This window comes from Mustelus asterias, unplaced genomic scaffold (assembly GCF_964213995.1).
Source record: "Mustelus asterias unplaced genomic scaffold, sMusAst1.hap1.1 HAP1_SCAFFOLD_2144, whole genome shotgun sequence".
In the NCBI taxonomy this organism is placed as follows: Eukaryota; Metazoa; Chordata; class Chondrichthyes; order Carcharhiniformes; family Triakidae; genus Mustelus; species Mustelus asterias.
This window is the reverse complement of record NW_027592089.1, coordinates 1-63755: the sequence shown is the minus strand read 5'-3', so window position 1 is coordinate 63755 and position 63755 is coordinate 1. Positions and strand designations below refer to the sequence as shown.

The 63755-nt window shown below is 51.8% G+C and overlaps 1 protein-coding gene and 1 long non-coding RNA gene across 2 annotated transcripts; one reads left to right on the top strand and one right to left on the bottom strand.

Annotated features, from left to right (window-relative positions):
• Positions 1-26740: 26740 nt before the first annotated feature.
• On the bottom strand, positions 26741-45328 carry LOC144489327 (uncharacterized). Its single transcript, XR_013496966.1, has 3 exons — positions 45131-45328; positions 34083-34319; positions 26741-26904 (listed from the first exon to the last, which is right to left on the bottom strand). It is a non-coding gene; the product is annotated as an uncharacterized LOC144489327 (long non-coding RNA).
• A 462-nt stretch (positions 45329-45790) lies between these two features.
• On the top strand, positions 45791-63661 carry LOC144489326 (poly(rC)-binding protein 2-like; the record flags this gene model as incomplete). Its single annotated transcript, XM_078207223.1, has 6 exons — positions 45791-47910; positions 53575-53698; positions 60168-60191; positions 60297-60329; positions 61456-61572; positions 63530-63661. Coding segments are annotated over exons 2-6 (372 nt in total), but the record flags the coding sequence as incomplete, so codon positions are not given.
• Between the last annotated feature and the right edge of the window lie 94 nt (positions 63662-63755).

Below are 63755 nucleotides of genomic sequence, written 5' to 3'. Positions count from 1 at the left end.
ACTGTGTCCTCTAAGCCTGGATACTGTCCCCTCATATAAACACAAGGATTAGCGTCATCGAGGTTTACAGCAGGGAAACAGGCCCTTCGGCCCAACTTGTCCATGCCACCCCTCTTTTTTAAACCCCTAAGATAGTCCCAATTACCCGCGTTTGGCCCATATCCCTCTATACCCATGGAACTGTCCAAACGCTTCTTAAAAGACAAAATTGTCCCCGCCTCTACTACTGCCTCTGGCAGCTCGTTCCAGACACTCACCCACCCTCTGTGTGAAAAAATTGCCCCTCTGGACCCTTTTGTATCTCTCCCCTCTCACCTTAAACCTGTGCCCTCTAGTTTTAGACTCCCCTACCTTTGGGAAAAGATATTGACTATCTAGCTGATCTGTGCCCCTCATTATTTTATAAACCTCTATAAGATCACCCCTCAGCCTCCTACGCTCCAGAGAAAAAAGTCCCAGTCTATCCAGCCTCTCCTTATAACTCAAACCATCAAGTCCCGGTAACATCCTAGTAAATCTTTTCTGCGCTCTTTCTAGTTTAATAATATCCTTTCTATAATAGGGTGACCAGAACTGCACACAGTATTCCAAGTGTGGGCCTCACCAATGTCTTGTACAACTTCAACAAGACGTCCCAACTCCTGTATTCAATGTTCTGACCAATGAAACCAAGCGTGCCGAATGCCTTCTTCACCACTCTGTCCACCGGTGACTCCACTTTCAAGGAGCTATGAACCTGTACCCCTAGATCTCTTTGCTCTGTAACTCTCCCCAACGCCCTACCATTAACTGAGTAAGTCCTGCCCTGGTTCAATCGACCAAAATGCATCACCTCACATTTGTCTAAATTAAACTCCATCTGCCATTCGTCAGCCCACTGGCCCAATTGATCAAGATCCCGTTGCAATTGGAGATAACCTTCCTCACTGTCCACCATGCCACCAATCTTGGTGTCATCTGCAAACTTACTAACCATGCCTCCTATATTCTCATCCAAATCATTAATATAAATGACAAATAACAGTGGGCCCAGCACTGATCCCTGAGGCACACCGCTGGTCACAGGCCTCCAGTTTGAAAAACAACCCTCTACAACCACCCTCTGTCTTCTGTCATCAAGCCAATTTTGTATCCAATTGGCTACCACACCCTGGAGGCCATTCAGCCCCTCGAACCTGCCCTGCCATTCATTGTGGATCTTGGCTAATCAATTGGTGTTCCTGGTTCCACATCCCCCTCTACCCCGATGACCTTTGATTCCCTCACCTGACAAGAACCAATCCATCTCTGTCTTAAGGATATTCAGTGACCACCTCCCCACCCACCGCCCCACCCCCCCCCCCCCCACCCACCCCATGACCTCCATCACATCACAGTGGCACAATGGGTTAGCACTGCGACCTCACAGCGCCAGGGAACCCCGGTTCGATTCCCGGCTTGGGTCACTGTCTGTGCGGAGTCTGCACGTTCTCCCCGTGTCTGCGTGGGTTTCCTCCGGGTGCTCCAGTTTCCTCCCAAAGATGTGTAGGTTAGGTAGATTGGCCATGCTAAATTGTCCCTTAGTGACCAAAGATGTGCAGGTTAGGTGAATTGGCCATGCTAAATTGTCCACTTAGTGTCCAAAGATGTGCAAGTTAGGTGGATTGGCCATGCTAAATTGTCCCTTAGTGTCCAAAGATGTGCGGGTTAGGTGGATTGGCCATGCTAAATTGTCCCTTAGTGTCCAAAGATGTGTAGGTTAGGGTGGATTGGCCATGCTAAATTGCCCCTTAGTATCCAAAGATGTGCGGGTTAGGGTGGATTGGCCATGCTAAATTGCCCCTTAGTATCGAAAGATGTGCAAGTTAGGTGGATTGGCCATGCTAAATTGTCCCTTAGTGTCCAAAGATGTGCGGGTTAGGGTGGATTGGCCATGCTAAATTGCCCCTTAGTATCCAAAGATGTGCAAGTTAGGTGGATTGGCCATGCTAAATTGTCCCTTAGTGTCCAAAGATGTGCGGGTTAGGTGGATTGGCCATGCTACATTGTCCCTTAGTGTCCAAAGATGTGTATGTTAGGGTGGATTGGCCATGCTAAATTGTCCCTTAGTGTCCCAAAGATGTGTAGGTTAGGGTGGATTGGCTATGCTAAATTGTCCCTTAGTGTCCAAAGATGTGTAGGGTAGGTGGATTGGCCATGCTAAATTGTCCCTCGGTGTGCCTGAACAGGCGCCGGAGTGTGGCGACCAGGGGATTTTCACAGTAATATCATTGCGGTGTTAATGCAAGCCTAACTTGCGACACTAATTAACAAACTTCAAACGTACACCTTGTCGAGATCGGTCAGGGTCTCGAAGACTTCAGTCAAGTCACTGCTCCACCCTCTCACACTGCTCAACTCCAATGGAAACAAGCTGTCCAACCTTTCCTCATGAGATAACCAGCACATTCCAGCTATCAACCTTTTAAACCTCCTCTCAACCACCTCCCCAATGAGCCATTCATAGAATCATTCAGTGCACAGGAGGTTTCAACCCATCGACTCCACACCGACACATGAGAAACACCTAAACCTCCACCTAATCCCACCTGCCAGCCCTTGGTCCATAGCCCTGAATGTTATGACGTGCCAAGTGCTCATAAGAACATCAGAACTGGGAGCAGGAGTGGGCCATCTGGCCCCTCGAGCCTGCTCCGCCATTCAATAAGATCGTTCAAAAGTCTATCTATCCTTGCCTTAAAGAACATTCAATGAGGGAGCCTCAACTGGGCAGGGAATTCCACAGATTCACAACCCTTTGTGTGAACAAGTTCCTCCTCAACTCAGTCCTAAATCTGTTTCCCCTTATTTTGAGGCCATGCCCCCTAGTTCTAGTTTCACCCGCCAGTGGAAACAACTTCCCTGCTTCTATCTTATCTATTCCCTTCATAATCTTATATGTTTCTATAAGATCTCTCCCCTCATTCTTCTGAATTCCAATGGGTATAGATCCAGTCTACTCACTCTCTCCTCATAAACCAACCCTCTCAACTCCGGAATCAACCTAATGAATCTCCTCTGCACCCCCTCCAGTGCCAGTATATCCTTTCTCAAGTAAGGAGACCAAAACTGTACACAGTCCTCCAGGTGTGGCCTCACCAGCACCTTATACAGCTGCGACATAATCTCGCTGTTTTTAAACTCCTTCCCTCTAGCAATGAAGGACACAATCCCATTCGCCGCCTTCATTACCTGCTGCACCTGTAAACCAACTCCTTGAGATTCCTGCACAAGGACACCCAGGTCCCTCTGCACAGCAGCATGCTGCAATTTTTTACCATTTAAATAAGAGTCCATTTTGCTGTTATTCCGACCAAAATGGATGACCTCACATTTACCAACATTGTGCTCCATCTGCCAGACCCTCACCCACTCACTTAGACTATCTATATCCCTTTGCAGACTTTCAGCGTCCTCTGCACACTTTGCTCTGCCACTCATCTTGGTGTCATCTGTGAATTTTGACACACTACACTTGGTCCCCAACTCCAAATCATCTAAGTAAATCGTAAACAATTGCGGTCCCAACACTGATCCCTGAGACACACCACTAGTCACTGATCGCCAACCAGAAGAACACCCATTCACCCCCCACTCTTTGCTTTCTGTTGGTTAACCAATCCTCTATCCATCCAACCTTTATCTTATGTAGCAGTCTTTGGTGCGGCACCTTGTCAAATGCCTTCTGGAAATCCAGATACACCACATCCACAGGTTCCCCATTGTCCACTGCACATGTAATGTTCTCAAAGAATTCCACCAAATTAGTCAAACATGACCTTCCCTTCATGAACCCATGCTGCGTCTTCCAAATGGGACAATTTATATCCAGATGTCTCGCTATTTCTTCCTTCATGATAGATTCAAGCATTTTCCCTACTACAGAAGTTAAGCTAACCGGCCTATAGTTACCCGCCTTATGTCTACCTCCTTTTTTAAACAGTGGCGTCACATTGGTGCTTTTTAAAGGATGTGAGGCAACCCGCCTCCACCACCCTCCCAGGCAGCGCATTCCAGACCCTCACCACCCTCTGGGTAAAAAAGCTTTCCCTCAAATCCCCTCCTAAACCTCCCACCCCCTCACCTTGAGCCTCTGCCCCCCTCGTGACTGACCCTTCAACTCAGGGGAACAGCTGCTCCTTATCCACCCTGTCCGTGCCCCTCATAATCTTGAACACCTCGATCAGGCCGCCCCCCTCAGTCTTCTCTGCTCCAACGTAAAACAGCCCAAGCCTTACCCCAACCCCTCTTCTGTTTCATCGAGTCAGCACCGACAACAATCCCACACAGGCCCCATTACCATGTATTTACCCCACAAATCCCCCTGACACTAAGGGACAATTTAGCCTGGCCAATCCACCCTAACCTACACATCTTTGGACACTAAGGGACAATTTAGCATGGCCAACCCACCCTAACCTACACATCTTTGGACACTAAGGGACAATTTAGCATGGCCAATCCACCCTAACCTACACATCTTTGGACACTAAGGGACAATTTAGCACGGCCAATCCACCCTAACCTACACATCTTTCGATACTAAGGGGCAATTTAGCATGGCCAATCCACCCTAACCTGCACATCTTTGGACACTAAGGGGACAATTTAGCATGGCCAATCCCCCTAACCTGCACATCTTTGGACACTAAGGGGACAATTTAGCACGGCCAATCCCCCTAACCTACACATCTTTGGACACTAAGGGACAATTTAGCACGGCCAATCCACCTAACCTACACACCTTTGGACACTAAGGGACAATTTAGTATGGCCAATCCACCGAACCTGCACATCTTTCGATACTAAGGGGCAATTTAGCACGGCCCAATCCACCCTAACCTACACATCTTTCAGACAGTGGGAGGAAACCAGAGCATCCGGAGGAAACCCACGCAGACACGGGGAGAACGTGCAGACTCCGCACAGACAGTGAACTAAGGCGGGAATCGAACCCGGGTCCCCTGGCGCTGTGAGGCAGCAGCGCTAACCCACTGCTCACCTCGGTCCTAAAAGGTTGACCCCCATTATCCTCAAACGATGACCCCCGAGTTCTGGACGCCTGCCCTCTTACCGTGAACTCCGACCGTGACCTTCCGGCTGTCGATACCTGGGGCTTTCTTGACCTTGCACTGGAACGTGTTGGTGTCACTGGCCTGGAGGTTTCTGATTCGCACTGAGGCATTCCCATGACTGGGATCCACTTCCATGAATCCAAACCTGCCCGATAGGGGGTTCAGATATTCAAACTGCTGGTCATGGAGGTAGGTCAGAATCTGGGGAAGGGAAAAAACATCGACAAAGGAAATCAGCGACGGAGTCCCTCCCCGTCCAGCTCCCCGACACTCTGTACCTAACCCCGTCCCCGTACCTGTCCTGTGATGGGGGGGACAGTGTAGAGGGAGCTTTACTCTGTATCTAACCCCGTGCTGTACCTGTCCTGGGAGTGTTTGATGGGGACAGTGTAGAGGGAGCTTTACTCTGTATCTAACCCCGTGCTGTACCTGTCCTGTGATGGGGGACAGTGTAGAGGGAGCTTTACTCTGTATCTAACCCCGTGCTGTACCTGTCCTGGGAGTGTTTGATGGGGACAGTGTAGAGGGAGCTTTACTCTGTATCTAACCCCGTGCTGTACCTGTCCTGTGATGGGGGACAGTGTAGAGGGAGCTTTACTCTGTATCTAACCCCGTCCCCGTACCTGTCCTGTGATCTCTTTGCCACCCCCTGCATCTGAGAAACTTCATTCTGAAGAAGCAAGTCTTGCTGGTGCTTGGAGCAGGTGTGAGCTCCTCTCAGAAGGCTCATCACACTGCACATGGTGGAACCTAATCAGAGTTTACCCTCCCTGAGCAAGTACTGACTCATAACCCAACAGCATCGAAATTTACTCTGTATCTAACACCTGAAGAAGGGGCTCAGAGCCTCGAAAGCTTGTGTGGCTTTTGCTACCAAATAAACCTGTTGGACTTTAACCTGGTGTTGTTAAACTTCTTACTGTGATGGGGGGACAGTGTAGAGGGAGCTTTACTCTGTATCTAACCCCGTCCCCGTACCTGTCCTGTGATGGGGGGGACAGTGTAGAGGGAGCTTTACTCTGTATCTAACCCCGTGCTGTACCTGTCCTGGGAGTGTTACCTGTCCTGTGATGGGGGGACAGTGTAGAGGGAGGTTTACTCTGTATCTAACCCCGTCCCCGTACCTGTCCTGTGATGGGGGGGACAGTGTAGAGGGAGCTTTACTCTGTATCTAACCCCGTGCTGTACCTGTCCTGGGAGTGTTTGATGGGGGGACAGTGTAGAGGGAGCTTTACTCTGTATCTAACCCCGTCCCCGTACCTGTCCTGTGATGGGGGGACAGTGTAGAGGGAGCTTTACTCTGTACCTAACCCCGTCCCCGTACCTGTCCTGGGAGTGTTTGATGGGGACAGTGTAGAGGGAGCTTTACTCTGTTTCTAACCCCGTGCTGTACCTGTCCTGGGAGTGTTTGATGGGGACAGTGCAGAGGGAGCTTTACTCTGTATCTAACCCCGTGCTGTACCTGTCCTGGGAGTGTTTGATGGGGGGCAGTGCAGAGGGAGCTTCACTCTGTATCTAACCCCGTGCTGTACCTGTCCTGGGAGTGTTTGATGGGGGACAGTGTAGAGGGAGCTTTACTCTGTATCTAACCCCGTGCTGTACTGTCCTGGAAGTGTTTGATGGGGACAGTGTAGAGGGAGCTTTACTCTGTATCTAACCCCGTGCTGTACCTGTCCTGGGAGTGTTTGATGGGGGACAGTGTAGAGGGAGCTTTACTCTGTATCTAACCCCGTGCTGTACCTGTCCTGGGAGTGTTTGATGGGGACAGTGTAGAGGGAGCTTTACTCTGTATCTAACCCCGTGCTGTACCTGTCCTGGCAGTGTTTGATGGGGGACAGTGTAGAGGGAGCTTTACTCTGTATGTAACCCCGTGCTGTACCTGTCCTGGGAGTGTTTGATGTGGGACAGTGTAGAGGGAGCTTTACTCTGTATCTAACCCCGTGCTGTACCTGTCCTGGGAGTGTTTGATGGGGGACAGTGTAGAGGGAGCTTTACTCTGTATCTAACCCCGTGCTGTACCTGTCCTGGGAGTGTTTGATGGGGGACAGTGTAGAGGGAGCTTTACTCTGTATCTAACCCCGTGCTGTACCTGTCCTGGGAGTGTTTGATGTGGGACAGTGTAGAGGGAGCTTTACTCTGTATCTAACTCCGTGCTGTACCTGTCCTGGCAGTGTTTGATGGGGGACAGTGTAGAGGGAGCTTTACTCTGTATCTAACCCCGTGCTGTACCTGTCCTGGGAGTGTTTGATGGGGGACAGTGTAGAGGGAGCTTTACTCTGTATCTAACCCCGTGCTGTACCTGTCCTGGGAGTGTTTGATGTGGGACAGTGTAGAGGGAGCTTTACTCTGTATCTAACTCCGTGCTGTACCTGTCCTGGCAGTGTTTGATGGGGGACAGTGTAGAGGGAGCTTTACTCTGTATGTAACCCCGTGCTGTACCTGTCCTGGGAGTGTTTGATGTGGGACAGTGTAGAGGGAGCTTTACTCTGTATCTAACCCCGTGCTGTACCTGTCCTGGGAGTGTTTGATGGGGGACAGTGTATAGGGAGCTTTACTCTGTATCTAATCCCGTGCTGTACCTGTCCTGGGAGTGTTTGATGGGGGACAGTGTAGAGGGAGCTTTACACTGTATCTAACCCCGTGCTGTACCTGTCCTGGGAGTGTTTGATGGGGGGACAGTGTAGAGGGAGCTTTACTCTGTACCTAACGCCGTGCTGTACCTGTCCTGGGAGTGTTTGATGGGGGACAGTGTCGAGGGAGCTTTACTCTGTATCTAACCCCGTGCTGTACCTGTCCTGGGAGTGTTTGATGGGGGACAGTGTAGAGGGAGCTTTACTCTGTATCTAATCCCGTGCTGTACCTGTCCTGGGAGTGTTTGATGGGGGACAGTGTAGAGGGAGCTTTACACTGTATCTAACCCCGTGCTGTACCTGTCCTGGGAGTGTTTGATGGGGGGACAGTGTAGAGGGAGCTTTACTCTGTACCTAACGCCGTGCTGTACCTGTCCTGGGAGTGTTTGATGGGGGACAGTGTCGAGGGAGCTTTACTCTGTATCTAACCCCGTGCTGTACCTGTCCTGGGAGTGTTTGATGGGGGACAGTGTCGAGGGAGCTTTACTCTGTATCTAACCCCGTGCTGTACCTGTCCTGGGAGTGTTTGATGGGGGGACAGTGTAGAGGGAGCTTTACTCTGTATCTAACCCCGTGCTGTACCTGTCCTGGGAGTGTTTGATGGGGACAGTGTAGAGGGAGCTTTACTCTGTATCTAACCCCGTGCTGTACCTGTCCTGGGAGTGTTTGATGGGGACAGTGTAGAGGGAGCTTTACTCTGTATCTAACCCCGTGCTGTACCTGTCCTGGGAGTGTTTGATGGGGACAGTGTAGAGGGAGCTTTACTCTGTATCTAACCCCGTCCCCGTACCTGTCCTGGGAGTGTTTGATGGGGGGACAGTGTAGAGGGAGCTTTACTCTGTATCTAACCCCGTGCTGTACCTGTCCTGGGAGTGTTTGATGGGGGACAGTGTAGAGGGAGCTTTACTCTGTATCTAACCCCATGCTGTACCTGTCCTGGGAGTGTTTGATGGGGGGACAGTGTAGAGGGAGCTTTACTCTGTATCTAACCCCGTGCGGTACCTGTCCTGGGTGTGTTTGATGGGGGACAGTGTAGAGGGAGCTTTACTCTGTATCACACACTGTGCTGTACCTGTCCTGGGAGTGTTTGATGGGGGAACAGTGTAGAGGGAGCTTTACTCTGTATCTAACCCCGTGCTGTACCTGTCCTGGGAGTGTTTGATGGGGTCAGTGTAGAGGGAGCTTTACTCTGTACCTAACCCCGTGCTGTACCTGTCCTGGGAGTGTTTGATGGGGACAGTGTAGAGGAAGCTTTACTCTGTATCTAACCCCGTGCTGTACCTGTCCTGGGAGTGTTTGATGGGGGGGAAAGTGTGGAGGGAGCTTTACTCTGTATCTAACGCCGTGCTGTACCTGTCCTGGGAGTGTTTGATGGGGACAGTGTAGAGGGAGCTTTACTCTGTATCTAACCCCGTGCTGTCCCTGTCCTGGGAGTGTTTGATGGGGGACAGTGTAGAGGGAGCTTTACTCTGTATCTAACCCCGTGCTCTACCTGTCCTGGGAGTGTTTGATGGGGACAGTGTAGAGGGTGCTTTACTCTGTATCTAACCCCGTGCTGTACCTGTCCTGGGAGTGTTACCTGTCCTGTGATGGGGGGACAGTGTAGAGGGAGCTTTACTCTGTATCTAACCCCGTCCCCGTACCTGTCCTGTGATGGGGGGGACAGTGTAGAGGGAGCTTTACTCTGTATCTAACCCCGTGCTGTACCTGTCCTGGGAGTGTTTGATGGGGGACAGTGTAGAGGGAGCTTTACTCTGTATCTAACCCCGTGCTCTACCTGTCCTGGGAGTGTTTGATGGGGACAGTGTAGAGGGTGCTTTACTCTGTATCTAACCCCGTGCTGTACCTGTCCTGGGAGTGTTACCTGTCCTGTGATGGGGGGACAGTGTAGAGGGAGCTTTACTCTGTATCTAACCCCGTCCCCGTACCTGTCCTGTGATGGGGGGGACAGTGTAGAGGGAGCTTTACTCTGTATCTAACCCCGTGCTGTACCTGTCCTGGGAGTGTTTGATGGGGGGACAGTGTAGAGGGAGCTTTACTCTGTATCTAACCCCGTCCCCGTACCTGTCCTGTGATGGGGGGACAGTGTAGAGGGAGCTTTACTCTGTACCTAACCCCGTCCCCGTACCTGTCCTGGGAGTGTTTGATGGGGACAGTGTAGAGGGAGCTTTACTCTGTTTCTAACCCCGTGCTGTACCTGTCCTGGGAGTGTTTGATGGGGACAGTGCAGAGGGAGCTTTACTCTGTATCTAACCCCGTGCTGTACCTGTCCTGGGAGTGTTTGATGGGGGGCAGTGCAGAGGGAGCTTTACTCTGTATCTAACCCCGTGCTGTACCTGTCCTGGGAGTGTTTGATGGGGGCAGTGTAGAGGGAGCTTCACTCTGTATCTAACCCCGTGCTGTACCTGTCCTGGGAGTGTTTGATGGGGGACAGTGTAGAGGGAGCTTTACTCTGTATCTAACCCCGTGCTGTACTGTCCTGGAAGTGTTTGATGGGGACAGTGTAGAGGGAGCTTTACTCTGTATCTAACCCCGTGCTGTACCTGTCCTGGGAGTGTTTGATGGGGGACAGTGTAGAGGGAGCTTTACTCTGTATCTAACCCCGTGCTGTACCTGTCCTGGGAGTGTTTGATGGGGACAGTGTAGAGGGAGCTTTACTCTGTATCTAACCCCGTGCTGTACCTGTCCTGGCAGTGTTTGATGGGGGACAGTGTAGAGGGAGCTTTACTCTGTATCTAACCCCGTGCTGTACCTGTCCTGGGAGTGTTTGATGGGGGACAGTGTAGAGGGAGCTTTACTCTGTATCTAACTCCGTGCTGTACCTGTCCTGGCAGTGTTTGATGGGGGACAGTGTAGAGGGAGCTTTACTCTGTATCTAACTCCGTGCTGTACCTGTCCTGGCAGTGTTTGATGGGGGACAGTGTAGAGGGAGCTTTACTCTGTATCTAACCCCGTGCTGTACCTGTCCTGGGAGTGTTTGATGGGGGACAGTGTAGAGGGAGCTTTACTCTGTATCTAACTCCGTGCTGTACCTGTCCTGGCAGTGTTTGATGGGGGACAGTGTAGAGGGAGCTTTACTCTGTATGTAACCCCGTGCTGTACCTGTCCTGGGAGTGTTTGATGTGGGACAGTGTAGAGGGAGCTTTACTCTGTATCTAACCCCGTGCTGTACCTGTCCTGGGAGTGTTTGATGGGGGACAGTGTATAGGGAGCTTTACTCTGTATCTAATCCCGTGCTGTACCTGTCCTGGGAGTGTTTGATGGGGGACAGTGTAGAGGGAGCTTTACACTGTATCTAACCCCGTGCTGTACCTGTCCTGGGAGTGTTTGATGGGGGGACAGTGTAGAGGGAGCTTTACTCTGTACCTAACGCCGTGCTGTACCTGTCCTGGGAGTGTTTGATGGGGGACAGTGTCGAGGGAGCTTTACTCTGTATCTAACCCCGTGCTGTACCTGTCCTGGGAGTGTTTGATGGGGGACAGTGTAGAGGGAGCTTTACTCTGTATCTAATCCCGTGCTGTACCTGTCCTGGGAGTGTTTGATGGGGGACAGTGTAGAGGGAGCTTTACACTGTATCTAACCCCGTGCTGTACCTGTCCTGGGAGTGTTTGATGGGGGGACAGTGTAGAGGGAGCTTTACTCTGTACCTAACGCCGTGCTGTACCTGTCCTGGGAGTGTTTGATGGGGGACAGTGTCGAGGGAGCTTTACTCTGTATCTAACCCCGTGCTGTACCTGTCCTGGGAGTGTTTGATGGGGGACAGTGTCGAGGGAGCTTTACTCTGTATCTAACCCCGTGCTGTACCTGTCCTGGGAGTGTTTGATGGGGGGACAGTGTAGAGGGAGCTTTACTCTGTATCTAACCCCGTGCTGTACCTGTCCTGGGAGTGTTTGATGGGGACAGTGTAGAGGGAGCTTTACTCTGTATCTAACCCCGTGCTGTACCTGTCCTGGGAGTGTTTGATGGGGACAGTGTAGAGGGAGCTTTACTCTGTATCTAACCCCGTCCCCGTACCTGTCCTGGGAGTGTTTGATGGGGGGACAGTGTAGAGGGAGCTTTACTCTGTATCTAACCCCGTGCTGTACCTGTCCTGGGAGTGTTTGATGGGGGACAGTGTAGAGGGAGCTTTACTCTGTATCTAACCCCATGCTGTACCTGTCCTGGGAGTGTTTGATGGGGGGACAGTGTAGAGGGAGCTTTACTCTGTATCTAACCCCGTGCGGTACCTGTCCTGGGTGTGTTTGATGGGGGACAGTGTAGAGGGAGCTTTACTCTGTATCACACACTGTGCTGTACCTGTCCTGGGAGTGTTTGATGGGGGAACAGTGTAGAGGGAGCTTTACTCTGTATCTAACCCCGTGCTGTACCTGTCCTGGGAGTGTTTGATGGGGTCAGTGTAGAGGGAGCTTTACTCTGTACCTAACCCCGTGCTGTACCTGTCCTGGGAGTGTTTGATGGGGACAGTGTAGAGGAAGCTTTACTCTGTATCTAACCCCGTGCTGTACCTGTCCTGGGAGTGTTTGATGGGGGGGAAAGTGTGGAGGGAGCTTTACTCTGTATCTAACGCCGTGCTGTACCTGTCCTGGGAGTGTTTGATGGGGACAGTGTAGAGGGAGCTTTACTCTGTATCTAACCCCGTGCTGTACCTGTCCTGGGAATGTTTGATGGGGGACAGTGTAGAGGGAGCTTTACTCTGTATCTAACCCCGTGCTCTACCTGTCCTGGGAGTGTTTGATGGGGACAGTGTAGAGGGTGCTTTACTCTGTATCTAACCCCGTGCTGTACCTGTCCTGGGAGTGTTTGATGGGGGACAGTGTAGAGGGTGCTTTACTCTGTATCTAACCCCGTGCTGTACCTGTCCTGGGAGTGTTTGATGGGGACAGTGTAGAGGGAGCTTTACTCTGTATCTAACCCCGTGCTGTACCTGTCCTGGGAGTGTTTGATGGGGACAGTGTAGAGGGAGCTTTACTCTGTGTCTAACCCCGTGCTGTACCTGTCCTGGGAGTGTTTGATGGGGGGACAGTGTAGAGGGAGCTTTACTCTGTATCTAACCCCGTGCTGTACCTGTCCTGGGAGTGTTTGATGGGGACAGTGTAGAGGGAGCTTTACTCTGTATCTAACCCCGTGCTGTACCTGTCCTGGGAGTGTTTGATGGAGGGACAGTGTAGAGGGAGCTTTACTCTGTATCTAACCCCGTGCTGTACCTGTCCTGGGAGTGTTTGGGGGGGACAGTGTAGAGGGTGCTTTACTCTGTATCTAACCCCGTGCTGTACCTGTCCTGGGAGTGTTTGATGGGGACAGTGTAGAGGGTGCTTTACTCTGTATCTAACCCCGTGCTGTACCTGTCCTGGGAGTGTTTGATGGGGACAGTGTAGAGGGAGCTTTACTCTGTATCTAACCCCGTGCTGTACCTGTCCTGGGAGTGTTTGATGGGGACAGTGTAGAGGGAGCTTTACTCTGTATCTAACCCCGTGCTGTACCTGTCCTGGGAGTGTTTGATGGGGACAGTGTAGAGGGAGCTTTACTCTGTATCTAACCCCGTGCTGTACCTGTCCTGGGAGTGTTTGATGGGGGGACAGTGTAGAGGGAGCTTTACTCTGTATCTAACCCCGTGCTGTACCTGTCCTGGGAGTGTTTGATGGGGACAGTGTAGAGGGAGCTTTACTCTGTATCTAACCCCGTGCTGTACCTGTCCTGGGAGTGTTTGATGGGGGGACAGTGTAGAGGGAGCTTTACTCTGTATCTAACCCCGTGCTGTACCTGTCCTGGGAGTGTTTGATGGAGGGACAGTGTAGAGGGAGCTTTACTCTGTATCGAACCCCGTGCTGTACCTGTCCTGGGAGTGTTTGGGGGGGACAGTGTAGAGGGTGCTTTACTCTGTATCTAACCCCGTGCTGTACCTGTCCTGGGAGTGTTTGATGGGGACAGTGTAGAGGGTGCTTTACTCTGTATATAACCCCGTGCTGTACCTGTCCTGGGAGTGTTTGATGGGGACAGTGTAGAGGGAGCTTTACTCTGTATCTAACCCCGTGCTGTACCTGTCCTGGGAGTGTTTGATGGGGACAGTGTAGAGGGAGCTTAACTCTGTATCTAACCCCGTGCTGTACCTGTCCTGGGAGTGTTTGATGGGGACAGTGTAGAGGGAGCTTTACTCTGTATCTAACCCCGTGCTGTACCTGTCCTGGGAGTGTTTGATGGGTGACAGTGTAGAGGGAGCTTTACTCTGTATCTAATCCCGTGCTGTACCTGTCCTGGGAGTGTTTGATGGGGGGACAGTGTAGAGGGAGCTTTACTCTGTACCTAACGCCGTGCTGTACCTGTCCTGGGAGTGTTTGATGGGGGACAGTGTCGAGGGAGCTTTACTCTGTATCTAACCCCGTGCTGTACCTGTCCTGGGAGTGTTTGATGGGGGACAGTGTAGAGGGAGCTTTACTCTGTATCTAATCCCGTGCTGTACCTGTCCTGGGAGTGTTTGATGGGGGACAGTGTAGAGGGAGCTTTACACTGTATCTAACCCCGTGCTGTACCTGTCCTGGGAGTGTTTGATGGGGGGACAGTGTAGAGGGAGCTTTACTCTGTACCTAACGCCGTGCTGTACCTGTCCTGGGAGTGTTTGATGGGGGACAGTGTCGAGGGAGCTTTACTCTGTATCTAACCCCGTGCTGTACCTGTCCTGGGAGTGTTTGATGGGGGACAGTGTCGAGGGAGCTTTACTCTGTATCTAACCCCGTGCTGTACCTGTCCTGGGAGTGTTTGATGGGGGGACAGTGTAGAGGGAGCTTTACTCTGTATCTAACCCCGTGCTGTACCTGTCCTGGGAGTGTTTGATGGGGACAGTGTAGAGGGAGCTTTACTCTGTATCTAACCCCGTGCTGTACCTGTCCTGGGAGTGTTTGATGGGGACAGTGTAGAGGGAGCTTTACTCTGTATCTAACCCCGTGCTGTACCTGTCCTGGGAGTGTTTGATGGGGACAGTGTAGAGGGAGCTTTACTCTGTATCTAACCCCGTCCCCGTACCTGTCCTGGGAGTGTTTGATGGGGGGACAGTGTAGAGGGAGCTTTACTCTGTATCTAACCCCGTGCTGTACCTGTCCTGGGAGTGTTTGATGGGGGACAGTGTAGAGGGAGCTTTACTCTGTATCTAACCCCATGCTGTACCTGTCCTGGGAGTGTTTGATGGGGGGACAGTGTAGAGGGAGCTTTACTCTGTATCTAACCCCGTGCGGTACCTGTCCTGGGTGTGTTTGATGGGGGACAGTGTAGAGGGAGCTTTACTCTGTATCACACACTGTGCTGTACCTGTCCTGGGAGTGTTTGATGGGGGAACAGTGTAGAGGGAGCTTTACTCTGTATCTAACCCCGTGCTGTACCTGTCCTGGGAGTGTTTGATGGGGTCAGTGTAGAGGGAGCTTTACTCTGTACCTAACCCCGTGCTGTACCTGTCCTGGGAGTGTTTGATGGGGACAGTGTAGAGGAAGCTTTACTCTGTATCTAACCCCGTGCTGTACCTGTCCTGGGAGTGTTTGATGGGGGGGAAAGTGTGGAGGGAGCTTTACTCTGTATCTAACGCCGTGCTGTACCTGTCCTGGGAGTGTTTGATGGGGACAGTGTAGAGGGAGCTTTACTCTGTATCTAACCCCGTGCTGTCCCTGTCCTGGGAGTGTTTGATGGGGGACAGTGTAGAGGGAGCTTTACTCTGTATCTAACCCCGTGCTCTACCTGTCCTGGGAGTGTTTGATGGGGACAGTGTAGAGGGTGCTTTACTCTGTATCTAACCCCGTGCTGTGCCTGTCCTGGGAGTGTTACCTGTCCTGTGATGGGGGGACAGTGTAGAGGGAGCTTTACTCTGTATCTAACCCCGTCCCCGTACCTGTCCTGTGATGGGGGGGACAGTGTAGAGGGAGCTTTACTCTGTATCTAACCCCGTGCTGTACCTGTCCTGGGAGTGTTTGATGGGGGACAGTGTAGAGGGAGCTTTACTCTGTATCTAACCCCGTGCTCTACCTGTCCTGGGAGTGTTTGATGGGGACAGTGTAGAGGGTGCTTTACTCTGTATCTAACCCCGTGCTGTACCTGTCCTGGGAGTGTTACCTGTCCTGTGATGGGGGGACAGTGTAGAGGGAGCTTTACTCTGTATCTAACCCCGTGCTGTACCTGTCCTGGGAGTGTTTGATGGGGGGACAGTGTAGAGGGAGCTTTACTCTGTATCTCACCCCGTCCCCGTACCTGTCCTGTGATGGGGGGACAGTGTAGAGGGAGCTTTACTCTGTACCTAACCCCGTCCCCGTACCTGTCCTGGGAGTGTTTGATGGGGACAGTGTAGAGGGAGCTTTACTCTGTTTCTAACCCCGTGCTGTACCTGTCCTGGGAGTGTTTGATGTGGGACAGTGTAGAGGGAGCTTTACTCTGTATCTAACCCCGTGCTGTACCTGTCCTGGGAGTGTTTGATGGGGGACAGTGTATAGGGAGCTTTACTCTGTATCTAATCCCGTGCTGTACCTGTCCTGGGAGTGTTTGATGGGGGACAGTGTAGAGGGAGCTTTACACTGTATCTAACCCCGTGCTGTACCTGTCCTGGGAGTGTTTGATGGGGGGACAGTGTAGAGGGAGCTTTACTCTGTACCTAACGCCGTGCTGTACCTGTCCTGGGAGTGTTTGATGGGGGACAGTGTCGAGGGAGCTTTACTCTGTATCTAACCCCGTGCTGTACCTGTCCTGGGAGTGTTTGATGGGGGACAGTGTAGAGGGAGCTTTACTCTGTATCTAATCCCGTGCTGTACCTGTCCTGGGAGTGTTTGATGGGGGACAGTGTAGAGGGAGCTTTACACTGTATCTAACCCCGTGCTGTACCTGTCCTGGGAGTGTTTGATGGGGGGACAGTGTAGAGGGAGCTTTACTCTGTACCTAACGCCGTGCTGTACCTGTCCTGGGAGTGTTTGATGGGGGACAGTGTCGAGGGAGCTTTACTCTGTATCTAACCCCGTGCTGTACCTGTCCTGGGAGTGTTTGATGGGGGACAGTGTCGAGGGAGCTTTACTCTGTATCTAACCCCGTGCTGTACCTGTCCTGGGAGTGTTTGATGGGGGGACAGTGTAGAGGGAGCTTTACTCTGTATCTAACCCCGTGCTGTACCTGTCCTGGGAGTGTTTGATGGGGACAGTGTAGAGGGAGCTTTACTCTGTATCTAACCCCGTGCTGTACCTGTCCTGGGAGTGTTTGATGGGGACAGTGTAGAGGGAGCTTTACTCTGTATCTAACCCCGTCCCCGTACCTGTCCTGGGAGTGTTTGATGGGGGGACAGTGTAGAGGGAGCTTTACTCTGTATCTAACCCCGTGCTGTACCTGTCCTGGGAGTGTTTGATGGGGGACAGTGTAGAGGGAGCTTTACTCTGTATCTAACCCCATGCTGTACCTGTCCTGGGAGTGTTTGATGGGGGGACAGTGTAGAGGGAGCTTTACTCTGTATCTAACCCCGTGCGGTACCTGTCCTGGGTGTGTTTGATGGGGGACAGTGTAGAGGGAGCTTTACTCTGTATCACACACTGTGCTGTACCTGTCCTGGGAGTGTTTGATGGGGGAACAGTGTAGAGGGAGCTTTACTCTGTATCTAACCCCGTGCTGTACCTGTCCTGGGAGTGTTTGATGGGGTCAGTGTAGAGGGAGCTTTACTCTGTACCTAACCCCGTGCTGTACCTGTCCTGGGAGTGTTTGATGGGGACAGTGTAGAGGAAGCTTTACTCTGTATCTAACCCCGTGCTGTACCTGTCCTGGGAGTGTTTGATGGGGGGGAAAGTGTGGAGGGAGCTTTACTCTGTATCTAACGCCGTGCTGTACCTGTCCTGGGAGTGTTTGATGGGGACAGTGTAGAGGGAGCTTTACTCTGTATCTAACCCCGTGCTGTACCTGTCCTGGGAATGTTTGATGGGGGACAGTGTAGAGGGAGCTTTACTCTGTATCTAACCCCGTGCTCTACCTGTCCTGGGAGTGTTTGATGGGGACAGTGTAGAGGGTGCTTTACTCTGTATCTAACCCCGTGCTGTACCTGTCCTGGGAGTGTTTGATGGGGGACAGTGTAGAGGGTGCTTTACTCTGTATCTAACCCCGTGCTGTACCTGTCCTGGGAGTGTTTGATGGGGACAGTGTAGAGGGAGCTTTACTCTGTATCTAACCCCGTGCTGTACCTGTCCTGGGAGTGTTTGATGGGGACAGTGTAGAGGGAGCTTTACTCTGTGTCTAACCCCGTGCTGTACCTGTCCTGGGAGTGTTTGATGGGGGGACAGTGTAGAGGGAGCTTTACTCTGTATCTAACCCCGTGCTGTACCTGTCCTGGGAGTGTTTGATGGGGACAGTGTAGAGGGAGCTTTACTCTGTATCTAACCCCGTGCTGTACCTGTCCTGGGAGTGTTTGATGGAGGGACAGTGTAGAGGGAGCTTTACTCTGTATCTAACCCCGTGCTGTACCTGTCCTGGGAGTGTTTGGGGGGGACAGTGTAGAGGGTGCTTTACTCTGTATCTAACCCCGTGCTGTACCTGTCCTGGGAGTGTTTGATGGGGACAGTGTAGAGGGTGCTTTACTCTGTATCTAACCCCGTGCTGTACCTGTCCTGGGAGTGTTTGATGGGGACAGTGTAGAGGGAGCTTTACTCTGTATCTAACCCCGTGCTGTACCTGTCCTGGGAGTGTTTGATGGGGACAGTGTAGAGGGAGCTTTACTCTGTATCTAACCCCGTGCTGTACCTGTCCTGGGAGTGTTTGATGGGGACAGTGTAGAGGGAGCTTTACTCTGTACCTAACCCCGTGCTGTACCTGTCCTGGGAGTGTTTGATGGGGGGACAGTGTAGAGGGAGCTTTACTCTGTATCTAACCCCGTGCTGTACCTGTCCTGGGAGTGTTTGATGGGGACAGTGTAGAGGGAGCTTTACTCTGTATCTAACCCCGTGCTGTACCTGTCCTGGGAGTGTTTGATGGGGGGACAGTGTAGAGGGAGCTTTACTCTGTATCTAACCCCGTGCTGTACCTGTCCTGGGAGTGTTTGATGGAGGGACAGTGTAGAGGGAGCTTTACTCTGTATCGAACCCCGTGCTGTACCTGTCCTGGGAGTGTTTGGGGGGGACAGTGTAGAGGGTGCTTTACTCTGTATCTAACCCCGTGCTGTACCTGTCCTGGGAGTGTTTGATGGGGACAGTGTAGAGGGTGCTTTACTCTGTATATAACCCCGTGCTGTACCTGTCCTGGGAGTGTTTGATGGGGACAGTGTAGAGGGAGCTTTACTCTGTATCTAACCCCGTGCTGTACCTGTCCTGGGAGTGTTTGATGGGGACAGTGTAGAGGGAGCTTAACTCTGTATCTAACCCCGTGCTGTACCTGTCCTGGGAGTGTTTGATGGGGACAGTGTAGAGGGAGCTTTACTCTGTATCTAACCCCGTGCTGTACCTGTCCTGGGAGTGTTTGATGGGTGACAGTGTAGAGGGAGCTTTACTCTGTATCTAATCCCGTGCTGTACCTGTCCTGGGAGTGTTTGATGGGGGGACAGTGTAGAGGGAGCTTTACTCTGTACCTAACGCCGTGCTGTACCTGTCCTGGGAGTGTTTGATGGGGGACAGTGTCGAGGGAGCTTTACTCTGTATCTAACCCCGTGCTGTACCTGTCCTGGGAGTGTTTGATGGGGGACAGTGTAGAGGGAGCTTTACTCTGTATCTAATCCCGTGCTGTACCTGTCCTGGGAGTGTTTGATGGGGGACAGTGTAGAGGGAGCTTTACACTGTATCTAACCCCGTGCTGTACCTGTCCTGGGAGTGTTTGATGGGGGGACAGTGTAGAGGGAGCTTTACTCTGTACCTAACGCCGTGCTGTACCTGTCCTGGGAGTGTTTGATGGGGGACAGTGTCGAGGGAGCTTTACTCTGTATCTAACCCCGTGCTGTACCTGTCCTGGGAGTGTTTGATGGGGGACAGTGTCGAGGGAGCTTTACTCTGTATCTAACCCCGTGCTGTACCTGTCCTGGGAGTGTTTGATGGGGGGACAGTGTAGAGGGAGCTTTACTCTGTATCTAACCCCGTGCTGTACCTGTCCTGGGAGTGTTTGATGGGGACAGTGTAGAGGGAGCTTTACTCTGTATCTAACCCCGTGCTGTACCTGTCCTGGGAGTGTTTGATGGGGACAGTGTAGAGGGAGCTTTACTCTGTATCTAACCCCGTGCTGTACCTGTCCTGGGAGTGTTTGATGGGGACAGTGTAGAGGGAGCTTTACTCTGTATCTAACCCCGTCCCCGTACCTGTCCTGGGAGTGTTTGATGGGGGGACAGTGTAGAGGGAGCTTTACTCTGTATCTAACCCCGTGCTGTACCTGTCCTGGGAGTGTTTGATGGGGGACAGTGTAGAGGGAGCTTTACTCTGTATCTAACCCCATGCTGTACCTGTCCTGGGAGTGTTTGATGGGGGGACAGTGTAGAGGGAGCTTTACTCTGTATCTAACCCCGTGCGGTACCTGTCCTGGGTGTGTTTGATGGGGGACAGTGTAGAGGGAGCTTTACTCTGTATCACACACTGTGCTGTACCTGTCCTGGGAGTGTTTGATGGGGGAACAGTGTAGAGGGAGCTTTACTCTGTATCTAACCCCGTGCTGTACCTGTCCTGGGAGTGTTTGATGGGGTCAGTGTAGAGGGAGCTTTACTCTGTACCTAACCCCGTGCTGTACCTGTCCTGGGAGTGTTTGATGGGGACAGTGTAGAGGAAGCTTTACTCTGTATCTAACCCCGTGCTGTACCTGTCCTGGGAGTGTTTGATGGGGGGGAAAGTGTGGAGGGAGCTTTACTCTGTATCTAACGCCGTGCTGTACCTGTCCTGGGAGTGTTTGATGGGGACAGTGTAGAGGGAGCTTTACTCTGTATCTAACCCCGTGCTGTCCCTGTCCTGGGAGTGTTTGATGGGGGACAGTGTAGAGGGAGCTTTACTCTGTATCTAACCCCGTGCTCTACCTGTCCTGGGAGTGTTTGATGGGGACAGTGTAGAGGGTGCTTTACTCTGTATCTAACCCCGTGCTGTGCCTGTCCTGGGAGTGTTACCTGTCCTGTGATGGGGGGACAGTGTAGAGGGAGCTTTACTCTGTATCTAACCCCGTCCCCGTACCTGTCCTGTGATGGGGGGGACAGTGTAGAGGGAGCTTTACTCTGTATCTAACCCCGTGCTGTACCTGTCCTGGGAGTGTTTGATGGGGGACAGTGTAGAGGGAGCTTTACTCTGTATCTAACCCCGTGCTCTACCTGTCCTGGGAGTGTTTGATGGGGACAGTGTAGAGGGTGCTTTACTCTGTATCTAACCCCGTGCTGTACCTGTCCTGGGAGTGTTACCTGTCCTGTGATGGGGGGACAGTGTAGAGGGAGCTTTACTCTGTATCTAACCCCGTGCTGTACCTGTCCTGGGAGTGTTTGATGGGGGGACAGTGTAGAGGGAGCTTTACTCTGTATCTAACCCCGTCCCCGTACCTGTCCTGTGATGGGGGGACAGTGTAGAGGGAGCTTTACTCTGTACCTAACCCCGTCCCCGTACCTGTCCTGGGAGTGTTTGATGGGGACAGTGTAGAGGGAGCTTTACTCTGTTTCTAACCCCGTGCTGTACCTGTCCTGGGAGTGTTTGATGGGGACAGTGCAGAGGGAGCTTTACTCTGTATCTAACCCCGTGCTGTACCTGTCCTGGGAGTGTTTGATGGGGGGCAGTGCAGAGGGAGCTTTACTCTGTATCTAACCCCGTGCTGTACCTGTCCTGGGAGTGTTTGATGGGGGCAGTGTAGAGGGAGCTTCACTCTGTATCTAACCCCGTGCTGTACCTGTCCTGGGAGTGTTTGATGGGGGACAGTGTAGAGGGAGCTTTACTCTGTATCTAACCCCGTGCTGTACTGTCCTGGAAGTGTTTGATGGGGACAGTGTAGAGGGAGCTTTACTCTGTATCTAACCCCGTGCTGTACCTGTCCTGGGAGTGTTTGATGGGGGACAGTGTAGAGGGAGCTTTACTCTGTATCTAACCCCGTGCTGTACCTGTCCTGGGAGTGTTTGATGGGGACAGTGTAGAGGGAGCTTTACTCTGTATCTAACCCCGTGCTGTACCTGTCCTGGCAGTGTTTGATGGGGGACAGTGTAGAGGGAGCTTTACTCTGTATCTAACCCCGTGCTGTACCTGTCCTGGGAGTGTTTGATGGGGGACAGTGTAGAGGGAGCTTTACTCTGTATCTAACTCCGTGCTGTACCTGTCCTGGCAGTGTTTGATGGGGGACAGTGTAGAGGGAGCTTTACTCTGTATCTAACTCCGTGCTGTACCTGTCCTGGCAGTGTTTGATGGGGGACAGTGTAGAGGGAGCTTTACTCTGTATCTAACCCCGTGCTGTACCTGTCCTGGGAGTGTTTGATGGGGGACAGTGTAGAGGGAGCTTTACTCTGTATCTAACTCCGTGCTGTACCTGTCCTGGCAGTGTTTGATGGGGGACAGTGTAGAGGGAGCTTTACTCTGTATGTAACCCCGTGCTGTACCTGTCCTGGGAGTGTTTGATGGGGGACAGTGTATAGGGAGCTTTACTCTGTATCTAATCCCGTGCTGTACCTGTCCTGGGAGTGTTTGATGGGGGACAGTGTAGAGGGAGCTTTACACTGTATCTAACCCCGTGCTGTACCTGTCCTGGGAGTGTTTGATGGGGGGACAGTGTAGAGGGAGCTTTACTCTGTACCTAACGCCGTGCTGTACCTGTCCTGGGAGTGTTTGATGGGGGACAGTGTCGAGGGAGCTTTACTCTGTATCTAACCCCGTGCTGTACCTGTCCTGGGAGTGTTTGATGGGGGACAGTGTAGAGGGAGCTTTACTCTGTATCTAATCCCGTGCTGTACCTGTCCTGGGAGTGTTTGATGGGGGACAGTGTAGAGGGAGCTTTACACTGTATCTAACCCCGTGCTGTACCTGTCCTGGGAGTGTTTGATGGGGGGACAGTGTAGAGGGAGCTTTACTCTGTACCTAACGCCGTGCTGTACCTGTCCTGGGAGTGTTTGATGGGGGACAGTGTCGAGGGAGCTTTACTCTGTATCTAACCCCGTGCTGTACCTGTCCTGGGAGTGTTTGATGGGGGACAGTGTCGAGGGAGCTTTACTCTGTATCTAACCCCGTGCTGTACCTGTCCTGGGAGTGTTTGATGGGGGGACAGTGTAGAGGGAGCTTTACTCTGTATCTAACCCCGTGCTGTACCTGTCCTGGGAGTGTTTGATGGGGACAGTGTAGAGGGAGCTTTACTCTGTATCTAACCCCGTGCTGTACCTGTCCTGGGAGTGTTTGATGGGGACAGTGTAGAGGGAGCTTTACTCTGTATCTAACCCCGTCCCCGTACCTGTCCTGGGAGTGTTTGATGGGGGGACAGTGTAGAGGGAGCTTTACTCTGTATCTAACCCCGTGCTGTACCTGTCCTGGGAGTGTTTGATGGGGGACAGTGTAGAGGGAGCTTTACTCTGTATCTAACCCCATGCTGTACCTGTCCTGGGAGTGTTTGATGGGGGGACAGTGTAGAGGGAGCTTTACTCTGTATCTAACCCCGTGCGGTACCTGTCCTGGGTGTGTTTGATGGGGGACAGTGTAGAGGGAGCTTTACTCTGTATCACACACTGTGCTGTACCTGTCCTGGGAGTGTTTGATGGGGGAACAGTGTAGAGGGAGCTTTACTCTGTATCTAACCCCGTGCTGTACCTGTCCTGGGAGTGTTTGATGGGGTCAGTGTAGAGGGAGCTTTACTCTGTACCTAACCCCGTGCTGTACCTGTCCTGGGAGTGTTTGATGGGGACAGTGTAGAGGAAGCTTTACTCTGTATCTAACCCCGTGCTGTACCTGTCCTGGGAGTGTTTGATGGGGGGGAAAGTGTGGAGGGAGCTTTACTCTGTATCTAACGCCGTGCTGTACCTGTCCTGGGAGTGTTTGATGGGGACAGTGTAGAGGGAGCTTTACTCTGTATCTAACCCCGTGCTGTACCTGTCCTGGGAATGTTTGATGGGGGACAGTGTAGAGGGAGCTTTACTCTGTATCTAACCCCGTGCTCTACCTGTCCTGGGAGTGTTTGATGGGGACAGTGTAGAGGGTGCTTTACTCTGTATCTAACCCCGTGCTGTACCTGTCCTGGGAGTGTTTGATGGGGGACAGTGTAGAGGGTGCTTTACTCTGTATCTAACCCCGTGCTGTCCCTGTCCTGGGAGTGTTTGATGGGGACAGTGTAGAGGGAGCTTTACTCTGTATCTAACCCCGTGCTGTACCTGTCCTGGGAGTGTTTGATGGGGACAGTGTAGAGGGAGCTTTACTCTGTGTCTAACCCCGTGCTGTACCTGTCCTGGGAGTGTTTGATGGGGGGACAGTGTAGAGGGAGCTTTACTCTGTATCTAACCCCGTGCTGTACCTGTCCTGGGAGTGTTTGATGGGGACAGTGTAGAGGGAGCTTTACTCTGTATCTAACCCCGTGCTGTACCTGTCCTGGGAGTGTTTGATGGAGGGACAGTGTAGAGGGAGCTTTACTCTGTATCTAACCCCGTGCTGTACCTGTCCTGGGAGTGTTTGGGGGGGACAGTGTAGAGGGTGCTTTACTCTGTATCTAACCCCGTGCTGTACCTGTCCTGGGAGTGTTTGATGGGGACAGTGTAGAGGGTGCTTTACTCTGTATCTAACCCCGTGCTGTACCTGTCCTGGGAGTGTTTGATGGGGACAGTGTAGAGGGAGCTTTACTCTGTATCTAACCCCGTGCTGTACCTGTCCTGGGAGTGTTTGATGGGGACAGTGTAGAGGGAGCTTTACTCTGTATCTAACCCCGTGCTGTACCTGTCCTGGGAGTGTTTGATGGGGACAGTGTAGAGGGAGCTTTACTCTGTATCTAACCCCGTGCTGTACCTGTCCTGGGAGTGTTTGATGGGGGGACAGTGTAGAGGGAGCTTTACTCTGTATCTAACCCCGTGCTGTACCTGTCCTGGGAGTGTTTGATGGGGACAGTGTAGAGGGAGCTTTACTCTGTATCTAACCCCGTGCTGTACCTGTCCTGGGAGTGTTTGATGGGGGGACAGTGTAGAGGGAGCTTTACTCTGTATCTAACCCCGTGCTGTACCTGTCCTGGGAGTGTTTGATGGAGGGACAGTGTAGAGGGAGCTTTACTCTGTATCGAACCCCGTGCTGTACCTGTCCTGGGAGTGTTTGGGGGGGACAGTGTAGAGGGTGCTTTACTCTGTATCTAACCCCGTGCTGTACCTGTCCTGGGAGTGTTTGATGGGGACAGTGTAGAGGGTGCTTTACTCTGTATCTAACCCCGTGCTGTACCTGTCCTGGGAGTGTTTGATGGGGACAGTGTAGAGGGAGCTTTACTCTGTATCTAACCCCGTGCTGTACCTGTCCTGGGAGTGTTTGATGGGGACAGTGTAGAGGGAGCTTTACTCTGTATCTAACCCCGTGCTGTACCTGTCCTGGGAGTGTTTGATGGGGACAGTGTAGAGGGAGCTTTACTCTGTATCTAACCCCGTGCTGTACCTGTCCTGGGAGTGTTTGATGGGTGACAGTGTAGAGGGAGCTTTACTCTGTATCTAACCCCGTGCTGTACCTGTCCTGGGAGTGTTTGATGGGGACAGTGTAGAGGGAGCTTTACTCTGTATCTAACCCCGTGCTGTACCTGTCCTGGGAGTGTTTGATGGGGACAGTGTAGAGTGAGCTTTACTCTGTATCTAACCCCGTGCTGTACCTGTCCTGGGAGTGTTTGATGGGGACAGTGTAGAGGGAGCTTTACTCTGTATCTAACCCCGTGCTGTACCTGTCCTGGGAGTGTTTGATGGGGACAGTGTAGAGGGAGCTTTACTCTGTATCTAACCCCGTGCTGTACCTGTCCTGGGAGTGTTTGATGGGGACAGTGTAGAGGGAGCTTTACTCTGTATCTAACCCCGTGCTGTACCTGTCCTGGGAGTGTTTGATGGGGACAGTGTAGAGGGAGCTTTACTCTGTATCTAACCCCGTGCTGTACCTGTCCTGGGAGTGTTTGATGGGGGGACAGTGTAGAGGGAGCTTTACTCTGTATCTAACCCCGTGCTGTACCTGTCCTGGGAGTGTTTGATGGGGACAGTGTAGAGGGAGCTTTACTCTGTATCTAACCCCGTGCTGTACCTGTCCTGGGAGTGTTTGATGGGGGGACAGTGTAGAGGGAGCTTTACTCTGTATCTAACCCCGTGCTGTACCTGTCCTGGGAGTGTTTGATGGAGGGACAGTGTAGAGGGAGCTTTACTCTGTATCTAACCCCGTGCTGTACCTGTCCTGGGAGTGTTTGGGGGGGACAGTGTAGAGGGTGCTTTACTCTGTATCTAACCCCGTGCTGTACCTGTCCTGGGAGTGTTTGATGGGGACAGTGTAGAGGGTGCTTTACTCTGTATCTAACCCCGTGCTGTACCTGTCCTGGGAGTGTTTGATGGGGACAGTGTAGAGGGAGCTTTACTCTGTATCTAACCCCGTGCTGTACCTGTCCTGGGAGTGTTTGATGGGGACAGTGTAGAGGGAGCTTTACTCTGTATCTAACCCCGTGCTGTACCTGTCCTGGGAGTGTTTGATGGGGACAGTGTAGAGGGAGCTTTACTCTGTATCTAACCCCGTGCTGTACCTGTCCTGGGAGTGTTTGATGGGGACAGTGTAGAGGGAGCTTTACTCTGTATCTAACCCCGTGCTGTACCTGTCCTGGGAGTGTTTGATGGGGACAGTGTAGAGGGAACTTTACTCTGTATCTAACCCCGTGCTGTACCTGTCCTGGGAGTGTTTGATGGGGGACAGTGTAGAGGGAGCTTTACTCTGTATCTAACCCCGTGCTGTACCTGTCCTGGGAGTGTTTGATGGGGACAGTGTAGAGGGAGCTTTACTCTGTATCTAACCCCGTGCTGTACCTGTCCTGGGAGTGTTTGATGGGGGGACAGTGTAGAGGGAGCTTTACTCTGTATCTAACCCCGTGCTGTCCCTGTCCTGGGAGTGTTTGATCACTTACAACACGGTCCTGTTGCATGGTGTCTGGGCTGATGATGGTCCATTCAATATCCAGGGATCCGATGTCTTCAGCCTCCACCTCGTAGATGCAGCCGATCTCAATGTCCTGGTTCTCTGCGACGTACAGAGTTTGTGTTCCGGTCGATGTGATTCTCAGTGCTCTTGACACAGCTGTAATTACACATGTATAAGACATGGTCTGTTACTCCGACAACATTTGAGAACCGCCCGATCCACGACATACATTGGCGAGGCTCTGGTCCACGCTGGGGTAAGCGGAATCAGCACAGATTGGGGTTTGGTGGACAGCGTATACATGATGGGTTGAAGGGCCTGTGTCTTCACTGTGTGACTCTGTGTTGGGACACTTTGCAACACTGGACAGCCCGTTCCCCTCACACACACACACCCGGTACCCGTTCCCCTATCTGAGGGGACATTACACAACAGTTAAGAAAGCCCCATCAACGCCTCTACTTTCTCAGGAGGCTACGGAAATTTGTCATGTCCGCTACGACTCTCACCAACCTTTACAGATGCCCCATAGAAAGCATCCTTCCCTGGTGTATCACAGCTTGGTCTGGGGCTCCTGCTCTGCCCAAGACCGCAAGGAACTACAAAGGGTTGTGTGTGTGTGAACGTAGCCCAGTCCCATCACGCAAACCAGCCTCCCATCCATTGACTCCGTCTCCACTTCCCGCTGCCTCGGGGGGGGGAAAGCAGCCGGCGTAATCAAGGACCCCCCCCCCCCCCCAACACATACCCCGGACATTCTCTCTTCCACCTTCTTCCGTCGGGGGAAAAAGATACAAAAGTCTGAGGTCACGTACCGACCGACTCAAGAACAGCTTCTTCCCTGCTGCTGCTGTCAGACTTTTGAATGGACCGACCTCGCATTAAGTTGATCTTTCTCTGCACCCCGAGCTGTGACTGTGACACTACATTCTGCACCCTCTCCTTTCCTTCTCTATGAACGGTATGCTTTGTCTGTACAGCGCGCGAGAAACAATACTTTTCACTGTATCCCAGAACACATAGAAACATGGAGGATAGTAGCAGGAGGAGGCCATTCGGCCCTTCGAGCCTGCTCCCCCATCCATCACCATCACGGCTGATCATCCAACCCAACAGCCTAATCCTGCTTTCCCCCCATAACCTTTGATCCCCGTTCGCCCCCCAAGTGCGACACCCAGCCGCCTCTGGAATACAGTCAATGTTTTGGCGTCAACTACTTCCTGTGGGAATGAATCCCACAGGCTCAGCGGGTGAAGAAATATCTCCCCACCTCCGTCCTAAATGGTCTACCTCCCAATCCTCAGACTGTGACCCCCCCTGGTTCTGGACTCCCCCCACCATCGGGAACACCCTCCCTGCATCTACCCTGTCCAGTCCTGTTAGAATTTTATAAGTCTCTATGAGATCCCCCCTCATTTGTCTGAACTCCAGTGAAAACAATCCTAACCTCGTCAATCTCTCCTCATACATCAGTCCCACCGGGAATCAGCCTGGTAAACCTTCGCTGCACTCCCTCGAGAGCAAGAACATCCTTCCTCAGAAAAGGAGACCCAAACTGCGCACAATACTCTGGGTGTGGCCTCACCAAGGCCCATTTGAATGGACCTACCTTATGTTAAGTTGATCTTTCTCTACACCCCGAGCTGTGACTGTAACACTACATTCCGCACCCTCTCCTTTCCTTCTCTCTGAACGGTATGCTTTGTCTGTACAGCGTGCAAGAAACAATACTTTTCACTGTATCCCAGAACACACAGAGACATAGCAGATAGGGGCAGGAGGAGGCCATTCGGCCCTTCGAGCCTGCTTCCCCCATCCATCACCATCAGGGCTGACCATCCAACCCAACAGTCTAATCCTGCTTTCCCCCCATAACCTTTGATCCCCGTTCGCCCCCCCAAGCGCTCTATCCAGCCACCTCTGGAATACATTCAATGTTTTGGCGTCAACTCCTTCCTGTGGGAATGAATTCCACAGATATGATAATAGCACGTGATAATAATAAATCAAATCAAGTTAACCCTCTCACCCACCTCTCTCCCCATGTACACTCAGACACGGGGCAGCCCATTCCCCTATCGGAGGGGAGGGGGGGGGATTAACCCTTTCCCTCTCTGGTGTTTTCCTCCCCCAGTTGTTGTGATATTTTTCTCCCGCTCCCTTGTCTTCCCGCGCGCCGGCTTGAGGTACAGGAGTAATGTTGTCAAACCGGTTCACACCAAACCCAGGTGTTTGACAGGACGGAGGTGAGGGCGGGACGCCCCGTTACTGATCGAGAGAGATCGCAGCCCCTGGACCTGTACCCCCATCGACTCACACCCTCTCCCTTTAACCCCCTCTTATCCACCTCTACACAATCTCACACACACACACACACCCGGTACCCATTCCCCTATCGGAGGGAGGGAGGGGTTAACCCCCTCTTACCCACCTCTACACAATCACACACACACACACCCGTTCCCCTATCTGAGGGGACATTACACAACAGTTAAGAAAGCCCCACCAACGCCTCTACTTTCTCAGAAGGCTAAGGAAATTCGGCATGTCCGCTCCGACTCTCACCAACTTTTACCATAGAAAGCATCCTTCCCAGATGTATCACAGCTTGGTCTGGGGCTCCTGCTCTGCCCAAGACCGCAAGGAGCTACAAAGGGTTGTGTGTGTGTGTGAACGTAACCCAGTCCCATCACGCAAACCAGCCTCCCATCCATTGACTCCGTCTACACTTCCCGCTGCCTCGGGAGGGGGGAAAAGCAGCCGGCATAATCAAGGACCCCCCCCAAACGCACCCCGGACATTCTCTCTTCCACCTTCTTCCGTCGGGGGAAAAAGATACAAAAGTCTGAGGTCACGTACCGACCGACTCAAGAACAGCTTCTTCCCTGCTGCTGCTGGCAGACTTTTGAATGGACCGACCTCGCATTAAGTTGATCTTTCTCTACACCCCGAGCTGTGACTGTAACACTACATTCTGCACTCTCTCCTTTCCTTCTCTATGAACGGTATGCTTTGTCTGTACAGCGCGCAGGAAACAATACTTTTCGCTGTATCCCGATACACGTGACAATAATAAATCAGATCTAATTAACCCTCGGACCCACCTCTCTCCCCATTTACACACACACACTGGGCAGCCCATTCCCCTATCGGAAGGAGTCGGAGGGGGGGGGGGGGGAGGGTTGACCCCCTCAACCCCCTCTCTGCGGATGCAGAGGAGATTCACCAGGATGCTGCCTGGGACGGGGCGTTGAAGTTATGAAGAGAGGTTGGGGTAAGGTTTGGGCTGTTTTACGTTGGAGCAGAGAAGACTGAGGGGGGCGACCTGATCGAGGTGTTCAAGATTATGAGGGGCACGGACAGAGTGGATAAGGAGCAGCTGGTCCCCTGAGTTGAAGGGTCAGTCACGAGGGGGACATAGGCTCAAGGTGAGGGGGCGGGAGGTTTGGGGGGGGATTTGAGGAGAAGCTTTTTTACCCAGAGGGTGGTGAGGGTCTGGAAGGCGCTGCCTGGGAGGGTGGTGGAGGTGGGTTGCCTCACATCCATCAACAAGTACCTGGATGAGCACTTGGCAGAGCCATAACCTTCAGGGCTATGGACCAAGGGCCGGCAGATGGGATTAGGTGGGAGTTCAGGTGAGTCGGTGTGGACTCGATGGGTTGAGGGGCCTCCACTGCCTGGGATTTTCCTTCCCCGCTCGCCCCAGACGGGGGCGCAGTGTGGGTTAGCGCTGCTGCCTCACAGCGCCAGGAAACCCCAGGTTCGATCCCCCGGGGCTCGGGTCACTGTCTGTGCGGAGTCTGCACGTTCTCCCCCCGGTGTCTGCGTGGGTTTCCTCCGGGTGCTCCGGTTTTCTCCCACAGTCCCGAAAGACGTGCTGGGTTAGGGTGGATTGACCCGAACAGCAAATGGCAGAACCCTTAAGAGTATCGATAGGCAGAGGGATCTGGGTGTACAGGTACACAGGTCACTGAAAGTGCAACGCAGGTGGAGAAGGTAGTCAAGAAGGCATACGGCATGCTTGCCTTCATCGGCCGGGGTATTGAGTTTAAAAATTGGCAAGTCATATTGCAGCTTTGTAGAACCTTAGTTAGGCCGCACTTGGAATATAGTGTTCAATTCTGGTCGCCACACTACCAGAAGGATGTGGAGGCTTTGGAGAGAGTACAGAAAAGATTCACCAGGATGTTGCCCTGGTCTGGAGGGCATTAGCTATGAGGAGAGGTTGGAGAAACTTGGTTTGTTCTCACTGGAACGACGGAGGTTGAGGGGGAGACCTGATAGAAGTCTACAAGATTATGAGGGGCATGGACAGAGTGGATCGTCAGAAGCTTTTTCCCCCCCCCAGGGTGGAAGAGTCAATTACTAGGGGGGGGACACAGGTTTAAGGTGCGAGGGGGCAAGGTTTAAAGGAGATGTACGAGGCAAGTTTTTTTACACAGAGGGTGGTGGGTGCCTGGAACTCGCTGCCGGGGGAGGGAGTGGAAGCGGATACGATAGTGAGTTTTAAGGGGCGTCTGGACAAATACATGAATAGGATGGGAATAGAGGGATACGGTCCCCGGAAGGGTAGGGGGCTTTAGTTCAGACGGGGGGGGGGGGGGGGGGGGTAGCATGGTCGGTGCAGGAGGGCCGAAGGGCCTGTTCCTGTGCTGGAATTTTCTTTGTTCTTTGAACAGGCGCCAGAGTGTGGGCGACTCGGGGATTTTCACAGTAACTTCATTGCAGTGTTAGTGTCAGCCTTACTTGTGAATTAAATTTTACTTTACTTCACAAGACTGGAAGATCCCGCCGAGGCCAACGGAACTTTTGCCTTGTCCGTGTCGCGCCCGCTATGATTCCCATGACGGGGAAGTTCTGTCCTGTGATTGAGAGGGGAAATTATCCACGCCTGTCGGGTGTGTTGTTACCACAGGTGGTTTTGGTAAATTCTCTCTGCGCCCTGCTCGAGCGAGACAGAAATGCTGCTAAACTGGTTAATACGATACTCACAGCTGCAGAAGGGATGAGGTGTGGATTGTTCACAGAGAGAGAGAGAGACGCCCTTACTGAGAACAAAGAACAATACAGCACAGGAACAGGCCCTCCGGCCCTCCAAGCCCGCGCCACTCCCTGGTCCAAACTAGACCATTATTTTGTATCCCTCCATTCCCACTCCGTTCATGTGGCTATCTCGATAAGTCTTAAACGTTCCCAGTGTGTCCGCCTCCACCACCTTGCCCGGCAGCGCATTCCAGGCCCCCACCACCCTCTGCGTAAAATACGTCCTTCTGATATCCGTGTTAAACCTCCCTCACCTTGAACCTATGGCCCCTCGTGAACGTCACCACCGACCTGGGAAAAAGCTTCCCACCGTTCACCCTATCTATGCCTTTCATAATTTTATACACCTCTATTAAGTCTCCCCTCATCCTCCATCTTTCCAGGGAGAACAACCCCAGTTTACCCAATCTCTCCTCATAACTAAGCCCTTCCATACCAGGCAACATCCTGGTAAACCTCCTCTGCACCCTCTCTAAAACCTCCACGTCCTTCTGGTAGTTCGGCGACCAGAACTGGACGCAGTATTCCAAATGTGGCCTCGCCAACGTTCTATACATCTGCAACATCAGACCCCAACTTTTATACTCTATGCCCCGTCCTATAAAGGCAAGCATGCCATATGCCTTATTCACCACCTTCTCCACCTGTGACGTCACCTTCAAGGATCTGTGGACTTGCACACCCAGGTCCCTCTGCGTATCTACACCCTTTATGGTTCTGCCGTTTATCGTATAGCTCCCCCCTACGTTAGTTCTACCAAAATACATCACTTCGCATTTATCTGGATTGAACTCCACCTGCCATTTCTTTGCCCAAATTTCCAGCCTATCTATATCCTTCTGTAGCCTCTGACAATGTTCCTCACTATCTGCAAGTCCAGCCATTTTCGTGTCGTCCGCAAACTTACTGATCACCCCAGTTACACCTTCTTCCAGATCGTTTATATACTGGTTTGGAGTTATTAGTCTAATGCCTGTTACAGCGGGACACTTGGAAAAAAAACCAAGACATGGTTAACACTGTTTTGAGAATAAGGGCAGGGTCAACCTTTTATTACTGAGGTGAGGAGAAATTTCTTCACCCAGAGAGTGGAAATGGTCGGGAGCTTCAAGTTTCTGGGTGTCCAGATCACCAACAACCTGTCCTGGTCCCCCCCATGCTGACACTATAGTTAAGAAAGCCCCACCAACGCCTCTACTTTCTCAGGAGACTAAGGAAATTTGGCATGTCCGCTACGACTCTCACCAACTTTTACAGATGCCCCATAGAAAGCATCCTTCCCGGATGTATCACAGCTTGGTCTGGGGCTCCTGCTCTGCCCAAGACCGCAAGGAACTACAAAGGGGTTGTGTGTGTGAACGTAGCCCAGTCCCATCACGCAAACCAGCCTCCCATCCATTGACTCCGTCTACACTTCCCGCTGCCTCGGGGGGGAAAAGCAGCCGGCATAATCAAGGACCCCCCCCCACACACACCCCGGACATTCTCTCTTCCACCTTCTTCCGTCGGGGAAAAAGATACAAAAGTCTGAGGTCACGTACCGACCGACTCAAGAACAGCTTCTTCCCTGCTGCTGCCGTCAGACTTTTGAATGGACCGACCTCGCATTAAGTTGATCTTTCTCTACACCCCTAGCTGTGACTGTAACACTACATTCTGCACCCTCTCCTTTCCTTCTCTATGAACGGTATGCTTTGTCTGTACAGCGCGCAAGAAACAATACTTTTCACTGTATCCCGATACACGGGACAATAATAAATCAAATCAAAAAGTTTAGCTTGTTTATTAGTTACAAGTTAGGCTTACATTAACGCCGCAATGAAGTTACTGTGAGAATCCCCCCCCGAGTCGCCCACACTCCGGCGCCTGTTCGGGGTGACACTGAGGGAGAATTTAGCACGGCCCAATCCACCCTAACCCAGCACGTCTTTCGGACTGTGGGAGGAAACCGGAGCACCCGGAGGAAACCCACGCAGACACGGGGAGAACGTGCAGACTCCGCACAGACAGTGACCCGAGCCCCGGGGAATCGAACCCGGGGTTCCCTGGCGCTGTGAGGCAGCAGCGCGAACCCACCGTGCCGCCCACTTGCACAGATTTACAAATAGCAATCTCACGAAAGGGATCACATCATCGCGTACCTTGCCCTGAGGGGATAGAGATGAGCAAACACGAAGTGAATGATCCCTGTCACGCAATGAGGGGGTCAGGGTCTCAGGGGAACGGGGATGGAGGAGGGGGGCAGGTCGAAGGGTCACTGGCGATGAACTTGGAGCCCCGACTGAACTCACCTCCCAGTGTCCATCCAATGGACAGTATGGTACAGAATAGGTGACGCAGACAGAAGGGGCGTCGGAGAGACTGTCCGCCTGCGGAGGACATGTTGGCGGTCACTCTGCAAACTTTGTCCCCTTTTCTGAGGTATCTGGAGATGGCACTCCCTCTCTCTCTGCCTTTCCCGAGATGGCCCTGTCTTCGGACCAGTGTGTGATGGTGACAGAGACTCGCTCCGAGAGAGGAACAGGCGCCTGAGAGGAAACAACCAGACAGCGTTCCTTATAGAGGCAGTTCCTGGACTGACAGGTGAGCCCGCAATCCAGAACACAACAGCCTCAGGGCAAGGAAGGAGCCTTCAGATCAAATCGCTGCGTGATGAGATAGTATCACTCCCACAGCCCCTCACTATCTCACCCTGCGCACAGGAACCCTCCCATTCACTCCCCGCAACCTTCAATATCCTCCCCGGTCCAATCCCACTCTCCCCCACACCCTTTAATATCCCACCCAGTCTAATCCCACTCTCCCCCTCACTCCCGCACCCTTTAATATCCCACCCAGTCTAATCCCACTCTCCCCCTCACTCCCGCACCCTTTAATATCCCACCCAGTCTAATCCCACTCACTCCCCACACCCTTTAATATCCCACCCAGTCTAATCCCACTCTCCCCCTCACCCTTTAATATCCCACCCAGTCTAATCCCACTCACTCCCCACACCATTTAATATCCCACCCAGTCTAATCCCACTCTCCAACTCACTCCCCGCATCCTTTAATATCCCACCCAGTCCAATCCCACTCTCCCCCTCACCCTTTAATATCCCACCCAGTCTAATCCCACTCTCCCCCTCACCCTTTAATATCCCACCCAGTCTAATCCCACACACTCCCCACACCATTTAATATCCCACCCAGTCTAATCCCACTCTCCCCCTCACTCTCCGCACCCTTTAATATCCCACCCAGTCTAATCACACTCTCCAACTCACTCCCCGCACCCTTTAATATCCCACCCAGTCTAATCCCACTCTCCAACTCACTCCCCGCACCCTTTAATATCCCACCCAGTCCAATCCCACTCTCCCCCTCACCCTTTAATATCCCACCCAGTCTAATCCCACTCTCCAACTCACTCCCCGCACCCTTTAATATCCCACCCAGTCCAATCCCACTCTCCCCCTCACCCTTTAATATCCCACCCAGTCCAATCCCACTCTCCCCCGCACCCTTTAATATCCCACCCAGTCCAATCCCACTCTCCCCCTCACCCTTTAATATCCCACCCAGTCTAATCCCACACACTCCCCACACCATTTAATATCCCACCCAGTCTAATCCCACTCTCCCCCTCACTCCCCACACCCTTTAATATCCCACCCAGTCTAATCCCACTCTCCAACTCACTCCCCGCACCCTTTAATATCCCACCCAGTCTAATCCCACTCTCCAACTCACTCCCCGCACCCTTTAATATCCCACCCAGTCCAATCCCACTCTCCCCCTCACCCTTTAATATCCCACCCAGTCTAATCCCACTCTCCAACTCACTCCCCGCACCCTTTAATATCCCACCCAGTCCAATCCCACTCTCCCCCTCACCCTTTAATATCCCACCCAGTCCAATCCCACTCTCCCCCGCACCCTTTAATATCCCACCCAGTCCAATCCCACTCTCCCCCTCACCCTTTAATATCCCACCCAGTCTAATCCCACACACTCCCCACACCATTTAATATCCCACCCAGTCTAATCCCACTCTCCCCCTCACTCCCCACACCCTTTAATATCCCACCCAGTCTAATCCCACTCTCCCCCTCACTCCCCGCACCATTTAATATCCCACCCAGTCTAATCCCACTCTCCCCCTCACTCCCCACACCCTTTAACATCCCACCCAGTCTAATCCCACTCTCCCCCTCACTCCCCACACCCTTTAATATCCCACCCAGTCTAATCCCACTCTCCCCCTCACTCCCCACACCCTTTAATATCCCACCCAGTCTAATCCCACTCTCCCCCTCACTCCCCGCACCCTTTAATATCCCACCCAGTCTAATCCCACTCTCCCCCTCACTCCCCACACCCTTTAATATCCCACCCAGTCCAATCCCACTCTCCCCCTCACCCTTTAATATCCCACCCAGTCTAATCCCACTCTCCCCCTCACTCCCCGCACCCTTTAATATCCCACCCAGTCTAATCCCACTCTCCCCCTCACTCCCCGCACCCTTTAATATCCCACCCAGTCTAATCCCACTCTCCCCCTCACTCCCCGCACCCTTTAATATCCCACCCAGTCCAATCCCACTCTCCCCCTCACTCCCCGCACCCTTTAATATCCCACCCAGTCTAATCCCACTCTCCCCCTCACTCCCCGCACCCTTTAATATCCCACCCAGTCCAATCCCACTCTCCCCCTCACTCCCCGCACCCTTTAATATCCCACCCAGTCTAATCCCACTCTCCCCCTCACTCCCCACACCCTTTAATATCCCACCCAGTCCAATCCCACTCTCCCCCTCACCCTTTAATATCCCACCCAGTCTAATCCCACTCTCCCCCTCACTCCCCGCACCCTTTAATATCCCACCCAGTCTAATCCCACTCTCCCCCTCACTCCCCGCACCCTTTAATATCCCACCCAGTCTAATCCCACTCTCCCCCTCACTCCCCGCACCCTTTAATATCCCACCCAGTCTAATCCCACTCTCCCCCTCACTCCCCGCACCCTTTAATATCCCACCCAGTCCAATCCCACTCTCCCCCTCACTCCCCGCACCCTTTAATATCCCACCCAGTCTAATCCCACTCTCCCCCTCACTCCCCGCACCCTTTAATATCCCACCCAGTCTAATCCCACTCTCCCCCTCACCCTTTAATATCCCACCCAGTCTAATCCCACTCTCCCCCTCACTCCCCACACCCTTTAATATCCCACCCAGTCCAATCCCACTCTCCCCCTCACCCTTTAATATCCCACCCAGTCTAATCCCACTCTCCCCCTCACTCCCCGCACCCTTTAATATCCCACCCAGTCTAATCCCACTCTCCCCCTCACTCCCCGCACCCTTTAATATCCCACCCAGTCTAATCCCACTCTCCCCCTCACTCCCCGCACCCTTTAATATCCCACCCAGTCTAATCCCACTCTCCCCCTCACTCCCCGCACCCTTTAATATCCCACCCAGTCTAATCCCACTCACTCCCCGCACCCTTTAATATCCCACCCAGTCTAATCCCACTCTCCCCCTCACCCTTTAATATCCCACCCAGTCTAATCCCACTCTCCCCCTCACCCTTTAATATCCCACCCAGTCTAATCCCACTCTCCCCCTCACCCTTTAATATCCCACCCAGTCCAATCCCACTCTCCCCCTCACTCCCCACACCCTTTAATATCCCACCCAGTCCAATCCCACTCTCCCCCTCACTCCCCACACCCTTTAATATCCCACCCAGTCTAATCCCACTCTCCCCCTCACTCCCCACACCCTTTAATATCCCACCCAGTCTAATCCCACTCTCCCCCTCACTCCCCACACCCTTTAATATCCCACCCAGTGTAAACCCATGTCCCTGGTGGCTGTGAAACAGCAGTGCCAACCACTGTGCTACCCAATCCCCCCTAACCTACACATCTTTGGACACTAAGGGACAATTTAGCATGGCCAATCCACCCTAACCTGCACATCTTTGGACACTAAGGGACAATTTAGCACGGCCAATCCACCCTAACCTGCACATCTTTGGACACTAAGGGACAATTTAGCACGGCCAATCCACCCTAACCTGCACATCTTTGGACACTAAGGGACAATTTAGCATGGCCAATCCACCCTAACCTACACATCTTTGGACACTAAGGGGCAATTTAGCACGGCCAATCCACCCTAACCGACACATCTTTGGACACTAAGGGACAATTTAGCATGGCCAATCCACCTAACCTGCACATCTTTGGACACTAAGGGACAATTTAGCATGGCCAATCCACCCTAACCTACACATCTTTGGACACTAAGGGACAATTTAGCATGGCCAATCCACCCTAACCTACACATCTTTGGACACTAAGGGACAATTTAGCATGGCCAATCCACCCAACCTACACATCTTTGGACACTAAGGGACAATTTAGCATGGCCAATCCACCCTAACCTACACATCTTTGGACACTAAGGGACAATTTAGCATGGCCAATTCACCCTAACCTGCACATCTTTGGACACTAAGGGACAATTTAGCATGGCCAATCCACCCTAACCTGCACATCTTTGGACACTAAGGGACAATTTAGCATGGCCAATCCACCCTAACCTACACATCTTTGGACACTAAGGGACAATTTAGCATGGCCAATCCACCCAACCTACACATCTTTGGACACTAAGGGACAATTTAGCATGGCCAATCCACCCTAACCTACACATCTTTGGACACTAAGGGACAATTTAGCATGGCCAATTCACCCTAACCTGCACATCTTTGGACACTAAGGGACAATTTAGCATGGCCAATCCACCCTAACCTACACATCTTTGGACACTAAGGGACAATTTAGCATGGCCAATCCACCCAACCTACACATCTTTCGGAGGAAACCGGAGCACCCGGAGGAAACCCACGTCAACACAGGGAGAAGATGCAGACTCCGCACAGACAGTGACCCACATCCAGCAATTGAACCTGGGTCTCTGGCACTGTGGGGCAGCAGCGCTAACCCACTGTGCCACCATGCCGTCCACTGTGCCACCCACTCCACCATTTTGTATGATCGTGGCTGATTTCCATCTCATCCTAACTCCACTTTCCTGCCTTTTCCCCACAGTCCATTATCCCGCTTTTGATCAAATAGCTATCTATTTCTTTCTTGAATCCATCGATTGAGTCTGCGTCCACTGCATTCTGGGGCAGTGAGTTCCATAGATTCACAACCCTGTGTGAGACGTAGCGCCTCCAGATAGCTGGAATTGCGGATAGCGAAGAGCATTGTCGGGCAATACAGCAGGATATAGATAGGCTGGAAAATTGGGCGGAGAGGTGGCAGATGGAGTTTAATCCGGATAAATGCAAAGTGATGCATTTTGGAAGAAATAATGTAGGGAGGAGTTATACAATAAATGGCAGAGTCATCAGGAGTATAGAAACACAGAGGGACCTGGGTGTGCAAGTCCACAAATCCTTGAAGGTGGCAACACAGGTGGAGAAGGTGGTGAAGAAGGCATATGGTATGCTTGCCTTTATAGGACGGGGTATAGAGTATAAAAGCTGGAGTCTGATGATGCAGCTGTATAGAACGCTGGTTAGGCCACATTTGGAGTACTGCGTCCAGTTCTGGTCGCCGCACTACCAGAAGGACGTGGAGGCGTTAGAGAGAGTGCAGAGAAGGTTTACCAGGATGTTGCCTGCTATGGAGGGTCTTAGCTATGAGGAGAGATTGGGTAAACTGGGGTTGTTCTCCTTGGAAAGACGGAGAATGAGGGGAGATCTAATAGAGGTATACAAGATTATGAAGGGTATAGATAAGGTGAACGGTGGGAAGCTTTTTCCCAGGTCGGAGGTGACGATCACGAGGGGTCACGGGCTCAAGGTGAGAGGGGCGAGGTATAACTGACATCAGAGGGACGTTTTTTACACAGAGGGTGGTGGGGGCCTGGAATGCGCTGCCGGGTAGGGTGGTGGAGGCAGGCACGCTGACATCGTTTAAGGCTTACCTGGATAGTCACATGAGCAGCCTGGGAATGGAGGGATACAAACGATTGGTCTAGTTGGACCAAGGAGCGGCACAGGCTTGGAGGGCCGAAGGGCCTGTTTCCTGTGCTGTACTGTTCTTTGTTCTTTATCTCTGTCCTAAACCTCCCCTTTCTTACTCTACAACTATGACCTCTTGTCCTAGGCTGTTCTGGAAGGGGCGATTATTTGGTTAACATTTACCTTATCAATCCCCTTGAGTATTTTATAGATCTCAATCAAATCCCCCCTCATTCTTCTGTAGTCCAGTGAGTACAAGGCCAAGCGACTCAACCGCTCCCCATACAATGGCCCTTCAGACCTGGAATCAACCTCGTGAACCTCTTCTGAGCCTCCGCCATTGTCGTCACATCCTTCCTCAAAGAAGGTGACCAAAACTGAACACAATACTCCAAGTGTGGTCCCACCAACTCCTGACACAATATTTAAGTCAGTATCTAAGTACGCAGCGACCAGCCTGAATGAGTACGTCACGACAGAAATTGGCTTCATTAGTAAGTGTGTGTGCCAAAGAAGCAAATCCGTGTGTTCCCCAACTGGAAACAAAGAACATAGAACAGGACAGCACAGGAACAGGCCCTTCGGCCCTCCAAGCCCACGCCGCTCCCTGGTCCAAACTAGACCATTCTTTTGTATCCCTCCATTCCCACTCCGCTCATGTGGCTATCTCGATAAGTCTTAAACGTTCCCAGTGTGTCCGCCTCCACCACCTTGCCCAGCAGCGCATTCCAGGCCCCCACCACCCTCTGTGAAAAATACGTCCCTCTGATATCTGAGTTATACCTCGCCGCTCTCACCTTGAACCTATGACCCCTTGTGATCGTCACCTCCGACCTGGGAAAAAGCTTCCCACCGTTCACCCTATCTATACCTTTCATAATTTTATACACCTCTATTAGGTCTCCCCTCATTCTCCGTCTTTCCAGTGAGAACAACCCCAGTTTACCCAATCTCTCCTCATAACTAAGCCCTTCCATACCAGGCAACATCCTGGTAAACCTCCTCTGTACTCTCTCTAAAGCCTCCACGTCCTTCTGGTAGTGTGGCGACCAGAACTGGACGCAGTATTCCAAATGCGGCCGAACCAACGTTCTATACAACTGCAACATCAGACTCCAACTTTTATACTCTATGCCCCGTCCTATAAAGGCAAGCATGCCATATGCCTTCTTCACCACCTTCTCCACCTGTGACGTCACCTTCAAGGATCTGTGGACTTGCACACCCAGGTCCCTCTGCGTATCTACACACTTTATGGTTCTGCCATTTATCGTACAGCTCCCCCGTATGTTAGTTCTACCAAAATGCATCACTTCGCATTTGAACTCCATCTGCCATTTCTTTGCCCAAATTTCCAGCCTATCTATATCCATGGATGAACAGGGATATCCGCTGCTTGCTGAAGTCCAGGTCTGAGGCGTTCAAGTCAGGCGACCCTGACCTATACGAGAAAGACAGATACGATCTAAGGAGATTCATTAACTTTGGTGAGGCCACAGCTGGAGCACTGTGCGCAGTTCTGGTCGCCACATTATAGGAAGGATGTGGCTGCACTAGAGGGGGGGCGCAGAGGAGATTCACCAGGGTGCTGCCTGGGACGGGGCATTGAAGTTATGAAGAGAGGTTGGGGTAAGGCTTGGGTTGTTTTACGTTGGAGCAGAGAAGACTGAGGGGGCGACCTGATCGCGGTGTTCAAGATTATGAGGGACACGGACAGAGTGGATAAGGAGCAGCTGTTCCCCTGAGTTGAAGGGTCAGTCACGAGGGGGACAGAGGTTCAAGGTGAGGGGGTGGGAGGTTTAGGGGGGGATGTGAGGAAAATCTTTTTTACCCAGAGGGTGGTGAGGTTCTGGAAGGCGCTGCCTGGGAGGGTGGGGGAGGCGGGTTGCCTCACATCCTTTAAAAAGTACCTGGACGAGCACTTGGCACGTCAGAACATTCAGGGCTACGGGCCAAGGGCTGGTGAGAGGGATTAGGTGGGAGTTCAGGTGTTTCGAATGAGTCGGTGCAGACTCGATGGGCCGAAGGGCCTCTTCTTTAATGTCTGATTCTATGATTTTATAGCAGGAGACAGTACCAGACCAAGCTAGGGTCCCAGGTTGGCCTCACACACTCCCACCAACTATGGCAAGGTCTGCAAGACGTAACAGGCTACAAGATGAAGGCGAGTAAAATCGCCGGCTCCAACCCTTCCTGACGAGCTCAATGCATTCTACGCCTGTTTTGAGCAAGAGGTCAGTGAGAGCATGCCCTCCACCCCGGAAGCCCTGGATGAACCTGTATCTGGGGGTCACCATTGCAGATGTCGGGTTCCAAGTGCCATGCTAAATTGTCCCTTAGTGTCCAAAGATGTGTAGGTTAGGGTGGATTGGCCATGCTAAATTGTCCCTTAGTGTCCAAAGATGTGTAGGTTAGGGTGGATTGGCCATGCTAAATTGTCCCTTAGTGTCCAAAGATGTGTAGGTTAGGGTGGATTGGCCATGCTAAATTGTCCCTTAGTGTCCAAAGATCTGTAGGTTAGGGTGGATTGGCCATGCTAAATTGTCCCTTAGTGTCCCAAAGATGTGCAGGTTAGGGTGGATTGGCCATGCTAAATTGTCCCTTAGTGTCCAAAGATGTGTAGGTTACGGTGGATTGGCCATGCTAAATTGTCCCTTAGTGTCCAAAGATGTGTAGGTTAGGGTGGATTGGCCATACTAAATTGTCCCTTAGTGTCCAAAGATGTGTGGGTTAGGGTGGATTGGCCATGCTAAATTGTCCCTTAGTGTCCAAAGATGTGTAGGTTAGGGTGGATTGGCCGTGCTAAATTGTCCCTTAGTGTCCAAAGATGTGTAGGTTAGGGTGGATTGGCCGTGCTAAATTGTCCCTTAGTGTCCAAAGATGTGTAGGTTAGGGTGGATTGGCCATGCTAAATTGTCCCTTAGTGTCCAAAGATGAGCAGGTTAGGGTGGATTGGCCATGCTAAATTGCCCCTTAGTGTCCAAAGATGTGTAGGTTAGGGTGGATTGGCCATGCTAAATTGTCCCTTAGTGTCCAAAGATGAGCAGGTTAGGGTGGATTGGCCATGCTAAATTGTCCCTTAGTGTCCAAAGATGTGTAGATTAGGGTGGATTGGCCATGCTAAATTGTCCCTTAGTGTCCAAAGATGTGGAGGTTAGGGTGGATTGGCCATGCTAAATTGTCCCTTAGTGTCCAATGATGTGTAGGTTAGGGTGGATTGGCCGTGCTAAATTGTCCCTTAGTGTCCAAAGATGTGTAGGTTAGGGTGGATTGGCCGTGCTAAATTGTCCCTTAGTGTCCAAAGATGTGTAGGTTAGGGGGATTGGCCGTGCTAAATTGCCCCTGAGTGCCCCAAAGATGTGTAGGTTAGGGTGGATTGGCCATGCTAAATTGCCCCTGAGTGTCCAAAGATGTGCAGGTTAGGATGGATTGGCCATGCTAAATTGTCCCTTAGTGTCCAAAGATGTGTAGGTTAGGGTGGATTGGCCATGCTAAATTGTCCCTTAGTGTCCAAAGATGTGTAGGTTAGGGTGGATTGGCCATGCTAAATTGTCCCTTAGTGTCCAAAGATGTGTAGGTTAGGGTGGATTGGCCATGCTAAATTGCCCCTTAGTGTCCAAAGATGTGCAGGTTAGGGTGGATTGGCCATGCTAAATTGTCCATTAGTGTCCCAAAGATGTGTAGGTTAGGGTGGATTGGCCATGCTAAATTGTCCCTTAGTGTCCAAAGATGTGTAGGTTAGGGTGGATTGGCCATGCTAAATTGTCTCTTAGTGTCCAAAGATGTGTGGGTTAGGGTGGATTGGCCATGCTAAATTGCCCCTGAGTGTCCCAAAGATGTGTAGGTTAGGGTGGATTGGCCATGCTAAATTGCCCCTTAGTGTCCAAAGATGTGCAGGTTAGGATGGATTGGCCATGCTAAATTGTCCCTTAGTGTCCAAAGATGTGTGGGTTAGGGTGGATTGGCCATGCTAAATTGCCCCTGAGTGTCCCAAAGATGTGTAGGTTAGGGTGGATTGGCCATGCTAAATTGCCCCTTAGTGTCCAAAGATGTGCAGGTTAGGATGGATTGGCCATGCTAAATTGTCCCTTAGTGTCCAAAGATGTGTAGGTTAGGGGGATTGGCCATGCTAAATTGCCCCTTAGTGTCCCAAAGATGTGTAGGTTAGGATGGATTGGCCATGCTAAATTGTCCCTTAGTGTCCAAAGATGTGTGGGTTAGGGTGGATTGGCCATGCTAAATTGCCCCTGAGTGTCCAAAGATGTGTAGGTTAGGGTGGATTGGCCATGCTAAATTGCCCCTTAGTGTCCAAAGATGTGCAGGTTAGGATGGATTGGCCATGCTAAATTGTCCCTTCGTGTCCAAAGATGTGTAGGTTAGGGGGATTGGCCATGCTAAATTGCCCCTTAGTGTCCGAAAGATGTGCGGGTTAGGGTGGATTGGCCATGCTAAATTGCCCCTTAGTGTCCCAAAGATGTGTAGGTTAGGGTGGATTGGCCATGCTAAATTGCCCCTTAGTGTCCAAAGATGTGTAGGTTAGGGTGGATTGGCCGTGCTAAATTGTCCCTTAGTGTCCAAAGATGTGTAGGTTAGGGTGGATTGGCCATGCTAAATTGTCCCTTAGTGTCCAAAGATGTGTAGGTTAGGGTGGATTGGCCATGCTAAATTGTCCCTTAGTGTCCAAAGATGTGTAGGTTAGGGGGATTGGCCATGCTAAATTGCCCCTTAGTGTCCCAAAGATGTGCGGGTTAGGGTGGATTGGCCATGCTAAATTGCCCCTTAGTGTCCCAAAGATGTGTAGGTTAGGGTGGATTGGCCATGCTAAATTGCCCCTTAGTGTCCAAAGATGTGTAGGTTAGGGTGGATTGGCCGTGCTAAATTGTCCCTTAGTGTCCAAAGATGTGTAGGTTAGGGTGGATTGGCCATGCTAAATTGTCCCTTAGTGTCCAAAGATGTGTAGGTTAGGGTGGATTGGCCATGCTAAATTGTCCCTTAGTGTCCAAAGATGTGCGGGTTAGGGTGGATTGGCCATGCTAAATTGTCCCTTAGTGTCCAAAGATGTGTAGGTTAGGGTGGATTGGCCATGCTAAATTGTCCCTTAGTGTCCAAAGATGTGTAGGTTAGGGTGGATTGGCCATGCTAAATTGTCCCTTAGTGTCCCAAAGATGTGCGGGTTAGGGTGGATTGGCAATGCTAAATTGTCCCTTAGTGTCCCAAAGTTGGCGCCCAGGTCGGTCGATCTCCCAGACGAGCATGCGCAGTCAGCCTGGCAGCCAGCCGGCCAAGTCCCGAGCACGCGCACTGCTTACCGTTGCCCCCGACAAAGATGGCGGGCGAGCCTTCGCACATGCGCGGCCCGCCTTCGGGACGCGCCCCGCAACAAGATGGCGGCCGCGCCCCGGCTTCCCGCCGGAACGATGGCGGCCGGGGACACATGGAAGGAGGGAACAGGGAGCGGCCGGTTCGTAGCCGCGGGTGGGGTGGAGGAAAGGTGAGGAGCAGAAAGGAAAGGGGGGGAGGAGGAGGAGAGGGGGCTGCAGCAGTTTGGGGACGATGGAGAGGAGAGAGCGGACATGGCGCTGCCGGACAGAGAGAGAGAGACTGGGAACCGGGAGTGCGCAGCCGCAGCGAGGCGGGCGCCGCGAGTGCGCAGCCGCAGTGAGACGACACCGTGAGTGCGCCGCCGCAGTGAAGGCGGCGCCCAAGCCTTGAGCGCGCAGCCACACTTCCGGCGCGGCGCGGCCTTGCCTTCCGGTCAGGCTCTGTGACGGCTGGGGGCGGGGGGGAGAGAAGTGACGACATGCGACCGCCGCGGTGAGGGGGGAGCCGGGACTGCGGCGGCGCAGTGAGGGGGGAGCCGGGACTGCGGCGGCGCAGTGAGGGGGGAGCCGGGACTGCGGCGGCGCAGTGAGGGAGGGGGGCGGGGAGAGCCGTGAGTGCGCAGCCGCAGTGGGTGAAGATCAGGGTCAGGTTCCATCTGGGCTGCTGGGGGTTTTTTTTTGTCTCCGGCGCCGCCATTTGGATCCGGATTCGGAGGAAAGACCGAGAGACCGAGAGAGGAGCCCAGAGACCCAGAGAGAGACCCAGAGAGAGACCCAGAGAGAGGAGCTGCGACAGAGGGAGACAGAGATCATCCACATCCCCCAATCCCCCCCTCCCCACATCCCCCAGAGCCTCAATAACCCCCATCCTGATCCCCCCCCCCATCACCCTCCCCCCATCCAGCCCCAATCCCCTAACTCCCCCTCCCCAAATTACCCCCCCTCAAAATCACCCCCCCAAACCAACCCCAATAAACCCCCTCAATAACATCCCCCCCCAATAACAATCCCCATCCTGATCCCCCCCCATCCAGCCCCAATCCCCAATTACCCTCCAGCCCCAATTACCCCCTCTTAACATCTCCAAAATCCCCCAATAAACCCCCTCAATCACATCCCCCAAATCCCCAATAACAATCCCCATCCCTTCTCCCAACCACCCTCCCCTCTTAACATCCCCAGACCCCAATAACATCCCCCAAATCCCAATAAAACCCCTCAATAACATCCCCCGTCCTGATCCCCCAATAAACCCCCTCTTAACATCCCCAGACCCCAATAACATCCCCCAAATCCCAATAAAACCCCTCAATAACATCCCCCGTCCTGATCCCCCAATAAATCCCCTCTTAACATCCCCAGACCCCAATAACATCCCCCAAATCCCAATAAAACCCCTCAATAACATCCCCCGTCCTGATCCCCCAATAAACCCCCTCTTAACATCCCCAGACCCCAATAACATCCCCCGACCCCAATAACAATCCCCAAATCCCAATAAAACCCCTCAATAACATCCCCCGTCCTGATCCCCCAATAAACCCCCTCTTAACATCCCCAGACCCCAATAACATCCCCCAAATCCCAATAAAACCCCTCAGTAACATCCCCCATCCTGATCCCCAATAAACCCCCTCTTAACATCCCTAGACCCCAATAACATCCCCCGACCCCAATAACAATCCCCAAATCCCAATAAAACCCCTCAATAACATCCCCCGTCCTGATCCCCAATTAACCCTCCCCCATAACTTCCCCAGAGCCTCAGCAGCAATTCCCAGACCCCCCCCAAAAAAACAACCCTAACCCCAATAACATCCCCAAAATCACCCCCAATAAACCCCCTCAATAACAATCCCCATCCTGATCCCCAATCACCCTCCTCCCTCCCCTATCCCAATCCCCCCCCCAAAAACCCCAATAAGCCCCTTCAATAACATCCCCCAAAACAACCCCCTCAGTCCCCCAATAACAGCCCCCATCCTGATCCCTCACCCAGCCCAATCCCTCCAATAAACCCCCCATAACATCCCCAGAGCCTCAATAACAATCCCCAGACCCCCTAAAAACAACCCTAACCCCAATAAAATCCCCCCCAATAAAACTCCTCCTAACATCGTCCAGAGCCCCTATAACAATCCCCTAACTCCCCCCCCCCCCCCCAATTACTCCCATTACCCTCCTCCAAACTCCCAAAAACATCCCAAACCCTCAATAACATTTCCATCCTGATCCCCAAATCCCAATAACAACCCCCTAACTCCCACCCCATTTACCCTTCTCCAAACTGCCAATAACAACCCAATTCCCCCAAAACAATCCCCCAGGCCCCCCGATAACAGCCCCAAATCTCATTAACAATCTCCATCCACTCGACCACCACTTCTGTCCTCCCAGCTCCCTGCACTGTCACATCATCCCCAAACTCCCGTAAACCACCCTGTCCCAACAACCCCGTAGCCCAACCTGATCCCCCAAACACCACCCTATTGACAACCCTTCCCCCTCCCAAACTCCCCTTCCCCCTCCCCAGAGACCCCACCATCAGCCACCGCTTCTCCCCCTCCCAACTCCCTATATCATCCCCAATAACAGTCCTATCCTGATCCCCATTTACAACCCCCTCCCAACTCCCCATTCCCCCAACTCCCCAACCTGATCCCTCAAACACCCTGTTGACCCCAATTCCCCCCAAAAAGTCCACACACGCCAGCCTTCCCCCAAGACTCACATAAACAACCCCATCCTTGTCCCCCATAGAGAGAGAGGTAAGTCACTCCACTTTTATATCGCTGTATTAAATGTGTGTACACAGAGAGATATTTCTGTATATAGAATATACAGAGAGAGGGGCAGATAATTAACTTTAATATCAATATGTTAAATATACAGAGAGATGATTTGTTATAACCCAGGTCAGAAACTCCAAGGCGTTTTATGAACTTACGATGTGGAGATGCCGGCGTTGGACTGGGGTAAACACGGCAAGAAGTCCCACAACACCAGGTTAAAAGTCCAACAGCTTCATTTGGTTTATGAACTGAGATGAGAGTGGGGTTATCACTGCTGCCTCACAGCGCCAGGTTCGATTCCCCGGGGGCCTTGGGGTCACTGTCTGTGCGGAGTCTGCACGTTCTCCCCGTGTCTGTGTGGGTTTCCTCCGGGTGCTCCGGTTTCCTCCCACAGTCTGAAAGACGGGGCTGGGTTAGGGTGCATTGGGCTGTGCTAAATTCTCCCTCAGTGTCACCCCGAACAGGAGTGTGGGCGACTCGGGCGGGGGGGGGGGGGGGATTTTCACAGTAACTTCATTGCAGCGTTAATGTCAGCCTAACTTGTGACACTGATCAATAAATAAGGTTTAAAGTTTTATCCTATCTAGACCAACCGCCTGTATCCCTCTCTTCCCCGTCTGCTCACGCGCCTATCCAGGTAAGTCTTAAATGTGCCTAACATAACCACCTCGCTTGTCAGTGCATTCCAGGCCCCCACCACGCTCTGTTTTAAAAAAAAACTGATGTCGTCGTATAACAAAGAACAAAACAGCACAGGAACAGGCCCTTCGGCCCTCCAAGCCCACGCCGTTCCCTGGTCCAAACTAGACCATTCTTTTGTATCCCTCTATTCCCACTCCGTTCATGTGGCTATCTAGATAAGTCTTAAACGTTCCCAGTGTGTCCGCCTCCACCACCTTGCCCGGCAGCGCATTCCAGGCCCCCACCACCCTCTGTGTAAAATATGTCCTTCTGATATCCATGTTAAACCTCTCCCCCCCGCCCCACCTTGAACCTATGACCCCTCGTGAACGTCACCACCGACCTGGGGAAAAGCTTCCCACCGTTCACCCTATCTATGCCTTTCATAATTTTATACACCTCTATTAAGTCTCCCCTCATCCTCCGTCTTTCCAGTGAGAACAACCCCAGTTTACCCAATCTCTCCTCATAACTAAGCCCCTCCATACCAGGCAACATCCTGGTAAACCTCCTCTGCACCCTCTCTAAAGCCTCCACGTCCTGGTAGTGTGGCGACCAGAACTGGGCGCAGTATTCCAAATGCGGCCGAACCAACGTTCTATACATCTGCCAGATCAGACCCCAACTTTTATACTCTATGCCCCGTCCTATAAAGGCAAGCATGCCATGTGCCTTCTTCTCCACCTGTGACGTCACCCTCTGATCTTCGGGTAAGCGTTCTCCAAGGCTGCCTTCACCACACACGACGGCGCAGAGTCGCTGAGCAGAAACTGATAGTCAAGTTCCACACACACGAGGACGGCCTCAACCGGGATCTTGGGTTCATGTCACACTATCTGTAACCCCCACGACCTGCCTGGGCTTGCAAAATCTCACTAACTGTCCTGGCTGGAGACAATACACATCTCTTTAACCTGTGCTTAACCCCTCTCTCCACTCACATTGTCTGTACCTTTAAGACTTGATTACCTGTAAAGACTCGCATTCCAACCACTATTTTGTAAATTGAGTCTGTGTCTTTATATGCCCTGTTTGTGAACAGAATTCCCACTCACCTGACGAAGGGGCAGCGCTCCGAAAGCTTGTGTGGCTTTTGCTACCAAATAAACCTGTTGGACTTTAACCTGGTGTTGTGAGACTTCTTACTGTGTTTACCCCAGTCCAACGCCGACATCTCCACATCATAGAAAAACTTCCCCCGCACATCTCCACTAAATCTTTCCGCGCCTTACCTTGAACCTGTGCCCCCTTGTAATTCTCATTTCCACCCTGGGGGGAAAAAGCTTCTGACTATCCACTCTGTCCATGCCCCTCGTAATCTTGTAGACTGCTACCAGGTCTCCCCCTCAACCTCCGTCGTTCCAGTGAGAACAAACCAAGTTTCTCCAACCTCTCCTCATAGCTAATGCCCTCCAGACCAGGGCAACATCCTGGTAAATCTTTTCTGTAACCCTCTCCAAAGCCTCCACCCACTAGGGAGCGTTTATCAAACAAAGTTTGCCTGAGAACACAGTTAATGTATAATAAATTTAGCAAAAACTTTTACCCAATTACAAAACAAGAGAAGAAACAGCTATGAAAGTGTATATATCTTAACAGCTAAATAGTTTTTTAAAGTTTATTTATCAGTGTCACAAGTAAGGCTTACATTAACACTGCAATGAAGTTACTGTGAAAATCCCCCCTAGTCACTTTGGAAGGAGTAACAGGAATACAGAGTACCGGGCTAATGGTAAGATACTTGGTAGTGTGGATGAACAGAGGGATCTGGGTGTCCATGTGCACAGATCCCTGAAAGTTGGCACCCAGGTTGATAGGGTTGTTAAGAAGGCGTACGGTGTGTTCGCTTTTATTGGTAGAGGGATTGAGTTTCAGAGCCAGGAGGTCATACTGCAACTGTACAAAACTCTGGTGCGGCCGCACTTGGAGTATTGCGTACAGTTCTGGTCGCCGCATTATAGGAAAGATGTGGAAGTGTTGGAAAGGGTGCAGAGGAGATTTACCAGGATGTTGCCTGGTATGGTGGGAAAATCGTGTGAGGAAAGGCTGAGGGGCTTGAGGTTGTTTTCGTTAGAGAGAAGATTAAGAGGTGACTTAATAGAGGCATACAAGATGATCAGAGGATTAGATAGGGTGGATAGTGAGAGCCTTTTTCCTCGGATGGTGTTGGCTAGCACGAGGGGACTTAGCTTTAAATTGAGGGGTGATAGATATAGGACAGATGTTAGAGGTAGGGTCTTTACTCAGAGAGTAGTAAGGGCGTGGAATGCCCTGCCTGCAGCAGTGGTGGACTCGTCAACATTAAGAGCATTCAAGTGGTTATTGGATAAACATATGGATGATATTGGAATAGTGTAGATTAGAGGGGCTTTAGATTGGTTCCACTGGTCGGCGCAACATCGAGGGCCGAAGGGCCTGTACTGCGCTGTAATGTTCTATGTTCTAGTCGCCCACACTCCGGCGCCTGTTCGGGTTCACACTGAGGGAGAACTTAGCACGGCCCAATGCACCCTAACCCAGCACGTCTTTCGGGACTGTGGGAAGAAACCGGGAGCACCCAGAGGAAACCCACGCAGACACGGGGGGGGGGGGGGGGGGAGAACGTGCAGACTCCGCACACAGACAGTGACCCGAGGCCCCGGGGAATCGAACCTGGCGCTGTGAGGCAGCAGCGCTGACCCACTGTGGCACCCCACCTTCCGCACACTTCGAGAGACGGAGGCACTCCTTGCTTTTAGTTCCGAGCTAGCCAGCCTCCAATGGAGAGAGACTAAACACTGTTTTAGAAGCATTGAAACCAGAAGCAGGAGGCGGCCCTTCGAGTCTTCTCCCCCATTCATTGTGAATTCACGGCTGAGCATCAAATTCAGTATCCTGATTTTCCCCCCTTCCCTCCCCATATCCCTCGATCCCTTTACCCCCAAGAGCTATATAGAGTCATAGAGGTTTACAGCATGGAAACAGGCCCTTCGGCCCAACTTGTCCATATCACTCTTTTTTTAAACCCCTAAGCTAGTCCCAATTGCCCGCGTTTCACCCATATCCCTCTGTACCCATCGTATCCATGTAACTGTCGAAACACTTTGTAAAAGACAAAATTGTACCCCCCTCTACTACTGCCTCTGGCAGCTCGTCCCAGACACTCACCACCCTCTGTGTGAAAAAATTGCCCCCTCTGGACACTTTTGTACCTCTCCCCTCTCACCTGAAGCTTTTTCCCAGGTCGGAGGTGACGAACACAAGGGGTCACAGGTTCAAGGTGAGGGGGGGGGCAAGGTTCAACACAGATGTCAGGGGGACGTATTTTACACTGAGGGTGGTGGGGGCCTGGAATGCGCTGCCAGGCAAGGTGACTGAGGCGGACACGCTGGGATCGTTTAAGACTTATCTGGATAACCACATGAACAGACTGGGAATAGAGGGATACAAACGAATGGTCTAGTTGGGCACAAGAGCGGCGCAGGCTTGGAGGGCCGAAGGGCCTGTTCCTGTGCTGTATTGTTCTTTGTAAACCTGTGCCCTCTAGTTTTAGACTCCCCTCCCTTTGGGGAAAGATATTGACTATCTAGCTGATCTGTGCCCCTCATTATTTTATAGACCTCTATAAGGTCACCCCTCAGCCTCCTACGCTCCAGAGAAAAAAGTCCCAGTCTATCCAGCCTCTCCTTGTAACTCAATCCATCAAGTCCCGGTAGCATCCTAGTAAATCTTTTCTTAACTCTTTCTAGTTTAATAATCTCCTTTCTATAATAGGGTGACCAGAGCTGCACACAGTATTCCAAGTGTGGCCTTACCAATGTCTTGTACAACTTCAACAAGACGTCCCAACTCCTGTATTCAATGTTCTGACCAATGAAACCAAGCGTGCCGAATGCCTTCTTCACCACTCTGTCCACCTGTGACTCCACTTTCAAGGAGCTATGAACCTGTACCCCCAGATCTCTTTGTTCTGTAACTCTCCCCAACACCCTACCATTAACTGAGTAAGTCCTGCCCTGGTTCAATCTTTAAAAAAACTGCATCTAATATCTAATTTCTTCTTGAAATCACACAACATTTTGGACTCGAAACACTTTCTGTGGGAGTGAATTCCACACAGTCACCACCCTCTGGGTGAAGAAATTTCTCCTCAGCTCAAAAAGGGTTTGATCCCTAATCCTCAAACTATGACCCCCCTAGTTCTGGACTCCCCCCACCATCGGGAACATTCTTTCTGAATCTAATCCTGTCTAACCCTGTTAGAATTTTATAAGTTTCTATGAGATCCCCCTCTCACTCTTCATAAACTCCAGTGAATATAATCCTCACCGACTTAGTCTCTCCTCATATGACAGACCTGTCATCCCAGGAATCAGCCTGGTAAACCTTCGCTGCGCTCCCTCTATAGCAAGGAACATCCTTCCTCAGATAAGGAGACCAAAACTGCACACAATACTCCAGGTGTGGCCTCACCAACGCCCTGTAGATTTGCACCGTAAGAAGTCTCACGACACCAAAGTCCAACAGGTTTATCCACGAGCTTTCGGAACGCTGCCCCTTCATCAGCTCAAGTGGGCTAGGGTGCTTTGGGCCGTGCTAAATTCTTCCTCAGTGTTGCCCCAACAGGCGCCGGAGGGTGAGCGACGAGGGGATTTTCACAGTAACTTCATTGCAGTGTTAATGTAATGCCCTTCTTTACTGCCTGCTGTACCCTGCACGCTTACGTTCAGCGACTGATGCACGAGGGCTCCAAGGTCTCGCTGAGTATCCACCTCTCTCGATTCACACCCATTCCAGTAATAAGTGACAAAGAAAGGAGAGGGCTTGCGCGGTCCAGTGGCCAGAGCCTGTGTTTGCGTGGTTTGGTATGCACGCCCTGCGTTTGCGTGGTTTGGTATGCACGCCCTGCGTTTGCGCGGTTCGGTGGCCGGGCCCCGTGTTTGCGCAGTCCGGTACCCATTCCCTGTGTGTTTTCTGCAGGTCTGACGCTCCTGATCACCGTTGATTCGCTCTCTACATCGCTACGCGACCGGGGATCATGGACACGGCTGTTGAAGGTGGACTAAATGTGACTCTAAGTCTTCGACTCTTGATGCATGGAAAGGTGCCGTATTCGATCTCTTAGTCTTGTGGTGTGTTTGCGCGCGTGTCTCGTGTGTTTGTGTCTCGTAGGGAATAAGGAGCAGAAGTCGGCAAATCCGACCCTTCGAGCCCTCTCTGCTCCCACCACTCAGTCAGATCCATGGCTGATCTCTCCCTGGTCTCCAATCCCCCTCCCCACCTGTTCCCCGTCTCCCATCGGGGAAATACATCCATCTCCCCCTGGGACCCATTCAATGATTCAGACTCCCCCGCGCCACAGGGGCAGCGAACTCCACAGATTCACCCCCGCCCACCCCCCGCCAGAAGTAGAAACATAGAAAAACTACAGCACAAAACAGGCCCTTCGGCCCCACAAGTTGTGCCGAACATGTCCCTACCTTCTGGACCTACCTATAACCCTCCATCCTATTAAGCTCCATGTACTCATCCAGGAGTCTCTTAAAAGACCCTATTGAGTTTGCCTCCACCACCACTGACGGCAGCCGATTCCACTCGCCCACCACCCTCTGTGTGAAAAACTTCCCCCTAACATTTCCCCTGTACCTACCCCCCAGCACCTTAAACCTGTGTCCTCTCATAGCAGCCATTTCCACCCTGGGAAAAAGCCTCAGAGTCCACCCGATCGATGCCTCTCAACATCTTATGTACCTCTATTAGGTCTCCTCTCATCCTACGTCTCTCCAAGGAGAAAAGACTGAGCTCCCTCAGCCTATCCTCATAAGGCATGCCACTCAATCCAGGCAACATCCTTGTAAATCTCCTCTGCACCCTTTCAATCTTTTCCACATCCTTCCTGTAATGAGGCGACCAGAACTGAGCACAGTACTCCAAGTGGGGTCTGACGAGGGTCTTATATAGCTGCATCATTATCCCCGGACTCCTAAACTCAATCCCTCGATTGATAAAGGCCAGCACACCATACGCCTTCTTAACCACCTCCTCCACCTGCGGGGCCGATTTTAGAGTCCAATGGACCCAGACCCCAAGGTCCTTCTGATCCTCTACAGTACTAAGAGTCTTTCCCTTTATATTGTACTCCTACATCCCATTCGACCTGTCAAAATGGACCAGAGGTAGCTCCTCCTCATCTCAGTGATAAATCTACTGCCTCTCAAACTCCACCCGTCACCTCTTGTTCTAGATTGTCCCACAAGGGGAAACATTGGGTCGAAACTTACTCTCTCAATCTCTTTGAGTATTTTTATATCCCTCGATCAGATCCCCCTCTCAATCTGCTAAACTCCAGCGAGTACAAGCTCCCAACTGTTCAATCTCTCCTCATACATCAACCCTTCCAATCCCCGGACTCAGTCTGGTGACCCTTCCAATCCCCGGACTCAGTCTGGTGACCCTTCCAATCCCCGGACTCAGTCTGGTGACCCTTCCAATCCCCGGACTCAGTCTGGTGACCCTTCCAATCCCCGGACTCAGTCTGGTGACCCTTCCAATCCCCGGACTCAGTCTGGTGACCCTCCCTCTGAACTGCCACCACATCCTTCCTCATAAGGAGACCAAAACTCGTGTGTTACGTGGGGCGCGGAGTTGTTAAACTCATGGCAGCTGTTGACCATGGGATCTTTTGGATCTTGGCTGGGCCAGTGTCCGGTCAGTCCCACAGATTGGGATCCAGATACTTTTGTTTTGATTTAGAGTCATAGAGGTTTACGGCATGGAAACAGGCCCTTCAGCCCAACTTGTCCATGCCGCCCTTTTTTTTAAAAAAAACCCCCGCCCCCAAGCTAGTCCCAATTGCCTGCGTTTGATCCATATCCCTCTATACCCATCTTACCCATGAGGCATAGGTTTAAGGTGCGAGGAGCAAGGTTTAAAGGAGATAGAACAGAGAACATTCCAGCGCAGTACAGGCCCTTCGGCCCTCGATGTTGCGCCGACCAGTGGAACCAATCTAAAGCCCCTCTAATCTACACTATTCCAATATCATCCATAGGTTTATCCAGTAACCATTTGAATGCTCTCAACGTTGACGAGTCCACTACTGCTGCAGGCAGGGCATTCCACGCCCTTACTACTCTCTGAGTAAAGAACCTACCTCTAACATCTGTCCTATATCTCTCACCCCTCAATTTAAAGCTATGTCCCCTCGTGCTAGCCAACATCATCCGAGGAAAAAGGCTCTCACTATCCACCCTATCTAATCCTCTGATCATCTTGTATGCCTCTATTAAGTCACCTCTTAACCTTCTTCTCTCTAACGAAAACAACCTCAAGCCCCTCAGCCTTTCCTCATACGATTTTCCCACCATACCAGGCAACATCCTGGTAAATCTCCTCTGCACCCTTTCCAACACTTCCACATCTTTCCTATAATACGGCGACCAGAACTGTACGCAATACTCCAAATGTGGCCGCACCAGAGTTTTGTACAGTTGCAGCATGACCTCCTGGCTCTGAAACTCAATCCCTCCACCAATAAAAGCTAACACACCGTACGCCTTCTTAACAACCCTATCAACCTGGGTGCCAACTTTCAGGGATCTATGCACATGGACACCCAGATCCCTCTGTTCATCCACACTACCAAGGAACTTACCATTAGCCCAGTACTCTGTATTCCTGTTATTCCTTCCAAAGTGAATCACCTCACACTTTTCCGCATTAAACTCCATTTGCCACCTCTCAGCCCAGCTCTGCAGCTTATCTATTTCCCTCTGTAACCTGCCACTTCCCTCCGCACTGTCTACAACTCCACCGACTTTAGTGTCATCCGCAAATTTACTAATCCATCCTTCCACGCCCTCATCCAGGTCATTTATAAAAATGACAAACAGCAGTGGCCCCAAAACAGATCCTTGCAGTACACCAACTAGTAACTGAGCTCCAGGATGAATAGTTCCCATCAACCACCACCCTCTGTTTTCTTACAGCTAGCCAATTCCTGATCCAAACCACTAAATCACCCTCAAACCCATGCCTCCGTATCTTCTGCAATAGCTTATTGTGGGTAGGGGGTTTTAGTTCAGACGGGGTGGGCAGCATGGTCAGTGCAGGAGGGCCGAAGGGCCTGTTCCTGTGCTGGAATTTTCTTTGTTCTTTGTATTCGAGGGGCGGCTGGGTGTCACACTTGGGGGGCGAACGGGGATCAAAGGTTATGGGGGGGAAAGCAGGATTGGGCTGTTGGGTTGGATGATCAGCCGTGACGGTGATGAATGGGGGAGAGCAGCCTTGAAGGGCCGAATGGCCTCCTCCTGCTCCTAATTTCTATGATTCTATATGAGGATTGGGCAGAATATAAGTTACAGCAGAAGGGGGGGGGGGGGGGAGATTAATAAGAAGTGGGTTCGAGATATAAAGATTGGCCGTTCGAGTTTCTATAGACACTGGAATTTATGACCAGACGCACGTTGGCCCTCGGGTGTCACAAAGCAGGCAGATGTTATCTGCGCGGGCATTTCCACTCGAAGAACCGGTTCCTGGTGGTTCAGAGTTTTGTTTTGGAATGTGTAAGGAGTCACGTGAATTCCCCCAGTGGGACTGACCAGCCCCAGTCATTCTGTAACAATTACTAAACACCCTTATTTCATTTGTTATTCTCACGTGTATCGGGGTGCGGTGAAAAGTATTGTTTCTTGCGCGCCATACAGACAAAGCATACCGTTCATAGAGTACAGTGGAAGTGTTGGAAAGGGTGCAGAGGAGATTTGCCAGGGCGTTGCCTGGTAAGGTGGGAAAATCGTATGAGGAAAGGCTGAGGGGCTTGAGGTTGTTTTCGTCAGAGAGAAGAAGGTTAAGAGGTGACTTAATAGAGGTATACAAGATGATCAGAGGATTAGATAGGGTGGATAGTGAGAGCCTTTTTCCTCGGATGGTGTTGGCTAACACTCGGGGACATAGCTTTAAATTGAGGGGTGAGAGATATAGGACAGATGTTAGAGGTAGGTTCTTTACTCAGAGAGTAGTAAGGGCGTGGAATGCCCTGCCTGCAGCAGTGGTGGACTCGTCAACGTTGAGAGCGTTCAAGTGGTTATTGGATAAACATATGGATGATATTGGAATAGTGTAGATTAGAGGGGCTTTAGATTGGTTCCACTGGTCGGTGCAACATCGAGGGCCGAAGGGCCTGTACTGCGCTGTAATGTTCTATGTTCTGCAGAGGGGAGAAGGAAAGGAGAGGGTGCATGATTTTATTCATCCGTGGGACATGGGGCGGCGCTGGCTGGGCCCAGCATTTATTGTCCATCCCTAGTTGCCCCTTGAGAAGGTGGTGGTGAGCTGCTGCCATCTTGAATCGCTGCAGTCCACCTGCTGTGGGTTGACCCACAATGCCGTGAGGGAGGGAATTCCAGGATTTTGACCCAGCGACTGTGAAGGGACGGCCGATGTATTTCCAAGTCGGGACGGTGAGTGTCTTGGAGGGGGGCTTGCAGGTGGTGGTGTTCCCCCTGTATCTGCTGTTCCTTGTCCTTCTAGATGGAAGTGGTGGTGGGTTTGGAAGGCGGTGTCTAAGGATCTTTGGTGAGTTGCTGCAGTGTATCTTGTAGATGGTCCACACCGCTGCTACTGAGCGTGGGTGGTGGAGTGAGTGGATGTTTGTGGATGTGGTGGCAATCCAGCGGGGCTGCTTTATCCTGGATGGTGTTGAGCTTCTCGAGTGTTGTTGGAGCTGCCCCCATCCAGGCGAGTGGGGAGTATTCCAGCACACTCCTGACTTGTGGCTTTGGGGAGTCAAGAGGTGAGTTAATTGAATGGTATTCCCAGCCTCTGAGCTGCTGTAGTGTTTACAGTCACAGCTAGGGGTGTAGAGAAAGATCAACTTAATGCAAGGTAGGTCCATTCAAAAGTCTTGACGGCAGCAGGGAAGAAGCTGTTCTTGAGTCGGTCGGTACGTGACCCCAGACTTTTGTACCTCTTTCCCCAACGGAAGAAGGTGGAAGAGAGAATGTCCGGGGTGCGTGGGGAGGGGGGTGTCCTTGATTATGCCGGCTGCTTTTCCCCCCGAGGCAGCGGAAAGTGTAGACGGAGTCAATGGATGGGAGGCTGGTTTGCGTGATGGGACTGGGCTACGTTCACACACATTTACTGGGCTACATTTACTATGCTCAGTTCTGGTCGCCTCATTACAGGAAGGATGTAGAAAAGATTGAAAGGGTGCAGAGGTGATTTACAAGGATGTTGCCTGGATTGAGTGGCATGCCTTATGAGGATAGGCTGAGGGAGCTCGGTCTTTTCTCCTTGGAGAGACGTAGGATGAGAGGAGACCTAATAGAGGTATATAAGATGTTGAGAGGCATAGATCGGGTGGACTCTGAGGCTTTTTCCCAGGGTGGAAATGTCTGCTACGAGAGGACACAGGTTTAAGGTGCTGGGGGGTAGGTACAGGGGAAATGTTAGGGGGAAGTTTTTCACACAGAGGGTGGTGGGCGAGTGAAATCGGCTGCCGTCAGTGGTGGTGGAGGCAAACTCAATCGGGTCTTTTAAGAGACTCCTGGATGAGTACATGGGACTTAATAGGCTGGAGGGTTTTAGGTAGGTCTAGAAGGTAGGGAGATGTTCGGCACAACTTGTGGGGCCGAAGGGCCTGTTTTGTGCTGCAGTTTTTCTATGTTTCTAACTGTCTAAACGCTTTTTAAAAGACAAAATTGTACCCGCCTCTACTACTGCCTCTGGCAGCTCGTTCCAGACACTCACCACCCTCTGTGTGAAAAAATTGCCCCTCTGGACACTTTTGTATTCTCCCCTCTCACCTTAAACCTATGCCCTCTAGTTTTAGACTCCTCTACCTTTGGGAAAAGATATTGACTATCTAGCTGATCTGTGCCCCTCATTATTTTATAGACCTCTATAAGATCACCCCTCAGCCTCCTACGCTCCAGAGAAAAAAGTCCCAGTCTATCCAGCCTCTCCTTATAACTCAAACCATCAAGTCCCGGGAGCATCCTAGTAAATCTTTTCTGCACTCTTTCTAGTTTAATAGTATCCTTTCTATAATAGGGTGACCAGAACTGTACACAGTATTCCAAGTGTGGCCTTACCAATGTCTTGTACAACTTCAACAAGACGGCCCAACTCCTGTATTCAATGTTCTGACCAATGAAACCAAGCGTGCCGAATGCCTTCTTCACCACTCTGTCCACCTGTGACTCCACTTTCAAGGAGCTATGAACCTGTACCCCTAGATCTCTTTGTTCTGTAACTAGTCTTAGACTCCCCTACCTTTGGGGAAAAGATGTTGACTATCTAGCTGATCTGTGCCCCTCATTATGTTATAGACCTCTATAAGATCACCCCTCAGCCTCCTACGCTCCAGAGAAAAAAGTCCCAGTCTATCCAGCCTTTCCTTGTAACCCAAACCATCAAGTCCCGGGAGCATCCTAGTAAATCTTTTCTGCACTCTTTCTAGTTTAATAATATATGGAAGTGTGTGGTCACTGCCACTCCCCGTTTCGCTAACGGGATCCTTTTTGGATGGACGGATGAGGGTAACGCTGTGTTTTCTCTGCTCTCTCTTGCAGGAGGTGGGAAGCATCATCGGAAAGGTCAGTGACTTCACTCCCTCTTGCTCGACCGCGCCAGCTGAGTGTTTAGATGTTGTTGCTGTCAGTGGATAACCCGATTCTCTCTCTCTTTTCCCCTCCCCCCAGAAAGGTGAGACGGTGAAGAGGATGCGTGAAGAGGTGAGTTTGACACCAACGCAAGTTAGACCGATCAGCCTGGCAGTCAGTCGAGGCGGGGACAAGTTTGTCTTTTAAAAAGCGTTCAGACAGTTACATGGGTACGATGGGTATAGATGGATATGGGCCAAATGCGGGTAATTGGGAATATCTTGGGGGGGGTTTTAACAAAAAAAGGGCGGCATGGACAAGTTGGGCCGAAGGGCCTGTTTCCGTGCTGTAAACCTTGATGACTCTAAGTCCACTTTGATTTGATTTATTATTGTCACGTGTATTGGGATACAGTGAAAAGTATTGTTTCATTGCCCGCTGTACAGGCAAAGCAGGACAAGGGAGAACAAAGAAAATTCCAGCACAGGAACAGGCCCTTCGGCCCTCCTGCACCGACCATGCTGCCCCCGTCTCAACTAAAGCCCCCTACCCTTCCGGGGACCGTATCCCTCTATTCCCATCCTATTCATGGATTTGTCCAGACGCCCCTTAAAACTCACTATCGTATCCGCTTCCACTCCCTCCCCCGGCAGCGAGTTCCAGGCACCCACCACCCTCTGTGTAAAAAACTTACCCGTACATCTCCTTTAAACCTTGCCCCCTCGCACCTTAAACCTGTGCCTCCCCCGAGTAATTGACTCTTCCACCCTGGGGGGAAAAAGCTTCTGACAATCCACTCTGTCCATGCCCCTCATAATCTTGTAGACTTCTATCAGGTCTCCCCTCAACCTCCGTCGTTCCAGTGAGAACAAACCAAGTTTCTCCAACCTCTCCTCATAGCTAATGCCCTCCAGACCAGGGCAACATCCTGGTAAATCTTTTCTGTACCCTCTCCAAAGCCTCCACATCCTTCTGGTAGTGTGGCGACCAGAATTGAACACGATATTCCAAGTGCGGCCTAACTAAGGTTCTATAAAGCTGCAACATGACTGGCCCAATTTTTAAACTCAGTGCCCCGGCCGATGAAGGCAAGCATGCCGTATGCCTTCTTGACTACCTTCTCCACCTGTGTTGCCGCTTTCAGTGACCTGTGTCCCTGTACACCCAGATTCCCCCCCCCCCCCCCCCCCAAAGTGCAGCCGCTCACACTTCCCGGATTAAACTCCAGCTGCCATGTTTTCTCTCTTTCTCCCCTCAGAGCGGGGCTAGGATCAATATATCTGAAGGAAACTGCCCCGAGAGGATCGTCACGCTGTCTGGGCCAACCAGTGCCATCTTCAAGGCCTTCACCATGATCACACACAAGTTGGAAGAGGTGAGAGTCTCTGTCCTCAGCGCGACGGGAACCGAGACTTTGCGCTGAGAATTGGGGGTGATATCGGGACTGGGTTTGGTTGGATCTCTGGGACACTGGCGTCACTGTCCTTTTATCAGACCCCACGGTATAGGAGCATAACTAGGCCATTCGGCCCATCGAATCTACTCCATTCGATCAGCTAGATAGTCAACATCTTTTCCCCAAAGGTAGGGGAGTCTAAAACTACAGGGCACAGGTTTAAGGTGAGAGGGGAGAGATACAAAAGGGTCCAGAGGGGGCAATTGTTTTCACACAGAGGGTGGGTGAGTGTCTGGAACGAGCTGCCAGAGGTAGTAGTAGAGGCGGGGACAATTTTGTCTTTTAAAAAGCGTTTCGACAGTTCCATGGGTAAGAAGGGTATAGAGCGATATGGGCCAAATGTGGGCAATTGGGACTAGCTTGGGGGTTTTTTATTAAAAAAAGGGCAGCATGGACAAGTTGGGCCGAAGGGCCTGTTTCCATGCTGTAAACCTCTGACTCTATTCCCTTACCAATCAAGAACCTATTCATCTCTGTCTTAAAGACACTTAATGACCTGGCCTCCTCTGTGGCAAAGAGTTCCACACATTCACCACTCTCTGGTTGAAGAATTTCCTCCTCCACCTCTGTTTTAAAAGATCGTCCCTTTAGCCTGAGGTTGTGCCCTTGGATTCTCGTCTCTCTGACTACCTCTCCACGTCCACTCTATCCAGGCCTCACGGTATCCTGTAAGTTTCAATAAGATCACCACCTCATCCTTCTAAACTCCCAACGAGTACAGACCCAGAGTCCTCAACCCATTCCTCACACGACAAGCTCTTCATTCCAGGGATCACTCTTGTGAACCTCCTCTGGACCCTTTCCAAGGGCCAGCACATCCTTCCTTAGATACGGGGGACCCAAAACTGCTCACAATACTCCAAATGGGGTCTGACCAGAGCCTTATACACCTTCAGAAGTCCATCCCTGCTGAGTGGGTCTCTGGGACATTGGGGTCAATACTGCAATTGTACAGGGCGTTGGTGAGGCCACACCTGGAGTATTGTGGGCAGTTTTGGTCTCCTTATCTGAGGAAGGATGTCCTTGCTATAGAGGGAGCGCAGCGAAGGTTTACCAGGCTGATTCCTGGGATGGCAGGTCTGTCACATGAGGAGAGACTAAGTCGGTGAGGATTATATTCACTGGAGTTTAGGAGAGTGAGAGGGGGATCTCATAGAAATTTATACAATTCTGACAGGGTTAGATTCAGAAAGAATGTTCCCAATGGTGGGGGGAGTCCAGAACTAGGGGGTCAGAGTTTGAGGATAAGGGGGTAAACCTTTTAGGACTGAGCTGAGGAGAAATTTCTTCACCCAGAGGGTGGTGAATGTGTGGAATTCACCCCCACAGAAAGTAGTTGAGGCCAAAACGTTGTGTGATTTCCCAGAAGAAATTAGATATCGCTCTTAGGGTAAAGGGATCAAGGGATATAAGGGGGGGATCGGGAAATGGAATTTGATACTCAGCCATGAATTCATAATGAATGGCAGAGCAGGCTCGAAGGGCCGAATGGCCTCTTCCTGCTTCCAGCCTCTATGTTTTTATGTCCTCTTTCCCCCGGGGTAGGACACTGGGGGTTCACTGTCCTTTACCCCCCTGGGATAGGACACTGGGGGTTCACTGTCCTTTACCCCCCCCGGGGTGGGACACTGGGCAGGGCTCACTGTCCTTTCCAACCGGGCTGGGACACTGGCGGAGGTCACTGTCCTTTACCCCCCCCCCCCCCGGGGTGGGGCACTGGGGAGTTTACTGTCCTTTCCCTCCAGGGTGGGACGCTGTGGGGGGGGGGTTCACTGCTTTTTCCCCTGGGTGCGAATCTCTTTGACGGGACTGGGACCACACGAGGGGTCTCTGGGTATCCGGGTAATGGATTGTGTTTTCTCTCTCTCTCTCTCAGGATATAAACAGTGCCATGGCCAACAGCACCGCCTCCAGCCAGCCCCCCGTCACCCTGCGGATCGTCATTCCCGCCAGTCAGTGCGGCTCTCTGATCGGGAAAGGAGGATGCAAGATCAAGGAAATCCGGGAGGTGAGAACCGGCACGGAGCCGCTCGCGGTCGGTCACAGACGCAAGCCCCGGACTGCGTCAAAGGGGCTATTGACACTGCAATGAAGTTACTGTG